A 62,442-nucleotide genomic window follows, 5' to 3' on the forward strand; every position below is an offset into this window, starting at 1 on the left:
GAAGCGTCAACTGCAACAATACACTGCACTACTGAAGCGTCAACTGCCCCAATACACTGCACTACTGAAGCGTCGACTGCCCCAATACACTGCACTACTGAAGCGTCGACTGCCCCAATACACTGCACTACTGAAGCGTCGACTGCCACAATACACTGCACTAATGAAGCGTCGACTGCCACAATACACTGCACTACTGAAGCGTCGACTGCCACAATACACTGCACTACTGAAGCGTCGACTGCCACAATACACTGCACTACTGAAGCATCAACTGCCACAATACACTGCACTACTGAAGCATCAACTGCCACAATACACTGCACTACTGAAGCATCAACTGGCACAATACACTGCACTACTGAAGCATCAACTGCCACAATACACTGCACTACTGAAGCGTCGACTGCCACAATACACTGCACTACTGAAGCGTCGACTGCCCCAATACACTGCACTACTGAAGCATCAAATGCCCCAATACACTGCACTACTGAAGCGTCAACTGCCGCAATACACTGCACTACTGAAGCGTCAACTGCCGCAATACACTGCACTACTGAAGCACCAGCTGTGACAGACATCATACACTGCACTACTGAAGCACCAGCTGTGACAGACATCATACACTGCACTACTGAAGCACCAGCTGTGACAGACATCATACACTGCACTACTGAAGCATCAGCTGTGACAGACATCATACACTGACTGCACTACTGAAGCATCAGCTGTGACAGACATCACACACTGCACTACTGAAGCATCAGCTGTGACAGACATCACACACTGCACTACTGAAGCATCAGCTGTGACAGACATCACACACTGCACTACTGAAGCTCCAGCTGTGAGACATCATACACTGCACTACTGAAGCTCCAGCTGTGACAGACATCATACACTGCACTACTGAAGCATCAGCTGTGACAGACATCATACACTGCACTACTGAAGCACCAGCTGTGACAGACATCACACACTGCACTACTGAAGCACCAGCTGTGACAGACATCACACACTGCACTACTGAAGCACCAGCTGTGACAGACATCACACACTGCACTACTGAAGCACCAGCTGTGACAGACATCACACACTGCACTACTGAAGCATCAGCTGCGACAGACACCATACACTGCACTACTGAAGCACCAGCTGTGACAGACATCACACACTGCACTACTGAAGCACCAGCTGTGACAGACATCATACACTGCACTACTGAAGCATCAGCTGTGACAGACATCACACTGCACTACTGAAGCACCAGCTGTGACAGACATCACACACTGCACTACTGCCTGCGGCTCCCGGCTCCCCGGTACCTGCTCCTCATGCCGGGGCTCTCCCTCCCGCTGTCCGGACATCAGAGCCTCTTTACAGGACGTTTCCAGCAGAACTTCCTCTTTCCCTCAGGTTCCTGGAGTTTTCTACTCCCAGCATGCTTTGCGGTGTGACGTCACAGGGCTGGCCCCGCCCGGCACACTGGTCAGTCAGCACTAGCCCCGCCCCCTACACCTCCGGCGGCCATGTTAGTACACCCAGACATGGCTCCTGCTCCTCTCCTCACATCACTGAGGGCCACAAGCGCTTCCCTCACCATCTCCAGAGCCCCAAACACTGGGAGCGGCCAGCACAGCCGTATCTAAGCCTCTCATGTGAGATACAGCCTGCTGAGCCTGGATCACAGCTTCTCCTGTGTGATACTGTCTGCTGAGCTGTGTATCTAATCCTATCCTGTGTGATACTGTCTGCTGAGCTGTGTATCTAATCCTCTCCTGTGTGATACTGTCTGCTGAGCTGTGTATCTAATCCTATCCTGTGTGATACTGTCTGCTGAGCTGAGTATCTAATCCTGTCCTGTGTGATACTGTCTGCTGAGCTGTGTATCTAATCCTGTCCTGTGTGATACTGTCTGCTGAGCTGTGTATCTAATCCTCTCCTGTGTGATACTGTCTGCTGAGCTGTGTATCTAATCCTATCCTGTGTGATACTGTCTGCTGAGCTGTGTATCTAATCCTATCCTGGGTGATACTGTCTGCTGAGCTGTGTATCTAATCCTCTCCTGTGTGATACTGTCTGCTGAGCTGTGTATCTAATCCTGTCCCGTGTGATACTGTCTGCTGAGCTGTGTATCTAATCCTCTCCCGTGTGATACAGTCTGCTGAGCTGTGTATCTAATCCTCTCCTGTGTGATACTACCTGCTGAGCCGTGTATCTAATCCTCTCCTGTGTGATACTGTCTGCTGAGCTGTGTATCTAATCCCCTCCTGTGTGATACTACCTGCTGAGCAGTGTATCTAATCCTATCATGTGTGATACTGTCTGCTGAGCTGTGTATCTAATCCCCTCCTGTGTGATACTACCTGCTGAGCAGTGTATCTAATCCTCTCCTGTGTGATACCGTCTGCTGAGCTGTGTATCTAATCCTCTCCTGTGTGATACCGTCTGCTGAGCTGTGTATCTAATCCTATCCTGTGTGATACCGTCTGCTGAGCCGTGTATCTAATCCTATCCTGTGTGATACTGTCTGCTGAGCCGTGTATCTAATCCTATCCTGTGTGATACTGTCTGCTGAGCTGTGTATCTAATCCTATCCTGTGTGATACTGTCTGCTGAGCTGTGTATCTAATCCTATCCTGTGTGATACTGTCTGCTGAGCTGTGTATCTAATCCTATCCTGTGTGATACTGCCTGCTGAGCTGTGTATCTAATCCCATCCTGTGTGATACTCCCTGCTGAGCTGTGTATCTAATCCCATCCTGTGTGATACTGTCTACTGAGCTGTGTATCTAATCCTATCCTGTGTGATACCGTCTGCTGAGCTGTGTATCTAATCCCCTCCTGTGTGATACCGTCTGCTGAGCTGTGTATCTAATCCCCTCCTGTGTGATACTGTCTTCTGAGCTGTGTATCTAATCCTCTCCTGTGTGATACTGTCTGCTGAGCTGTGTATCTAATCCCCTCCTGTGTGATACTACCTGCTGAGCAGTGTATCTAATCCTATCCTGTGTGATACTGTCTGCTGAGCTGTGTATCTAATCCTGTCCTGTGTGATACTGTCTGCTGAGCCGTGTATCTAATCCTCTCCTGTGTGATACTGTCTGCTGAGCCGTGTATCTAATCCTCTCCTGTGTGATACTGTCTGCTGAGCTGTGTATCTAATCCTATCCTGTGTGATACTGTCTGCTGAGCTGTGTATCTAATCCTCTCTTGTGTGATACTGTCTGCTGAGCTGTGTATCTAATCCTATTCTGTGTGATACTGTCTGCTGAGCTGTGTATCTAATCCTATCCTGTGTGATACCATCTGCTGAGCTGTGTATCTAATCCTATCCTGTGTGATACCATCTGCTGAGCTGTGTATCTAATCCTCTCCTGTGTGATACTGTCTGCTGAGCTGTGTATCTAATCCTATCCTGTGTGATACTGTCTGCTGAGCTGTGTATCTAATCCTATCCTGTGTGATACTGCCTGCTGAGCTGTGTATCTAATCCTATCCTGTGTGATACTGTCTGCTGAGCAGTGTATCTAATCCTATCCTGTGTGATACTATCTGCTGAGCTGTGTATCTAATCCTATCCTGTGTGATACTGTGTGCAATGTAGGGAAAAGGGAGCTGGAGCTAATGGGCTAAACAGTACGGCAGGTAAGTTACACAGTAACATAACTATGCAATCCTCACTTACCTGCCGGAACGTGATGGAAGGTGGCTCCAAGCTGGAAAAGCCCACAGGCGAGTCTTCGCTTAAACCCCTCCGGGAAAGCACGCCCCTTCCGGAGCCTCATACAACAATCAAACTTTCAAGCAAAACCCGCACCATCACTACGTATACCAGGTGGGGGGAGGAATGACAGAAACACACCAGAGGGGACAACTGACAAAGCAAGAAATACAAAAATAATTAATAAGGATAGCCCGGGAGCAGCGCTCCACCACACCAACATATAGGGGGCCTGAGGTCACACCAAGCACACCTTAACCCCGTGCACACCAAAGCTGGGAAAGGAAACATTCTAAAAGGGAAAGCGCACACACATGCATAAAAACAAGTTGCCACCGGCAACCAGCATGCACGGCGAAAATCTCCCGGCACACACCGAGGCCGTGACACATACATTCTCCTCATCCCTGTACACCTAGATCATTACCCCGCCACCACACACATCCTCCTCCTGATCCCTGTACACCTAGATCATTACCCCGCCACCACACCCATCGTCCTCCTCATCCCTGTACACCTAGATCATCACACTGCCACCACACACATCCTCATCATCCCTGTACACCCAGATCATTACACTGCCACCACACATCCTCCTCATCATCCCTGTGCGTCCAGATCATTGCACTGACCGTGCCGGTCCTGATAAATCTCTGTTCTGATGAAGAACATAGTTTGATAAAAAAATTGATTGTAGAGGGAAAAACATAGAAATGCAGCAAAACATAAGCTGATTGGCCAAAATGATTGGAAATTCCTTGATGTGGCAACCAAAACCTGACGTAGAAGGATGCGGAGAACCACTGTACGATTGGGTGGAAGAAAAGCCAAAATGACAAAGGCCCCTCCAACGATCACCTCCAGAAAGATGAGAGAAGATCTGAAGTCACCGGTGAGCTCTGCTACAAGACGATGAAGTGGAGCCAAGTTACCAGCAAGAACTCCCCGAAACAAGCCATGTCCTGAAGAGGTTTGAGTCCGAAGAGACCCGAAGAGAGATTGGAGCAACGTTCTGTGGCTGATGAAAGCAGAAGTCTTCTTAGGTCTAGTGGCCGCAGACAGTGACGACCCCCGGGCACTGAACTCCGCCACAGTCCACTGCGAAGGCAGTAAAGCCAGGTGTGGGGACAAACCATGGATCAGGGTGAATAGATCAGAATACTGGGGGGTCATGTCGTCCTGTGCCGAAGAAGAAATGCCCTTGAAATGGGTTTCAACGTGACAATGACCCAAAACCCTCCAGTAAGAGCCAAACAGGACTGAGGTAATGGAGCGGCCCCGACCTCAGTCCTACAGAGAACTTGTGAGGGGACATCAAAAATGCAGTTTATGAGGCAAAACCCAAAAATGCAGAAGTGTGAAATGTGGTCCCATTGTCCTGGACTGGAGACCTGTTCCCGTGCACCACACGCTGATTGCTGGCTCGCGACATGCATTTGGTGCGGCTTGGGTGTCCAGGACCCGGTCATGATGTAGTGTAACGGGGCGTCCGTGCACCGTCACAGCCGATACACCGCACACGTCTGACCGCCTGCTGTTCCTAGACCAGTGATGTCACCTTCATCGGTCACTTGGCCGAGGAGTAGCTCAGCCCCATAGAAGTGACTGGAGCTGAGTGTGATACCAACCACGGCCACTGTACAGTGTGCGGCGCTGTGCTTGGTGAGCTGAGAAAAGGCCGCGGCATTCACAGGAGTCCACTTCTTACACTGCTAGGGAGAAAGGAAAGCTGATCTCTGATTGGACGCTGTGAAAGCTGACCTCTGATTGGACGCTGTGAAAGCCGACCTCTGGTTGGACGCTGTGAAAGCCGACCTCTGGTTGGACGCTGTGAAAGCCGACCTCTGATTGGATGCTGTGAAAGCCGACCTCTGATTGGACGCTGTGAAAGCTGACCTCTGGTTGGACGCTGTGAAAGCTGACCTCTGGTTGGACGCTGTGAAAGCTGACCTCTGGTTGGACGCTGTGAAAGCCGATCTCTGGTTGGACGCTGTGAAAGCTGACCTCTGATTGGATGCTGTGAAAGCCGACCTCTGATTGGACGCTGTGAAAGCTGACCTCTGGTTGGATGCTGTGAAAGCTGACCTCTGGTTGGACGCTGTGAAAGCTGACCTCTGGTTGGACGCTGTGAAAGCTGACCTCTGATTGGACGCTGTGAAAGCTGACCTCTGGTTGGTTGCTGTGAAAGCCGATCTCTGGTTGGACGCTGTGAAAGCCGATCTCTGGTTGGACGCTGTGAAAGCCGATCTCTGGTTGGACGCTGTGAAAGCTGACCTCTGGTTGGACGCTGTGAAAGCTGACCTCTGGTTGGACGCTGTGAAAGCTGACCTCTGGTTGGACGCTGTGAAAGCTGACCTCTGGTTGGACGCTGTGAAAGCTGACCTCTGGTTGGACGCTGTGAAAGCTGACCTCTGGTTGGACGCTGTGAAAGCTGACCTCTGGTTGGACGCTGTGAAAGCTGACCTCTGGTTGGACGCTGTGAAAGCTGACCTCTGGTTGGACGCTGTGAAAGCTGACCTCTGGTTGGACGCTGTGAAAGCTGACCTCTGGTTGGACGCTGTGAAAGCTGACCTCTGGTTGGACGCTGTGAAAGCTGACCTCTGATTGGATGCTGTGAAAGCTGACCTCTGGTTGGTTGCTGTGAAAGCCGATCTCTGGTTGGACGCTGTGAAAGCTGCTCTCTGGTTGGACGCTGTGAAAGCCGATCTCTGGTTGGACGCTGTGAAAGCCGATCTCTGGTTGGACGCTGTGAAAGCCGATCTCTGGTTGGACGCTGTGAGCGCTGATCTCTGGTTGGACGCTGTGAGCGCTGACCTCTGGTTGGTTGCTGTGAAAGCCGATCTCTGGTTGGACGCTGTGAAAGCTGCTCTCTGGTTGGACGCTGTGAAAGCCGATCTCTGGTTGGACGCTGTGAAAGCCGATCTCTGGTTGGACGCTGTGAAAGCCGATCTCTGGTTGGACGCTGTGAAAGCCGATCTCTGGTTGGACGCTGTGAAAGCCGATCTCTGGTTGGACGCTGTGAAAGCCGATCTCTGGTTGGACGCTGTGAAAGCCGATCTCTGGTTGGACGCTGTGAGCGCTGATCTCTGGTTGGACGCTGTGAGCGCTGATCTCTGATTGGATGCTGTGAAAGCCGACCTCTGGTTGGACGCTGTGAAAGCCGACCTCTTGTTGGACGCTGTGAAAGCCGACCTCTGGTTGGACGCTGTGAAAGCCGATCTCTGGTTGGACGCTGTGAAAGCTGATCTCTGGTTGGACGCTGTGAGCGTAAGTTTATGGAGGCCGTCTCTCCCCTCCAGGGTTATACTGGGTAGACTAAAAATGCAATAGTTGTGTTACTGCGACGTTTGTAGTAACCATGGAGTAAGCGAGTCCACCGGATCACATGACAGAGCGCAGCCTATCAATGCTGACAAGCTTTCGGCAGGACCAACTACTCACCGATGAGGCGTTGTGTTGTAGCCGAGTGCGCTCCGGTGAGACGGGCACCAGAGGGGTCTGTCCGTGTGTGGGGGGGAATCCAGACGTCTTATACTGGAAAGTGACCACACAACCGTAATACAGCCGACTGGCCAAAGAGGGACCTCACAGACCCGAATCATGTCCCCCTCCCTCAGGCCACCGTATCTAATCCTATCCTGTGTGATACCGCCTGCCGTATCTAATCTTATCCTGTGTGATACTGCCTGCCGTATCTAATCTTATCCTGTGTGATACTGCCTGCCGTATCTAATCCTATCCTGTGTGATACTGCCTGCCGTATCTAATCTTATCCTGTGATACTGCCTGCCGTATCTAATCCTATCCTGTGTGATACCGCCTGCCGTATATAATCCTATCCGTGTGATACTGCCTGCCGTATCTAATCCAATCCTGTGTGATACTGCCTGCCGTATCTAATCCAATCCTGTGTGATACTGCCTGCCGTATCTAATTCTATCCTGTGTGATACTGCCTGCCGTATCTAATCCTATCCTGTGTGATACTGCCTGCCGTATCTAATCCTATCCTGTGTGATACTGCCTGCCGTGTCTAATCCTATCCTGTGTGATACTGCCTGCCGTATCTAATCCTATGTGATACTGCCTGCCGTATCTAATCCTATCCTGTGTGATACTGTCTGCTGAGCTGTGTATCTAATCCTATACTGTGTGATACTGTCTGATGAGCTGTGTATCTAATCCTATCCTGTTTAAAACTGTCTGCTGAGCTGTGTATCTAATCCTATCCTGTGTGATACTGTCTGCTGAGCTGTGTATCTAATCCTATCCTGTGTGATACTGCCTGCTGAGCCGTGTATCTAATCCTATCCTGTATGATACTGTCTGCTGAGCTGTGTATCTAATCCTCTCCTGTGTGATACTGTCTGCTGAGCTGTGTATCTAATCCTGTCCTGTGTGATACTGACTGCTGAGCTGTGTATCTAATCCTCTCCTGTGTTATACTGTCTGCTGAGCTGTGTATCTAATCCTCTCCTGTGTGATACTGTCTGCTGAGCTGTGTATCTAATCCTATCCTGTGTGATACTGTCTGCTGAGCTGTGTATCTAATCCTATCATGTGTGATACTGTCTGCTGAGCTGTGTATCTAATCCTATCCTGTGTGATACTGTCTGCTGAGCTGTGTATCTAATCCTATCCTGTGTGATACTGACTGCTGAGCCGTGTATCTAATCCTCTCCTGTGTGATATTGTCTGCTGAGCTGTGTATCTAATCCTATCCTGTGTGATACTGTCTGCTGAGCTGTGTATCTAATCCTATCCTGTGTGATACTGTCTGCTGAGCCGTGTATCTAATCCTATCCTGTGTGATACTGTCTGCTGAGCCGTGTATCTAATCCTATCCTGTGTGATACTGTCTGCTGAGCTGTGTATCTAATCCTCTCCTGTGTGATACTGTCTGCTGAGCTGTGTATCTAATCCTCTCCTGTGTGATACTGTCTGCTGAGCTGTGTATCTAATCCTGTCCTGTGTGATACTGTCTGCTGAGCTGTGTATCTAATCCTATCCTGTGTGATACTGCCTGCCGTATCTAATCCTATGTGATACCGCCTGCTGTATCTAATCCTATCCTGTGTGATACTGTCTGCCGTATCTAATCCTATTCTGTGTGATACCGCCTGCTGTATCTAATCCTATCCTGTGTGATACTGCCTGCCGTATCTAATCCTATCCTGTGTGATACTGCCTGCCGTATCTAATCCTATCCTGTGTGATACTGCCTGCCGTATCTAATCCTATCTTGTGTGATAATGCCTGCCGTATCTAATCCTATCCTGTGTGATACTGCCTGCCGTATCTAATCCTATCCTGTGTGATTCTGCCTGCCGTATCTAATCCTATCCTGTGTGATTCTGCCTGCCGTATCTAATCCTATCCTGTGTGATACCGCCTGCCGTATCTAATCCTATCCTGTGTGATACTGCCTGCCGTATCTAATCCTATCCTGTGTGATACTGCCTGCCGTATCTAATCCTATCCTGTGTGATTCTGCCTGCCGTATCTAATCCTATCCTGTGTGATTCTGCCTGCCGTATCTAATCCTATCCTGTGTGATTCTGCCTGCCGTATCTAATCCTATCCTGTGTGATACTGCCTGCTGTATCTAATCCTATAGTGTATGACACCGCAGGAGCACATTGTATAATATATAACTTTATTGACAGCTTCATCCGGTTACAATCCCGCCGATCGCGTGCTCCAGCTCGCGCAGTAAGTCTTCGGGCCGGGGCCGTAACGTTTCCGTGTCCAGTTTCTGGAAGTCTTTATTGTCCATTAATAACATCAAAGTCTCTACAATCCTCCTGAGATCAAACTGTACATGTCGGGGCCCTGGAGCCATCACGTTGGGGCCCTGCAGGGTCTCGTGTCCGTCCTGTAAGGCCTGAATCCTGTGCTCAGCGATGATCCTCAAGAAGGTGTAAAACTCCTTATAATGGATTCCAGTGCAGGATTTCAGGATGAGCTGCGCAAAGTATCAGAGAGAGAAATGATTCCCACAGCAAGAAGACAGCGGAGAGCGCTAGAGAACGGGGGACGGGGCCCCTCATCGCTAGAGAACGGGGGACGGGGCCCCTCAGCGCTAGAGAACGGGGGACGGGGCCCCTCAGCGCTAGAGAACGGGGGACGGGGCCCCTCATCGCTAGAGAACGGGGCGGGGCCGGTCAGCGCTAGAGAACGGGGGCGGGGCCGCTCAGCGCTAGAGAGCGGGGGCGGGGCCGCCCAGCGCTAGAGAACGGGGGCCGGGGCCCCTCATCGCTAGAGAACGGGGGCCGGGGCCCCTCATCGCTAGAGAACGGGGGCCGGGGCCCCTCAGCGCTAGAGAACGGGGGCCGGGGCCCCTCAGCGCTAGAGAACGGGGGACGGGGCCCCTCGGCGCTAGAGAGCGGGGGACGGGGCCCCTCAGCGCTAGAGAACGGGGGACGGGGCCCCTCAGCGCTAGAGAACGGGGGACGGGGCCGCTCAGCGCTAGAGAACGGGGGACGGGGCCGCTCAGCGCTAGAGAACGGGGGACGGGGCCGCTCAGCGCTAGAGAACGGGGGCCGCTCAGCGCTAGAGAACGGGGGACGGGGCCGCTCAGCGCTAGAGAACGGGGGACGGGGCCGCTCAGCGCTAGAGAACGGGGGACGGGGCCGCTCAGCGCTAGAGAACGGGGGACGGGGCCGCTCAGCGCTAGAGAACGGGGGACGGGGCCGCTCAGCGCTAGAGAACGGGGGACGGGGCCGCTCAGCGCTAGAGAACGGGGGACGGGGCCGCTCAGCGCTAGAGAACGGGGGACGGGGCCGCTCAGCGCTAGAGAACGGGGGACGGGGCCGCTCAGCGCTAGAGAACGGGGCCGCTCAGCGCTGGGGGACGGGGCCGCACAGCGCTAGAGAACGGGAGGAGACTCCTCGGCGCTAGAGAACGGGGGTGGGGCTCCTCGGCGCTAGAGAACGGGGGTGGGGCTCCTCGGCGCTAGAGAACGGGGGGTGGGGCTCCTCGGCGCTAGAGAACGGGGGTGGGGCTCCTCGGCGCTAGAGAACGGGGGTGGGGCTCCTCAGCGCTAGAGAACGGGGGTGGGGCTCCTCAGCGCTAGAGAACGGGGGTGGGGCTCCTCAGCGCTAGACAGGGAAAGGGGACAGGACTCCTCAGCGCTAGAGAATGGTGATAGAGCTCCTCAGCACCAGACAGGGAATGTGAACGGGGCTCCTTAGCACTAGACAAGATACAGGAACAGGGATCCTCAGCGCTAGGCACTATTAGGGTACAGGGACAGACATCGGCACCACAGGGACATATATTGGCACCACTACGGTACAGGAACAGACATCTACACCACTAGGTCACAGGGGCAGACATTGGCAGCACTAGGGCACAGGGGGCAGACGTCGGCACCGCTAGGGCACGGGGGCAGACGTCGGCACCGCTAGGGCACGGGGCAGACGTCGGCAGCGCTAGGGCACGGGGGCAGACGTCGGCAGCGCTAGGGCACGGGGGCAGACGTCGGCAGCGCTAGGGCACGGGGGCAGACGTCGGCAGCGCTAGGGCACGGGGGCAGACGTCGGCAGCGCTAGAGCACGGGGGCAGACGTCGGCAGCGCTAGGGCACGGGGGCAGACGTCGGCAGCGCTAGGGCACGGGGGCAGACGTCGGCAGCGCTAGGGCACGGGGGCAGACGTCGGCAGCGCTAGGGCACGGGGGCAGACGTCGGCAGCGCTAGGGCACGGGGGCAGACGTCGGCAGCGCTAGGGCACGGGGGCAGACGTCGGCAGCGCTAGGGCACGGGGGCAGACGTCGGCAGCGCTAGGGCACGGGGGCAGACGTCGGCAGCGCTAGGGCACGGGGGCAGACGTCGGCAGCGCTAGGGCACGGGGGCAGACGTCGGCAGCGCTAGGGCACGGGGGCAGACGTCGGCAGCGCTAGGGCACGGGGGCAGACGTCGGCAGCGCTAGGGCACGGGGGCAGACGTCGGCAGCGCTAGGGCACGGGGGCAGACGTCGGCAGCGCTAGGGCACGGGGGCAGACGTCGGCAGCGCTAGGGCACGGGGGCAGACGTCGGCAGCGCTAGGGCACGGGGGCAGACGTCGGCAGCGCTAGGGCACGGGGGCAGACGTCGGCAGCGCTAGGGCACGGGGGCAGACGTCGGCAGCGCTAGGGCACGGGGGCAGACGTCGGCAGCGCTAGGGCACGGGGGCAGACGTCGGCAGCGCTAGGGCACGGGGGCAGACGTCGGCAGCGCTAGGGCACGGGGGCAGACGTCGGCAGCGCTAGGGCACGGGGGCAGACGTCGGCAGCGCTAGGGCACGGGGGCAGACGTCGGCAGCGCTAGGGCACGGGGGCAGACGTCGGCAGCGCTAGGGCACGGGGGCAGACGTCGGCAGCGCTAGGGCACGGGGGCAGACGTCGGCAGCGCTAGGGCACGGGGGCAGACGTCGGCAGCGCTAGGGCACGGGGGCAGACGTCGGCAGCGCTAGGGCACGGGGGCAGACGTCGGCAGCGCTAGGGCACGGGGGCAGACGTCGGCAGCGCTAGGGCACGGGGGCAGACGTCGGCAGCGCTAGGGCACGGGGGCAGACGTCGGCAGCGCTAGGGCACGGGGGCAGACGTCGGCAGCGCTAGGGCACGGGGGCAGACGTCGGCAGCGCTAGGGCACGGGGGCAGACGTCGGCAGCGCTAGGGCACGGGGGCAGACGTCGGCAGCGCTAGGGCACGGGGGCAGACGTCGGCAGCGCTAGGGCACGGGGGCAGACGTCGGCAGCGCTAGGGCACGGGGGCAGACGTCGGCAGCGCTAGGGCACGGGGGCAGACGTCGGCAGCGCTAGGGCACGGGGCAGACGTCGGCAGCGCTAGGGCACGGGGGCAGACGTCGGCAGCGCTAGGGCACGGGGGCAGACGTCGGCAGCGCTAGGGCACGGGGGCAGACGTCGGCACCACTAGGTGGCTGAGGTGAGGGACGTGGAGATGACACATAGCACCGTCACCTGGCAGTGATGCTCCCAGTCGTCCATCGTCTCCTTCCACTCGCTGATCTCTCGCTGCGCGGCGCTCAGCTCCGTCTGCAGGAAGCTCCACATGACGGACACGTTACACCCGTTCACCCAGTTATGGTTGATGGAGATGGTGTCCTCCTGGAAGACCAGGATCAGAATTGACATTCTGTACAGGATCAGTCCCTGCACCGCAGTATGGAACGCGGTCTACGTTTTATAACATCCGCCACAGTAGCTCTTATGGAGCTGTGAGCTGGTCAGAGGGTCTGGTCCTCTCTTAGCTCTTCCTGGCAGTCAGAGCAGCGCTGCAGTAACCAGCCATGGCCGATACACGGTGGATGGAGCTGTGAGCTGGTCAGAGGGTCTGGTCCTCTCTTAGCTCTTCCTGGCAGTCAGAGCAGTGCTGCAGTAACCAGCCATGGCCATTACACGGTGGATGGAGCTGTGAGCTGGTCAGAGGGTCTGGTCCTCTCTTAGCTCTTCCTGGCAGTCAGAGCAGTGCTGCAGTAACCAGCCATGGCCATTACACGGTGGATGGAGCTGTGAGCTGGTCAGAGGGTCTGGTCCTCTCTTAGCTCTTCCTGGCAGTCAGAGCAGTGCTGCAGTTACCAGCCATGGCCATTACACGGTGGATGGAGCTGTGAGCTGGTCAGAGGGTCTGGTCCTCTCTTAGCTCTTCCTGGCAGTCAGAGCAGTGCTGCAGTAACCAGCCATGGCCGATACACGGTGGATGGAGCTGTGAGCTGGTCTGAGGGTCTGGTCCTCTCTTAGCTCTTCCTGGCAGTCAGAGCAGTGCTGCAGTAACCAGCCATGGCCATTACACGGTGGATGGAGCTGTGAGCTGGTCAGAGGGTCTGGTCCTCTCTTAGCTCTTCCTGGCAGTCAGAGCAGTGCTGCAGTAACCAGCCATGGCAATTACACGGTGGATGGAGCTGTGAGCTGGTCAGAGGGTCTGGTCCTCTCTTAGCTCTTCCTGGCAGTCAGAGCAGTGCTGCAGTAACCAGCCATGGCCGATACACGGTGGATGGAGCTGTGAGCTGGTCTGAGGGTCTGGTCCTCTCTTAGCTCTTCCTGGCAGTCAGAGCAGTGCTGCAGTAACCAGCCATGGCCATTACACGGTGGATGGAGCTGTGAGCTGGTCAGAGGGTCTGGTCCTCTCTTAGCTCTTCCTGGCAGTCAGAGCAGTGCTGCAGTAACCAGCCATGGCCATTACACGGTGGATGGAGCTGTGAGCTGGTCTGAGGGTCTGGTCCTCTCTTAGCTCTTCCTGGCAGTCAGAGCAGCGCTGCAGTAACCAGCCATGGCCGATACATGGTGGATGGAGCTGTGAGCTGGTTAGAGGGTCTGGTCCTCTCTTAGCTCTTCCTGGCAGTCAGAGCAGCGCTGCAGTAACCAGCCATGGCCGATACATGGTGGATGGAGCTGTGAGCTGGTCAGAGGGTCTGGTCCTCTCTTAGCTCTTCCTGGCAGTCAGAGCAGTGCTGCAGTAACCAGCCATGGCCATTACACGGTGGGTGGAGCTGTGAGCTGGTCAGAGGGTCTGGTCCTCTCTTAGCTCTTCCCGGCAGTCAGAGCAGCGCTGCAGTAACCAGCCATGGCCGATACACGGTGGGTGGAGCTGTGAGCTGGTCAGAGGGTCTGGTCCTCTCTTAGCTCTTCCTGGCAGTCAGAGCAGTGCTGCAGTAACCAGCCATGGCCATTACACGGCGGATGGAGCTGTGAGCTGGTCAGAGGGTCTGGTCCTCTCTTAGCTCTTCCTGGCAGTCAGAGCAGTGCTGCAGTAACCAGCCATGGCCATTACACGGTGGATGGAGCTGTGAGCTGGTCAGAGGGTCTGGTCCTCTCTTAGCTCTTCCTGGCAGTCAGAGCAATGCTGCAGTAACCAGCCATGGCCAATACACGGTGGATGGAGCTGTGAGCTGGTCAGAGGGTCTGGTCCTCTCTTAGCTCTTCCTGGCAGTCAGAGCAGCGCTGCAGTAACCAGCCATGGCCGATACACGGTGGATGGAGCTGTGAGCTGGTCAGAGGGTCTGGTCCTCTCTTAGCTCTTCCTGGCAGTCAGAGCAGTGCTGCAGTAACCAGCCATGGCCGATACACGGTGGATGGAGCTGTGAGCTGGTCAGAGGGTCTGGTCCTCTCTTAGCTCTTCCTGGCAGTCAGAGCAGCGCTGCAGTAACCAGCCATGGCCATTACACGGTGGATGGAGCTGTGAAGTTCTGGTACCAGGAGTCGGCCCGCTGATCTGATGACCTACCCTAAGGACAGCTTATCTCACCCTCCCCATTACTCAGACAGACCCAGAGCCCCCCTTTAATGTACCGCAGGGTATTGGTGCCTGGTCTTACAGGTGGAGGGGGATGTGGTGCAGCAGTTCTCCTCTCACCAGATTGTAGACCTGATGGTGCCAGCCGCTGGGCACAAAGATGATCTCTCCGGCTTCCTGGATAACCTCCAGGGGTGGGGGGCAGCGGTTCTGGAGGGACAGCGCCGTCACATCATATGGAAGGTGTCCGCTGCAATCACGAAGATCTTCTTCCTGGCCGGGCGGCAACAGCAGCCACTTCTTACGCCCACAGATATTCGCCGACCAACTGTAGGATCGGAAGACGTCCGCGTGGAAGGGAGTCCTGTGATAATGTGCAGGACGTGGATCATTATAACGCTGGGGGGGGGCATGTAATCGGCTCATTAATGGGGAGTCACTACAGAAAAGTGTCACCATCTCAATATCTCTGCTGTCAGTGAATGGAACATTCTTGTTTACATGCAGAAGCTGAAAACCTGTCATGACCTGGACATAGGGCTGAGGGTTCGTTACATTGTATAACTGTAGAGTTAGACAATGCGCTGTAAGCTAAACATCTTGGACTCCAGAATGATACAAATTACCTGCACTGATACATTGTAACAAAATGATCTCGAGAGAGCTCTACGCTGCTGATGTGTCTGCCTCACATTGTCCAGACTGATACACTGTAACAACCTCCCTCCTGTCCTGGACACCAGGCTGACGGCTCTCAGCTGCACTGATACACTGTAACAAGCCCTGAGCTGTAAGAACTGGACTCTGGTTTTCATCTTTGTGGGGTCCCATGAGTCAGACACTTATCACCTATCCTGTGGACGACCCCTGTCCTAGAGCTGGTGATAAGGGGAGGAGGCTGCCACCTGCTGGACGAACACTATAGTGCGGTCACCTCCAAATAACCCGGAGCCCAGAGCTCGCAATCTCCTGCATTCTGACTGGACGCTGATTACTGCAGCTAACGGAGATATAATATGATAATCCAAGACCCGATAATTGATGCTGGATTAACCTGTCTAGGAGCCATGACCGTTTACCGCGCTGAGGACTGACTTCCCACACCTCGAGGTACAGGTAAGAGCTGGGTGTAATACACAGCAGGAGGGCCCCATGTACCTGGCCATTAAGAGGTTAAAGGAGCTTCACTGCCGCTATACCTACCAGGAACCAGCGGGGCCCATGTAGACAAAGCGGTAGTCATCCACGCCCACAGCGTCCCAGTATTCATTGAGCCAGTCAGATGAGAAGTAAACTGGAGTGTCGTACACGTCCTGGTCCGGGAACTCCCTGGAGATGAGAGGAGGCGGCTCAGAGGGGGTACGGGGCAGACATGACCTCTGGGAGGGGGGACAGGAGAGACGCAACCTCCAGGAGGGGGTACGGGGCAAACGCGACCCCCGGGAGGGGGCACAGGGCAGACGCGCCCTCCGGGAGGGGGTACGGGAGAGACAGGACCTCCGGGAGGGGGTACAGGACAGATGCGACCTCCCGGGAGGGGGTACGGGGCAGACGAGACCCCCGGGAGGGGACACGGGGCAGACGAGACCCCCGGGAGGGGACACGGGGCAGACGAGACCCCCGGGAGGGGACACGGGGCAGACGAGACCCCCGGGAGGGGACACGGGGCAGACGAGACCCCCGGGAGGGGGCACGGGGCAGACGAGACCCCCGGGAGGGGACACGGGGCAGACGAGACCCCCGGGAGGGGACACGGGGCAGACGAGACCCCCGGGAGGGACACGGGGCAGACGAGACCCCCGGGAGGGGACACGGGGCAGACGAGACCCCCGGGAGAGGGCACGGGGCAGACGAGACCCCCGGGAGGGGGCACGGGGCAGACGAGACCCCCGGGAGGGGACACGGGGCAGACGAGACCCCCGGGAGGGGACACGGGGCAGACGAGACCCCCGGGAGGGGACACGGGGCAGACGAGACCCCCGGGAGGGGACACGGGGCAGACGCGACTCCTGGTGCAGTACGGGGCAGACGCGACTCCTATGTGTGGCATGTAGATTGGGCACTGCCCACCTCATACCTCCTCATGTGCCAGTCCTTCAGATAGAGGCACCCCCCGGCAGAGCGGTGGCCATTCTTGATATAGTCTCTCCAGTAGGCGATGTATTCTCGGAGGGGGAGGAGCTCTTTAGGGTTGGCGTTGTATTCCTTCACGTCACAATTTGCCACAGGAACGATGGCGTCTCCTGAAATACAAACAATAACGTAGAGACATGTAGAACGCAACCTCAGTGCCCTCTACTACGTCAGCGCCCCCCTACTACGTCAGCGCCCCCCTACTACGTCAGCGCCCCCCTACTACGTCAGCGCCCCCCTACTACGTCAGCGCCCCCCTACTACGTCAGCGCCCCCCTACTTCGTCAGCGCCCCCCTACTTCGTCAGCGCCCCCCTACTTCGTCAGCGCCCCCCTACTTCGTCAGCGCCCCCTACTTCGTCAGCGCCCCCCTACTTCGTCAGCGCCCCCCTACTTCGTCAGCGCCCCCCTACTTCGTCAGCGCCCCCCTACTTCGTCAGCGCCCCCCTACTTCGTCAGCGCCCCCCTACTACGTCAGCGCCCCCCTACTACGTCAGCGCCCCCCTACTACGTCAGCGCCCCCCTACTACGTCAGCGCCCCCCTACTACGTCAGCGCCCCCCTTACTACGTCAGCGCCCCCTTACTACGTCAGCGCCCCCTTACTACGTCAGCGCCCCCTTACTACGTCAGCGCCCCCTTACTACGTCAGCGCCCCCTTACTACGTCAGCGCCCCCCTACTACGTCAGCGCCCCCTACTACGTCAGCGCCCCCTTACTACGTCAGCGCCCCCTTACTACGTCAGCGCCCCCTTACTACGTCAGCGCCCCCTTACTACGTCAGCGCCCCCTTACTACGTCAGCGCCCCCTTACTACGTCAGCGCCCCCTTACTACGTCAGCGCCCCCTTACTACGTCAGCGCCCCCTTACTACGTCAGCGCCCCCTTACTACGTCAGCGCCCCCTTACTACGTCAGCGCCCCCTTACTACGTCAGCGCCCCCTTACTACGTCAGCGCCCCCTTACTACGTCAGCGCCCCCCTACTACGTCAGCGCCCCCCTACTACGTCAGAGCCCCCTACTACGTCAGCGCCCCCCTACTACGTCAGCGCCCCCCTACTACGTCAGCGCCCCCCTACTACGTCAGCGCCCCCCTACTACGTCAGCGCCCCCCTACTACGTCAGCGCCCCCCCTACTACGTCAGCGCCCCTCTACTACGTCAGCGCCCCTCTACTACGTCAGCGCACCCCTACTACGTCAGCGCCCCCCTACTACGTCAGCGCCCCCCCCTACTACGTCAGCGCCCCCCTACTACGTCAGCGCCCCCTTACTACGTCAGCGCCCCCTTACTACGTCAGCGCCCCCTTACTACGTCAGCGCCCCCTTACTACGTCAGCGCCCCCCTTACTACGTCAGCGCCCCCTTACTACGTCAGCGCCCCCTTACTACGTCAGCGCCCCCTTACTACGTCAGCGCCCCCTTACTACGTCAGCGCCCCCTTACTACGTCAGCGCCCCCTTACTACGTCAGCGCCCCCTTACTACGTCAGCGCCCCCTTACTACGTCAGCGCCCCCTTACTACGTCAGCGCCCCCTTACTACGTCAGCGCCCCTTACTACGTCAGCGCCCCCTTACTACGTCAGCGCCCCCTTACTACGTCAGCGCCCCCTTACTACGTCAGCGCCCCCTTACTACGTCAGCGCCCCCTTACTACGTCAGCGCCCCCTTACTACGTCAGCGCCCCCTTACTACGTCAGCGCCCCCTTACTACGTCAGCGCCCCCTTACTACGTCAGCGCCCCCTTACTACGTCAGCGCCCCCTTACTACGTCAGCGCCCCCTTACTACGTCAGCGCCCCCTTACTACGTCAGCGCCCCCTTACTACGTCAGCGCCCCCTTACTACGTCAGCGCCCCCTTACTACGTCAGCGCCCCCCTTACTACGTCAGCGCCCCTTACTACGTCAGCGCCCCCTTACTACGTCAGCGCCCCCTTACTACGTCAGCGCCCCCTTACTACGTCAGCGCCCCCTTACTACGTCAGCGCCCCCTTACTACGTCAGCGCCCCCCATAACAGCTGCCATAGACTTATACATGACATGCCGCAGTCGGTGTGCCCAGTAACCGATGTAATGACACAACTGTGACCGTGTAGCTGTGGCAGAAGTGGCGCCGGACGCTGGTGAAGACGTGATCGGGCTGAGCGATGTGCGGAATGTGAAGGGGAGAAGACACCTGGAGCAGTAGATTGTGGGGGAAGCGACAACCACCAGGGGACCCCCAACAAAGGGCACTCAGCCCGATCGCCCGGTATTGTCTACAGGCAGAAGATCCACGAAACTTACCAAAAACCTGCAGCAGATGATCCCAGTTGGGGTTGTTATCGGCGGTGACCCACGAGCGGCGGCTGCTCCACGACCGGGTGAACTCAGCGGAGAAGAGGCACGGAGCGTTGGCGATCATGTACTTGTGGAAGAATTCATGGTAGCTGAACGTGTCCGGGTCCTCTAGGCGGTCAATGCGGCTCCTGGCGGGGCGAGTAACCGGCTCCGTCACCGCGTCCATAACACGCTCTGTATCATATATGTCTTATTAGTAAAGGGGAGGAGCAATGTTACCATAACAACGACAAATATAAATACTGGATTATTATAAGGGCCCCTCTGCTATAATATCAGGGGTCTGTCTATAATAAGGGCCCCTCTGCTATAATATCAGGGGTCTGTATAATAAGGGCCCCTCTGCTATAATATCGGGTCTGTCTATAATAAGGGCCCCTCTGCTATAATATCAGGGGTCTGTCTATTATAAGGGCCCCTCTGCTATAATATCAGGGGTCTGTCTATTATAAGGGCCCCTCTGCTATAATATCAGGGGTCTGTCTATAATAAGGGCCCCTCTGCTATAATATCAGGGGTCTGTCTATTATAAGGGCCCCTCTGCTATAATATCAGGGGTCTGTCTATTATAAGGGCCCCTCTGCTATAATATCAGGGGTCTGTCTATTATAAGGGCCCCTCTGCTATAATATCAGGGGTCTGTCTATTATAAGGGCCCCTCTGCTATAATATCAGGGGTCTGTCTATTATAAGGGCCCCTCTGCTATAATATCAGGGGTCTGTCTATTATAAGGGCCCCTCTGCTATAATATCAGGGGTCTGTCTATTATAAGGGCCCCTCTGCTATATTATCAGGGGTCTGTCTATTATAAGGGCCCCTCTGCTATATTATCAGAGATCTGTCTACCACTTGACTATGATATTATGAGGGCCCCTTCACTGTAACCTGTAGGGGTCCCTCCAATATCCCGGCCTCTACCAGTCTTACAGTTCCGTTCTTCCTGGTTCCCGGTCGGTCACTTTTCCCGGCTACACAGACTGGTCACGTGGTACGACGGATGACGTTAGAGGCGGTGTCTCCAGGATCATCGTCCGTGTAGTTCCCGGTAACGGTCCGTGAGGTGCGGTGCATGTTAGGAGTCTTACTGCCTATATGCGGGGAGGCTGGGAGTTGTTGTTCTACAGCAGCTGTGTGACTCTGTCCTGTGTCATCCGGGCCATCCCCCTGTCACGTGACTCGTCTTCCAATCCCTGGAGGCTTCATTGCAGGTGTACGGGATGGATCTGATTGGTTGCTATGGGTAACTACTACGCTGATTCTCTGTTGCCCATAACAACCAATCATATGAACCAATGAAAATACTCCTGTCTTTTTCTGAGCTGCTCTGGGTAATGTGATTGGCTGTTATCTTTACTCCTCCCTCTGCATGGTTTATCCTCAACAACCAATCAGATTAATCCTGTTATTTTCCAACCTGTGCTGGAAAATGAAAGCTGGTCACTGATTGGTGGCTTCCCCCGCCCAACCAATCAGATTACTTACACCATAAAAGCAGCTTTCGTCTGATTGGATGACCGTGGTGTGTAATGGCCGCTGTGGGCGCCGTGGTTCTAAGTAAGATCTTTAGGGCCACGAGGCTAAAGCTGGCTTCTTATTCACTTAATGGATTCTGAGGAGCCCGTGTCCCGGAAAACGTGGCACTCAGCCTCCGGAGGGGAAACCTGGGGAGAGCGGCCCCTGATCTCACCCAACGTACAGAGGGCGACGCCTCGGACACCGAGGAGATCAGGGGCCCGAGGTCACTGAATTCTGTAAATCCCGTCACTTGCTTTACACCACAGCTCTGACCCATCATCCCTCATGCTTTATGCTGCAGCTCTGCCTCCCATGCTTTACACCTCAGCTCTGCCCCATCATCCCCCCTGCTTTATGCTGGTGCTCTGCCTCATCATCTCCCCTGCTTTATCCTGCAGCTCTTCTCTGCCTCCCATGCTTTACACTGCAGCTTTGCCCCATCATCCCCCCTGCTTTATGCTGGTGCTCTGCCCCATCATCCCCCCCTGCTTTATGCTGGTGCTCTGCCCCATCATAATCCCCCCCTGCTTTATGCTGGTGCTCTGCCCCATCATAATCCCCCCCTGCTTTATGCTGGTGCTCTGCCCCATCACCCCCCCCCTGCTTTACGCTGCAGCTCTGCTCCGCCCCCATGCTTTACACTGCAGCTTTGCCTGTTTAGTAGAACAGCGTTCTTGCTCTTTCTAGATAGTTCTCTCTGATGAGTGAAGATCTGGCGCTCCGCTCCTGGACCGGCTCCTATTACCTGAGCAGCGAGAAGCGATGGCGTCCGGGGAGGCTGTCGCTGACCGCCACTCACCTGCGCTTCCAGGCGGACGGCGCCGACGACTTCCTGATCCGCTTCCCGCTCTCCGGCATCAGTGAAATCAAGAAGGAGTCGTCCAGTTACATCTTCAGCTCCATCACTGTACTGGAGGGGGGCGGAGCCAAGCACTGGTTCAGCTCGCTGATCCCCAGCCGGAACGCCGTCTTCCCGGTGCTGGAGCACTTCTGGAGGGAGCGGCTGCTGTCACCACGGGGGGACGGGACCTCCAAGGGGAAGGAGCTGCTCGGCATCATGTCCGGCTCCCAGAGATGCATGGAGGGCACCACCCGGGTACTGCACCACCAGGGGGAGCAGCTGGACGGCATCATGAGCGGACTGAGCAAGATCGAGGGCGACATGGCGACCGCAGACAGGTAACCCGGGGGCCTCATACTGTATAGTCCCCCCACTGCACTGACCTGCTCATCCCGATCCTCCTGGTTCTTGGATAGAATGTCAGGACTGCAGTGAAGACTGACACCCTGCAGGAAGTAATAGTGAGCAGCTTCATCTGTCCACGGTGCAGTGACGCCTGCTTATCCCTGTGCACATAGGAAAGCTGGGTGGCATCACAAGTGGCCGTGGCCATGGCGGCCATATTGGTGGTCACCCAGCTTTTCCATGCATCTCAGCCTGACTAGCTGGGTTTACCGTGCAGGAGTCCAGGAAAGCTGGGTGACTGCCCCGCGGGATCTGTAACAATCATTACTGGAGGTAAGTGACATTATGTGTTAGTCCGGGAGAGCCGGGGCCGTCGCCCTGTGGAGTTACCCAGCTTTCCCGGACTCCTGCATGGCACCGATGTCTCGGGGGGCTTACCGTTCAGAAGCCGGGCACAGCTGGATCCCCTCCCCTGTACACCCAGCTTTCCCGGACTCCTGCATGGCACCGACGTCTCGGGGGTTACCGTTCAGAAGCCGGGCACAGCTGGATCCCCTCCCCTGTACACCCAGCTTTCCCGGACTCCTGCATGGCACCGACGTCTCGGGGGGGGGGGGGGGGGGGGGGGGTACCGTTCAGAAGCCGGGCACAGCTGGATCCCCTCCCCTGTGCACCCAGCTTTCCCGGACTCCTGCATGGCACCGACGTCTCGGGGGGGGGGGGGGGGGTACCGCTCAGAAGCCGGGCACAGCTGGATCCCCTTTCCCGGATGCAGAATGCGCAGTGACGGTTGTCGCCCCCACAGGATGTTGTCGGTTCTGGAGTCTCCTTCTTGGTGGCCGTTCAGTGGGAGTCCATGGAAGAGATCAGCGTCTAAAGAGCCAGAGGCCGCCGCCCAGAGCCGCGGGAAAGACGGAGTCATCACTACCATCCCCATCATCTTCTGCCGTCACCCCGAGGTCAGCCTCAGGCCGGGTCGCCTCACCCTCCTGCTGTCCGCTCTGGAGATCTGTGACTGTGACCACCGCCCCCTGCACCGCTACCAGCGCCAGGACGTGGACGACATCAGAGTGGTGAGCGGGCACGAGATGAGCGTCCGGCAGAGATTCCTGGGGCGGCCGGACGTCACCTTCACCGTCATATCCGCCAGGTTACCGCTCGTCCTGCCCCTGCTGGAGATGCAGTACAGGAAGAAGGTGGAGTTCACCCCAGAAGCCGCCATCTTCAGCGACCAGTGCCGCCCGTCTCCCAGCGAGAAGAGTCCAGGATGGCAAACCGGTAAATGAACGCAGACATCTTCTCTTATACTCTAGTCACATCCAGAGCTGCACTCACAGTTCTGTTGTAACCTCATGTCTTTATCCCTAGTCCTGGGACAGTAACCTCCGGCGCTCCAGCTGTTGCTAAACTACAACTCCCAGCGTGCACATCTGCTCGGCTGTTCTTGTAACTCCTAAAGAAATGAATGGTGCATGATGGGAGTTGTAGTTTCACAACAGCTAGAGCACCGTAGCTTGCAGATCCCTGCTGTGGTCACATACAGAACTGCACTGTTCTGCTTCACATGCCCTATGGGTAGAGCAGCGCCAATTTCTCACATTAATTTCCTGGATCTTACAAATAATACTTCTCACGGCTGAGAGTTTGTTACAATGTTACAGTATAAGTGCCTGTAGCTGTATATAGATGTGCGGGTGAACTCTGCTTGTGGCCAGTACAGGGTTAACCTGAGGATCCTGGGTAACTTCCTTCCTAGATAGATCCCAAAGATCACGCATCCTCCTCCCTGCACTGCCACAACTGGCCACTAGATGGAGCCCGAGGATCACGCATCCTCCTCCCTGCACTGCCACCACTGGCCACTAGATGGAGCCCGAGGATCACACATCCTTCTCCCTGCACTGCCACCACTGGCCACTAGATGGAGCCCGAGGATCACGCATCCTCCTCCCTGCACTGCCACAACTGGCCACTAGATGGAGCCTGAGGATCACACATCCTCCTCCCTGCACTGCCACCACTGGCCACTAGATGGAGCCCGAGGATCACACATCCCCCTCCCTGCACTGCCACAACTGGCCACTAGATGGAGCCCGAGGATCACACATCCTTCTCCCTTCACTGCCACAACTGGCCACTAGATGGAGCCCGAGGATCACACATCCTTCTCCCTTCACTGCCACAACTGGCCACTAGATGGAGCCCGAGGATCACACATCCTCCTCCCTGCACTGCCACCACTGGCCACTAGATGGAGCCCGAGGATCACACATCCCCCTCCCTGCACTGCCACAACTGGCCACTAGATGGAGCCCGAGGATCACACATCCTTCTCCCTTCACTGCCACAACTGGCCACTAGATGGAGCCCGAGGATCACACATCCTTCTCCCTTCACTGCCACAACTGGCCACTAGATGGAGCCCGAGGATCACACATCCTCCTCCCTGCACTGCCACCACTGGCCACTAGATGGAGCCCGAGGATCACACATCCTTCTCCCTTCACTGCCACCACTGGCCACTAGATGGAGCCCGAGGATCACACATCCTCCTCCCTGCACTGCCACCACTGGCCACTAGATGGAGCCTGAGGATCACACATCCTCCTCCCTGCACTGCCACCACTGGCCACTAGATGGAGACCGAGGATCACACATCCTCCTCCCTGCACTGCCACCACTGGCCACTAGATGGAGCCTGAGGATCACACATCCTCCTCCCTGCACTGCCACCACTGGCCACTAGATGGAGCCCGAGGATCACACATCCTCCTCCCTGCACTGCCACCACTGGCCACTAGATAGAGCCCGAGGATCAGACATCCTCCTCCCTGCACTACCACCACTGGCCACTAGATGGAGCCCGAGGATCAGACATCCTTCTCCCTGCACTGCCACAACTGGCCACTAGATGGGGCCCGAGGATCACACATCCTTCTCCCTTCACTGCCACCACTGGCCACTAGATGGAGCCCGAGGATCACACATCCTCCTCCCTGCACTGTCACCACTGGCCACTAGATGGAGCCCAAGGATCACACATCCTTCTCCCTTCACTGCCACCACTGGCCACTAGATGGAGCCCGAGGATCACACATCCTTCTCCCTTCACTGCCACCACTGGCCACTAGATGGAGCCCGAGGATCACACTTCCTCCTCCCTGCACTGCCACCACTGGCCACTAGATGGAGCCCGAGGATCACACATCCTCCTCCCTGCACTGCCACAACTGACCACTAGATGGAGCCCAAGGATCACGCATCCTCCTCCCTGCACTGCCACCACTGGCCACTAGATATAGCCCGAGGATCACACATCCTCCTCCCTGCACTTCCACCACTGGCCACTAGATGGAGCCTGAGGATCACACTTCCTCCTCCGTGCACTGCCACCACTGGCCACTAGATGGATTAGAATACAACAGTCACAGAATGCACACAGATTTGCGTTCACATTTGGTGATCTTATGTGGTGGAAAAAACACTATAGAGACGTAGCCACTCGGTGTCCATACACAGCACACGAACAAGGATAAACTGAGACTAGACGGGTAGAGGAGCAAAATACACATATGCTTTATTAGACAATACATAGAAAGTACATTTATATGTGATGTATCACATCAGATAGAACGGTGGACACAACACCTGAGGGGACAGAACATAGTCACATCCAGTTAGAAAAAGAGGGCAGTGAGGCTGACGCCGATGTCCAGAGAAAGTGCGAATCCCCAAACCTGTCCACATATATACACGCACATAGGACCTATCACATGTAAAACGTTTTTTATATCACAAATATCCACAATTGTAAAAACCAGGTCCCACAGAGGCGCGTGAACATATCCGCACATATCACCGTAGGGGCAAATGAGACATTTTTTGATTCTATCTGTTAGATACAGCTATTTAGGTGATCGATTCCTGTGCATATGTACCCAAACATGGCTCTGCTCCTGGGGCACTGGCAGTGATCTCATTTGCCCCTACGGTGATATGTGCGGATATGTTCACGCGCCTCTGTGGGACCTGGTTTTTATAACGGATGATAATACGCACATCCGCACTTTTTGCTGAGATTGAGACATCAGTGGATGGGACTTTGTGTTTGTCCAGCTGCTATACGCGTCTATGTCCCAACGTGATGCGCTGGCGCCTTTTTCCGGAGATACATGCGTGCATACCAGTACAATTGTGGATATTTGTGATATAAAAAACGTTTTACATGTGAAAGGTCCTATGTGCGTGTATATATGTGGACAAGTTTGGAGATATGTAAGGATGACTAATAAATCGTTTGACGCATGTGTCTTTACAGAGGAAGATGTTCTGAGTCAGCTGTCTAAAGTGAAGACAAATAAGTCCCAGGGGCCTGATGGGATACACCCAAAATTATTAAAAGAGCTTAGTGGTGAGCTGGCAAAACCATTAACAGATTTATTTAACCAATCATTAGTAACAGGAGTCGTCCCGGAAGATTGGAAATTGGCAAATGTTGTGCCCATTCATAAGAAAGGTAGTAGGGAGGAATCGGGCAACTATAGACCAGTGAGTCTGACATCAATAGTGGGGAAATTAATGGAAACCCTATTAAAGGAGAGGATTGTGGAACATCTAAAATCCCATGGATTGAAAGATGAAGAACACTATGGGTTTACTTCAGGGAGATCATGTCAGACTAATCTTATAGATTTTTTTGATTGGGTGACTAAAATAATAGATGGCGGAGGTGCAGCAGACATCGCTTATCTGGACCTTAGTAAGGCTTTCGATACTGTCCCACATAGAAGGCTTATCAATAAAGTGCAGTCATTGGGCTTGGACTCCCATATTGTTGGATGGATTAGGCAGTGGCTGAGGGACAGACAACAGAGGGTTGTAGTCAGTGGAGTATATTCAGACCAAGGTCTTGTTACCAGTGGGGACCTCAGGGATCTGTTCTGGGACCCATATTGTTTAATATCTTTATCAGCGACATTGCAGAAGGCCTCGATGGTAAGGTGGGTCTTTTTGATGAGGACACAAAGATTTGTAACAGGGTTGATGTTCCTGGAGGAATACACCAAATGGAAAAGGATTTAGGAAAACTAGAGGAATGGTCAGAACTCTGGCAACTAAAATGTAATGTTGATAAGTGCAAGATAATGCACCTGGGGCGTAAAAACCCAAGAGCAGAATATACAATCAGTGATACAGTCCTAACCTCAGTATCTGAGGAAAGGGATTTAGGGGTCATTATTTCAGAAGACTTAAAGGTAGGCAGACCATGTCCTAGAGCAGCAGGAGATGCTAGCAGAATGCTGGGGTGTATAGGGAGAGGCATTACCAGTAGACAGAGGGGGCGCTCATGCCGCTCTACAGAGCACTAGTGAGACCTCATCTGGAGTATTGTGCTCAGTACTGGAGACCATATCTCCAGAAGGATACTGATACTTTGCAGAGAGTTCAGAGAAGAGCTACTAAACTGGTCCATGGATTGCAGGATAAAACTTACCAGGAAAGATGAAAGGACCTTAACATGTAGAGCTTGGAAGAAAGACGAGACAGAGGGGAGATGAGAGAGACTGCTAAATACATAAAGGGGATCAACAAGGGAAAAGAGGAGAGAACATTTACAAGAAGAAAAACTGCTACAAGAGGACATAGTGTTACATTAGAGGGGCAAAGGGTTAACAGTAATATCAGGAAGTATTACTTTACTGAGAGAGTAGTGGATGCAGGGAATAGCCTTCCTGCAGAAGTGGTAGCTGCAAATACAGTGAAGGAGTTTAAGCATGCATGGGATAGGCATAAGGCCATCCTCCATATAAGATAGGGCCGGGGCTATCCATAGTATTCAGTATATTGGGCGGACTAGATGGGCCACATGGTTCTTATCTGCCGACACAGTCTATGTTTCTATGTATTTGCACTTTTTCTGGACATCCTCCTCCCTGCACTGCCACCACTAGCCACTAGATGAAACCCGAGGATCATACATCCATCACTGGCCACAAGATGGAACCTGAGGATCACAAATCCTTCTCCCTGCGCTGCCACCACTGGCCACTAGATGGAGCCTGAGGATCACACATCCTCCTCCCTGCACTGCCACCACTGGCCACTAGATAGAGCCTGAGGATCACACATCCTCCTCCCTGCACTGCCACAACTGGCCACTAGATAGAGCCTGAGGATCACACATCCTCCTCCCTGCACTGCCACAACTGGCCACTAGATGGAGCCTGAGGATCACACATCCTCCTCCCTGCACTGTTTATAATGATCTTTCTTCAGCTCGGGGACCTAGGGGGGAGGGAGAGGCCGGGGACTGCGGGGGAGGGAGAGGCCGGGGACTGCGGGGGAGGGAGAGGCCGGGGACTGCGGGGGAGGGAGAGGCCGGGGACTGCGGGGGAGGGAGAGGCCGGGGACTGCGGGGGAAGGAGAGGCCGGGGACTGCGGGGGAGGGAGAGGCCGGGGACCTAGGGGGGAGGGAGAGGCCGGGGACCTAGGGGGGAGGGAGAGGCTGGGGACCTAGGGGGGAGGGAGAGGCTGGGGACCTAGGGGGGAGGGAGAGGCTGGGGACCTAGGGGGGAGGGAGAGGCCGGGGACTGCGGGGGAGGGAGAGGCCGGGGACTGCGGGGGAGGGAGAGGCCGGGGACTGCGGGGGAAGGAGAGGCCGGGGACTGCGGGGGAGGGAGAGGCTGCCCCCGGTTATTAGTGAGAGATCTCTGCTTTTCTGTTCATCGTATGGATCCTGGATCATGAATGAGATGCTAGGAGGACAGTGGAGACTTGTATGGCCTCCATTAGCGTCTCTGAACCGGTGCTGGTAATGGTTTGGTTCTGCCAGCGGGTCATGGGTGATAGAACGTGGCAGAGCCGCCAGAGACTGGACACAGGGAAGAAGCTGCCGCTGAGCCCGCACTAGATGGCGCCATGAATCCACTTTTCACATTTTATCTCCCGTTTAGATTCCTGGTTTCTGGACACCATTGTGAGATCGGGGCCCCGCGGGGGAGGAGAGGAGGCGGCGGCCATGGCCGAGCAGCAGGAGGTGACCGACTCCGAAGTGCTGGAGCTCAGAAAGGTAACGCCCCCAGATCTTGTAGCCCCGCCCACATCACATGGTCAGCGAATAATATGAGGTTATCGCTCCAGGCGCTGAGGATCTGGTTATGATCAGGGGCCGGCGCTGCAGCCACTTATCTCCATGTGTGTAAGCAGCAACTCGGCCCACCGACACGACACCCCTCCCCCGAACACATGCCCACCGCTGACAACAACGCCCCTCCTCCTAACACGTGCCCACCGCTGACAGGAACGCCCCTCCCCCCAACACGTGCCCACCACTGACAGCAACGCCCCTCCCCCTAACACATGCCCACCACTGACAGCAACGCCCCTCCCCCTAACACATGCCCACCACTGACAGGAACGCCCCTCCCCTAACACGTGCCCACCGCTGACAGCAACGCCCCTCCCCTAACACGTGCCCACCACTGACAGGAACGCCCCTCCCCTAACACGTGCCCTCCCCTGACAGGAACGCCCCTCCCTCCCCCCCTAACACGTGCCCACCACTGACAGCAATGCCCCTCCCCCCCTAACACGTGCCCACCGCTGACAGGAACGCCCCTCCCCTCCCTAACACGTTCCCACCACTGACAGGAACGCCCCTCCCCTCCTAACACGTGCCCACCACTGACAGGAACGCTCCTTCCCTCTAACACGTGCTCACCACTGACAGGAACGCCCCTCCCTCCCCCCCTAACACGTGCCCACCACTGACAGCAATGCCCCTCCCCCCCTAACACGTGCCCACCGCTGACAGGAACGCCCCTCCCCTCCCTAACACGTTCCCACCACTGACAGGAACGCCCCTCCCCTCCCTAACACGTTCCCACCACTGACAGGAACGCTCCTTCCCTCTAACACGTGCTCACCACTGACAGGAACGCCCCTCCCCCCTAACACGTGCTCACCGCTGACAGGAACGCTCCTTCCCTCTAACACGTGCCCACCGCTGACAGGAACGCCCCTCCCCTCCCTAACACGTGCCCACCGCTGACAGGAACGCCCCTCCCCTCCCTAACACGTGCCCACCGCTGACAGGAACGCTCCTTCCCTCTAACACGTGCCCACCGCTGACAGGAACGCCCCTCCCCTCCCTAACACGTGCCCACCGCTGACAGGAACGCCCCTTCCCTCTAACACGTGCCCACCGCTGACAGGAACGCCCCTCCCCCTAACACGTGCCCACCGCTGACAGGAACGCCCCTCCCCCTAACACGTGCCCACCGCTGACAGGAACGCCCCTTCCCTCTAACACGTGCCCACCGCTGACAGGAACGCCCCTCCCCCTAACACGTGCCCACCGCTGACAGCAATGCCCCTCCCCCCCTAACACGTGCCCACCGCTGACAGGAACGCCCCTCCCCCTTAACATGTGCCCACCGCTGACAGCGATACCCCTCCCCCTTAACATGTGCCCACCACTGACAGGAGGCCCCTCTGATTACACAGCTTTAAATTATTGGTTTATAGAGCCCCTGCAGTCCCATGTAAATATAGTGCTAAGACTGTGGACTTCAAAGTCTTACAGTTTTTTTTTAAATAGAATCTGTGAATTAATTCCTAAACCTTTCTAAGAGCTCTGCTTGCTGTCATTGAATAACAACATGCATACTGAGAACTTGCTACAATTCTATCTCAGTAGCTGTACAAATGCTCTGTGATGGTTTGTTACTATGTGTCAGTGCAGTCCAGGTTGTTTACCAGTGAATTTTCTAGAGCAGGAGCGCATGGTCATAGTGTGCTACCCCAAGGGGCCCCAATGAAGCTTATAGAGATTCTCCACCACTAAGCTCCCTCTAGTGGTGGTTGTATATATCTGTATGTAGTAATCTCCTGAGCTCCCTCTAGTGGGGGCTGTATATATCTGTATGTAGTAATCTCCTGAGCTCCCTCTAGTGGGGGCTGTATATATCTGTATGTAGTACTCTCCTGAGCTCCCTCTAGTGGTGGCTGTATATATCTGTATGTAGTAATATCCTGAGCTCCCTCTAGTGGTGGCTGTATATATCTGTATGTAGTAATATCCTGAGCTCCCTCTAGTGGTGGATGTATATATCTGTATGTAATAATCTCCTAAGCTCCCTCTAGTGGTGGCTGTATATATCTGTATGCGGTAATATCCTGAGCTCCCTCTAGTGGTGGCTTTATATATCTGTATGTAGTAATCTCCTGAGCTCCCTCTAGTGGTGGTTGTGTATATCTGTATGTAGTAATCTCCTGAGCTCCCTCTAGTGGTGGCTGTGTATATCTGTATGTAGTAATCTCCTGAGCTCCTTCTAGTGGTGGCTGTATATATCTGTATGTAGTAATCTCCTGAGCTCCCTCTAGTGGTGACTGTATATATCTGTATGTAGTAATCTCCTGAGCTCCCTCTAGTGGGGGCTGTATATATCTGTATGTAGTACTCTCCTGAGCTCCCTCTAGTGGTGGCTGTATATATCTGTATGTAGTAATATCCTGAGCTCCCTCTAGTGGTGGCTGTATATATCTGTATGTAGTAATATCCTGAGCTCCCTCTAGTGGTGGATGTATATATCTGTATGTAATAATCTCCTAAGCTCCCTCTAGTGGTGGCTGTATATATCTGTATGTAGTACTCTCCTGAGCCCCCTCTAGTGGTGGCTGTATATATCTGTATGCAGTAATATCCTGAGCTCCCTCTAGTGGTGGTTGTATATATCTGTATGTAGTACTCTCCTGAGCTCCCTCTAGTGGTGGCTGTATATATCTGTATGCAGTAATATCCTGAGCTCCCTCTAGTGGTGGCTGTATATATCTGTATGTAGTAATCTCCTGAGCTCCATCTAGTGGTGGCTGTATATATCTGTATGCAGTAATCTCCTGAGCTCCCTCTGGTGGTGGCTGTATATATCTGTATGCAGTAATATCCTGAGCTCCCTCTAGTGGTGGCTGTATATATCTGTATGTAGTAATCTCCTGAGCTCCATCTAGTGGTGGCTGTATATATCTGTATGCAGTAATATCCTGAGCTCCCTCTAGTGGTGGTTGTATATATCTGTATGTAGTACTCTCCTGAGCTCCCTCTAGTGGTGGCTGTATATATCTGTATGCAGTAATATCCTGAGCTCCCTCTAGTGGTGGCTGTATATATCTGTATGTAGTAATCTCCTGAGCTCCATCTAGTGGTGGCTGTATATATCTGTATGCAGTAATCTCCTGCGCTCCCTCTAGTGGTGGCTGTATATATCTGTATGCAGTAATCTCCTGAGCTCCCTCTAGTGGTGGCTGTATATATCTGTATGCAGTAATCTCCTGAGCTCCCTCTAGTGGTGACTGTATATATCTGTATGTAGTAATCTCCTGAGCTCCCTCTAGTGGTGGCTGTATATATCTGTATGTAAAAATCTCCTGAGCTCATAAAAACATAGAATGTGTCGGCAGAACGATTTGGCCCATCTAGTCTTCCCAATACACTGAATACTATGGATAGCCCCCGGCCCTATCTTATATGGAGGATGGCCTTATGCCTATCCCATGCATGCTTAAACTCCTCCACTGTATTTGCAGCTACCACTTCTGCAGGAAGGCTATTCCATGCATCCACTACTCTCTCAGTAAAGTAATACTTCCTGATATTACTGTTAAACCTTTGCCCCTCTAATGTAACACTATGTCCTCTTGTAGCAGTTTTTCTTCCTGTAAATCTTCTCTCCTCTTTTACCTTGTTGATTCCCTTCATGTATTTAGCCGTCTCTCTCATCTCCCCTCTGTCTCGTCTTTCTTCCAAGCTCTACTTGTTAAGGTCCTTTAATCTTTCCTGGTAAGTTTTATCCTGCAATCCATGGACCAGTTTAGTAGCTCTTCTCTGAACTCTCTCCAAAGTATCAGTATCCTTCTGGAGATATGGTCTCCAGTACTGAGCACAATACTCCAGATGAGGTCTCACTAGTGCTCTGTAGAGCGGCATGAGCGCCCCCCCTCTGTCTACTAGTAATGCCTCTCCCTATACACCCCAGCATTCTGCTAGCATCTCCTGCTGCTCTATGACATGGTCTGCCTACCTTTAAGTCTTCTGAAATAATGACCCCTAAATCCCTTTCCTCAGATACTGAGGTCAGGACTGTATCACTGATTGTATATTCTGCTCTTGGGTTTTTACGCCCCAGGTGCATTATCTTGCACTTATCAACATTACATTTTAGTTGCCCGATTTTTGACCATTCCTCTAGTTTTCCTAAGTCCTTTTCCATTTGGTGTATCCCTCCAGGAACATCAACCCTGTTACACATCTTTGTGTCCTCATCAAAAAGACCCACCTTACCATCGAGGCCATCTGCAATGTCGCTGATAAAGACATTAAACAATATGGTTCCCAGAACATATCCCTGAGGTACCCCACTGGTAACAAGACCTTGGTCTGAATATACTCCATTGACTACAACCCTCTGTTGTCTGTCCCTCAGCCACTGCCTAATCCATTCAACAATATGGGAGTCCAAGCCCAAAGACTGCACTTTATTGATAAGCCTTCTATGTGGGACAGTATCGAAAGCCTTACTAAAGTCTAGATAAGCGATGTCTACTGCACCTCCGCCATCTATTATTTTAGTCACCCAATCAAAAAAATCAATAAGATTAGTTTGACATGATCTCCCTGAAGTAAACCTATGCTGTTTTTCATCTTCCAATCCATGGGATTTTAGATGTTCCACAATCCTCTCCTTAAGTATGGTTTCCATTAATTTCCCCACTATTGATGTCAGGCTTACTGGCCTATAGTTGCCCGATTCCTCCTTACTACCTTTCTTGTGAATGGGCACAACATTTGCTAATTTCCAAACTTCTAGGACGACTCCTGTTACCAGTGATTGGTTAAATAAATCTGTTAATGGTTTTCCTAGTTCGCCGCTGAGCTCTTTTAATAGCTTTGGGTATATCCCATCAGGCCCCTGTGACTTATTTGTAGTAATTTTAGACAGCTGACTTCGAACCTCTTTCTCTGTAAAGACACATGCGTCAAAAGATTCATTAGTCTTCTTTCCTAACTGAGGTCCTTTTCCTTCATTTTCCTTTGTAAAAACTGAACAGAAGTCTTCATTGAGGCAGTCAGCGAGTTCTTTATCTTCTTCTATATACCTTCCTTCTTTTGTTTTTAATTTGGTAATTCCTTGTTTTAGTTTCCTTTTTTCATTTATGTATCTGCAGAATGCCTTATCGCCTTTTTTCACTGACTGAGCTCATTTCTCTTCTGCCTGTGCTTTAGAAGCTCTTATAACTTGTTTGGCCTCTCTCTGCCTAATCTTATAAATTTGCCTGTCATCCTCGTTTTTTTTTTTTTTTTATAATTCCTAAATGCTATCTTTTTGTTTTTAATGATTTTGGCCACTTCTGCTGAGTACCACAGTGGTCTCTTCCCTTTTTTTGCTTTTACTGACAAGCCTAATGCAGTTATCTGTTGCCTTCAATAGTGCCTCTTTTAAGTAGTCCCATTTTTCCTGGACTCCAATGAAACTGTTCCAATCTGATAAGGACTCGTATACCACTAATCTAATTTTAGAAAAGTCTGTTTTTCTAAAATCTAAAACTTTTGTTTTTGTGTGGTGTGACTCCAGTCACTGTACTTATAGTAAACCACACTGACTGGTGATCACTAGATCCCAAGCTTTCCCCTACAGTAATATCAGATACCAAATTCCCATTTGTGAATACTAAATCTAAAATGTCCTCCTTCCGGGTCGGCTCCTCCACTACTTGCTGTAGAGATAATCCCAGTAGGGAATTTAGAATATCTGTACTCCTGGCAGAACTAGCTATTTTGGTTTTCCAGTTTACATCTGGAAGATTGAAGTCTCCCATAATGATAACTTCCCCCTTCAATGTTATTTTAGCTATTTCCTCAACTAGTAGATTATCTAATTCTTTGACTTGGCTAGGTGGTCTATATATCACACCTACACGAGTTACCTTATGATTATCAAGCTGCAAGGTAACCCAAACTGACTCTAAATTGTTCTCGCTAAATTGTAACAAATTAGATTTTATGCTATCTTTCACATATAGGGCCACCCCTCCCGCCTTCTTGCCTTCTCTGTCTTTCCTGTATAGAGAGAACCCTGGTATTGATGTATCCCAGGCATTACTCCCCTTGAACCACGTCTCAGTAACAGCCACTACATCTATATTCTCAGATGCCATTATAGCCTCAAGTTCATTGATCTTATTCCCTAGACTGCGAGTATCTGAGTGGTAGCACCAGGGAGACATCTCACAACACCATTCTCCTCAAACTTCACACTTCTTATGATGGAATCGCCCACCAACAGCTGCTTACTATCAATCCTCGCCTTCTGCTTTTTGTCTTTGGCTGCAGTCTTACATACTTTAGGCATGGGAGATGATTGTTTCTCGCCCACTGTGCTTGAGCCATCCTCCATGTTGCTCTTGCACTCTGAAAGTGCTGCAAATGAATTATGGAGAGCCACAGACTGTGGGACATGCCTTCTATCCACAACTCTCAGTCTACCAGAACCTACAGTAACCCATCTTCCATTTCTAGGGGGCCTCTGTGGCAGTGGCATTGCAATGTTCTCAGCCTGAGTTTGTTTAGTGGTTAATTTAAAAATCGCATATTTCAAAAAGGTAATTTCCTGCTGCATTATGAAGAGCTGTCTACAGATCAGACAGTATCCAAACCTTTGAAGAGTGGAACCTGAAATAAAAGCACAACAATTCCTGCACAGAACCAGGTCTGCCATTGAGTACTCTCCTGAGATCCCTCTAGTGGTGGCTGTATATATCTGTATGTAGTAATCTCCTGATGTCATGGACGGTGTACAGGAAATAAGGCAAAGCAACATGTATAAACGACTCGCTGGATCCAAAAACTAAGGAACCAAGGGAGACCCCTGCAGAAGACCTGGCACTTTCCCTGGCTGCTCAGCCTATGCAAAGATCCGAATGGTGGAGGTTTGCATATCCACGAACCTTGACTATAAAGCCCTGAGCACCCTACAATAGTGAGGGGACACGACCACCGGCTCCCTACACAAGATACGGAGGGAGTCAGGGTCACCTGGGATCCAGCAAACAGATATTAACAGATAAAGGTACACTTAGCTTTGAAGCAAACAGGAGGACAGATCAGCGTGCACACACACTCCAGGAAGTAATATAAGCCGCTCAGAAAAGCCTTCTGGGGAAGAATTTAAAGGGAAGCAATTAACACATGACAGCTGAGAGAGGCTGACGAGAGGAGGAGCTGAATACCACAACACAGAAATTCAAGGAGGAGGTTCTGAAAGGCCTCTGTCAGAGCTTCTCAGCTGTCTGGTTGTGACAGTACCCCTCCCTCTACGAGTGGACTCCGGACACTCAGAACCCACCTTCTCAGGATGGGACCTATGGAAAGCCCTGATGAGACGAGAGACCTTAATGTCCGTCACTGGGACCCACATCCTCTCCTCAGGACCATACCCCTCCCACTGAACAAGGTACTGAAGAGAACCGCGGACAAGACGAGAATCCACAATCCTAGATACCTGAAATTCAAGATTCCCATCAACCATAATCGGAGGAGGAGGCAAAGGCGAGGGTACAATGGGTTGAACATAAGGTTTCAATAAGGACTTATGAAAAACATTATGGATCTTCCAAGTCTGAGGAAGATCAAGACGGTATGCAACAGGATTGATGACAGACAGGATTTTGTAAGGCCCAATAAACCTAGGACCCAACTTCCAGGAGGGAACCTTCAATTTGATATTCTTGGTAGACAACCACACCAGATCACCAACATTCAGGTCCGGACCAAGCACACGTCTCTTATCAGCCACACGCTTATATCTCTCACTCATGCTCTTTAGATTATCTTGAATCTTTTGCCAAATAGATGACAAAGACGAGGAGAATCTGTCCTCATCAGGTAAACCAGAAGACCCCTCTCCCGAGAAAGTCCCAAACTGTGGATGAAACCCATATGCACCAAAAAATGGTGACTTATCAGAGGACTCCTGACGACGGTTATTTAAAGCAAACTCAGCAAGGGACAAAAAAGAACACCAATCCTCTTGATTCTCCGCCACAAAACAACGCAGATATGTCTCCAGATTCTGATTGACGCGCTCTGTCTGGCCATTCGACTGCGGGTGGAAAGCAGAAGAGAATGACAACCGAACCCCCAAGCGAGAACAGAAAGCCTTCCAGAATCTGGAAACAAACTGCGTGCCCCTATCAGAGACTATGTCTGAAGGAATACCGTGCAGTTTGACAATGTGATCAACAAATGCCTGCGCCAGCGTCTTAGCATTGGGCAAACCAGGAAAAGGGATGAAATGCACCATTTTGCTAAAACGGTCCACCACCACCAGAATCACAGTCTTCCCCGAGGAACGAGGCAGGTCCGTGATAAAGTCCATGGACAGATGTGTCCAAGGACGGGAAGGAATGGGTAAGGGAAGGAGAGGACCTGATGGCCGTGAATGAGGGACTTTGGCACGAGCGCAAGTCTCGCAGGCTGCCACAAAACCCTCAACCGACTTACGAAGCGCAGGCCACCAGAATCTCCGAGCGATGAGATCCAGTGTGGCTCTTACCCCCGGGTGCCCAGCAAGGACCGTATCGTGGTGTTCTTTAAAAATCTTGTGTCTTAACGCGAGAGGCACAAACAACCTCCCAGGAGGACAAAGATCAGGAGCCTCTGACTGGGCTGCCTGCACCTCTGCCTCCAATTCAGAAATAAGAGCAGAGACCACCACACCTTCAGCCAAAATGGGACCCGGGTCTTCAAAATTCCCGCCTCCCGGAAAACAACGTGACAGGGCATCTGCCTTCACATTCTTAACTCCAGGGCGGAACGTGACAACAAAATTAAACCTAGAAAAGAACAACGACCATCTGGCCTGTCTCGGGTTCAGACGCTTGGCTGACTCCAAGTAGGCCAGATTTTTATGGTCAGTAAATACGGTAATAGGGTGTCTGGCTCCCTCTAGCCAATGGCGCCATTCCTCAAAAGCCAACTTGATGGCCAACAATTCCCTATCTCCCACATCGTAATTTCTCTCTGCGGAGGAGAGTTTTCTTGAGAAAAAGGCACACGGTCGCCAATTGGCAGGAGAGGAACCCTGAGACAAGACCGCCCCCACACCCACCTCAGAAGCATCAACCTCAACTATGAAGGGTAACGAAACATCAGGTTGCACCAAGATGGGAGCGGAATCAAAACTCTCCTTGATATCAGAAAAAGCCTTACGCGCCTCTACTGACCAAGAAGAAAAATCTACCCCCTTTCTGGTCATATCAGTGAGTGGTTTAACAATAGAAGAATAATTCAAAATGAACTTCCTGTAATAATTGGCAAAGCCCAAAAAACGCATCAGCGCCTTTTGATTCTCAGGAAGCTCCCACTCAAGCACAGCGCGGACCTTCTCGGGGTCCATGCGAAAACCAGAAGCGGAGAGAAGAAACCCCAGAAATTGAATTTCTGGAACCGCAAACACACATTTTTCCAGTTTCGCATATAATTTATTCTCCCGCAGAATGAGCAAGACCTGACGTAAATGTTCCTTATGAGTTTTGAAATCGGGAGAAAAAATCAAAATGTCATCCAAATACACCAATACAAATTTTCCTATCAAATGATAAAAAATGCTGTTCACGAAATGCTGAAAAACGGCTGGGGCATTCATCAAACCAAAAGGCATAACCAAATTCTCAAAATGGCCCTCAGGGGTATTGAAGGCCGTCTTCCATTCGTCCCCTTCTCTGACCCTGACCAGGTTGTATGCCCCTCTTAAATCTAATTTGGAAAAGACTTTAGCCCCAACAACCTGGTTAAATAGGTCCGGGATCAGAGGAAGCGGATAAGGGTCACGAATTGTGATACTGTTCAGCTCCCTGAAATCCAGACAAGGTCTTAAAGAACCATCTTTTTTCTTAACAAAGAAAAAACCAGCGGCAACAGGTGACTTCGAGGGTCGTATGTGTCCCTTTCTCAGACTCTCAGAGATATAAGCACGCATAGCGATCCTCTCAGGTTGGGAAAGATTGTATAAACGAGATTTAGGCAGTTTGGCGTCTGGGATGAGATTAATAGGGCAATCGTACTCCCTGTGCGGGGGCAAATCCTGAACTCCACTCTCAGAGAAGACATCCGAAAATTCAGAGAGAAAAGATGGTACAGTCTTAGTAGCAACCTCAGAAACAGATGTCGTGAGGCAATTCTCTCTGCAAAAGTCACTCCAACCATTTATTTGCCTCGCTTGCCAATCAATGGTGGGGTTATGTTTAGTGAGCCAGGGTAGCCCCAACACTAGAGGAGTCGGCAAACCGCTAAGGACGAAACATGACACATCCTCAACATGAGCATCACTCACAATTAAACGGATATTGTGAACTATGCCCTTTAATGACTTCTGAGAAAGTGGAGCGGAATCGATAGCAAACACAGGAATATCCTTTCTCAAAGTGCACACCTGGAAACCATGAGTTATCGCAAATTGATTATCAATGAGATTGACTGCTGCTCCACTATCCACAAAAATCTCACAAAAAATGTTCTTGCTCTCTAGCGCCACCCTAGCCGGCAGGACAAAACGGGAACTACAAGCAAATGGAAAACCTTCAATCTCCGCCTCAACCCTGCCAATAGTAACAGACGGAACATTTTTCAAAGATTTTTTCCTCTTTGTTTCTTTATTATACCCAGAGAACTGCCTGAATCTCCTAGAGGGACAAATATTTGCCAAATGATTAATACCTCCACAACAAAAACAAACCCTCCCATGCGGGCTGAATCTTCTATTGTCAGAAGCAATCAACCCCAACTGCATGGGCTCCTGCTCAGAAGGGGCTGACAGCGACTGAGACCCCTGCGCAGAGAATGGGACCGCTGCACTGTCCTGGGACTGAGTATGACAGGAAGGAGAGATCTCTCCTCTCTCTCTAAGACGCCTGTCAATACGAACGGCCTGAGACATAGCAGAGTCCAAAGAAATAGGCCTCTCATGAAAGGCGAATGCATCTTTCAATCCCTCTGAAAGACCATGGCAAAATTGACTTCGGAGTGCAGCATCATTCCAACCAGTATCAGCTGCCCATCTCCGAAATTCTGAGCAGTATATTTCTGCGGATTGTTTACCCTGGCATAGGAGACGTAGTCTAGACTCCGCCAGAGCAATACGATCCGGATCATCATATATCTGACCCAGGGCTAAAAAGAATTCATCCACTGAACGGAGGGGCCGTGCCCCCTCCGGCAGCGAAAAGGCCCAGGACTGAGTGTTACCCCTGAGCAGCGATATAATGATCCCCACCCTCCGTTCCTCATCACCAGAAGAATGGGGAAGAAGGCGAAAATGGAGTTTGCAAGCCTCTCTAAAACGCACAAAATTCTCACTACCCCCGGAGAACGTATCCGGGAGCGAGATCTTAGGCTCAGAACAAACTCCATGAACGCAAGCTGAACCGGTCACTTGAAGCTGAGAAAAAGTCCTGCGGAGATCAGCTACCTCCAATGAAAGACCCTGGAAGCGTTCAGCCAAAAGTAAAACCGGATCCATGCTTGAGACGGTTATGGCGGCTTATAATGTCACGGACGGTGTACAGGAAACAAGGCAAAGCAACATGTATAAATGACTCACTGGATCCAAAAGCTAAGGAACCAAGGGAGACCCCTGCAGAAGACCTGGCACTTTCCCTGGCTGCTCAGCCTATGCAAAGATCCGAATGGTGGAGGTTTGCATATCCACGAACCTTGACTATAAAGCCCTGAGCACCCTACAATAGTGAGGGGACACGACCACCGGCTCCCTACACCAGACACGGAGGGAGTCAGGGTCACCTGGGATCCAGCAAACAGATATTAACAGATAAAGGTACACTTAGCTTTGAAGCAAACAGGAGGACAGATCAGCGTGCACACACACTCCAGGAAGTAATATAAGCCGCTCAGAAAAGCCTTCTGGGGAAGAATTTAAAGGGAAGCAATTAACACATGACAGCTGAGAGAGGCTGACGAGAGGAGGAGCTGAATACCACAACACAGAAATTCAAGGAGGAGGTTCTGAAAGGCCTCTGTCAGAGCTTCTCAGCTGTCTGGTTGTGACACCTGAGCTCCCTCTAGTGGTGGCTGTATTTATATGTATGCAGTAATCTCCTGAGCTCCCTCTAGTGGTGGCTGTATTTATATGTATGCAGTAATCTCCTGAGCTCCCTCTAGTGGTGGCTGTATATATCTGTATGTAGTAATCTCCTGAGATCCCTCTAGTGGTGGCTTTATATATCTGTATGCAGTAATCTCCTGAACTCCCTCTAGTGGTGGATGTATATATCTGTATGCAGTAATCTCCTGAGCTCCCTCTAGTGGTGGCTGTATATATCTGTATGCAGTAATCTCCTGAGCTCCCTCTAGTGGTGGCTGTATATATCTGTATGTAGTAACCTCCTGAGCTCCCTCTAGTGGTGACTGTATATATCTGTATGTAGTAATCTCCTGAGCTCCCTCTAGTGGTGGCTGTATATATCTGTATGTAGTAATCTCCTGAGCTCCCTCTAGTGGTGGCTGTATATATCTGTATGTAGTAACCTCCTGAGCTCCCTCTAGTGGTGACTGTATATATCTGTATGTAGTAATCTCCTGAGCTCCCTCTAGTGGTGGCTGTATATATCTGTATGTAGTAATCTCCTGAGCTCCCTCTAGTGGTGGCTGCATCTATCTGTATGCAGTAGTCTCCTGAGCTCCCCCTAGTGGTGGCTGTATCTATCTGTATGTAGTAATCTCCGGAGCTCCCTCTAGTGGTGGCTGTATATATCTGTATGCTGTAATCTCCGGAGCTCCCTCTAGTGGTGGCTGTATATATCTGTATGCTGTAATCTCCGGAGCTCCCTCTAGTGGGTTTGTAGGCAACAGAATGTTGTTTGCTCTGTGCTCCATATCAGAAAAAATTTCTGTTCTAGGGCTGGGCGATTTATTAAATTTTATTAATTAGTCTTTGAGGCCTCTGACGTCAAATCGATTTTCGGAATGGCTCTGCCTCCTGGCACGCCCTACTGAGTTCTGAGGTGTTCTAAAGTACCCTTGAGGTGCCGACTTTTGTGGCCCAGTCGAACCCAGCCACAGACCCGGAGTCCTTCTTGCGGCCGGACTCGAGAAGGACCCAGGTCCCTCTGCTGAGGTGAGGTCTAGAGCTTGGGTGGGTTAGCGACGCTGTGGTAGAAAGCTGTGTCTGTGAAATATGTGTGAATGGAGCGGCATGGGAAGGACGACCTGGTTATGATCAGAAGCTGCAGTTTCTGTTTTTTAACCGTTTATGTCCTAAGGTTAGTAGTCCATAGCAATTAGTGAGGCCATAGGTTCCCAACAATTCTGATCCGGCTCGATGGATAGCATGCACCCTAGTCCCTGTAACTATGGGGGGATCACAATAGGGGGAGCATTATATCTAATGGCTCTAACTGAGGGATCTGGTTTGGAGAACTTGACTTGAATGGGTCACATTTTCCGGTGGGCTTGCAGTGGGGTGCTGGAACAGAATGTGTCCCATTAGGTGTCCGTTAGTCACATTGGGTTTCATCGTTCTTCAGGTTGGTGTGCACCCATGAGCCCATCCTGCCCTACAAGACCGTTCCCTACCTCAGAGACCCCATTACCGTGCCCTTTGATTCCTATTTCATGGTCATGGAGTTCACCTAAGTGTTTAGCAGAGATCTCCGATGCAGCACTTAGAGGTGAGGGGTAGTAAGAAGTAGAGACGTGGCTGGAGGCGGTGTGTCTCAGGAGGGTTAGGGAGGTAAACGCTCTTCTCTCGCAGTAAGGCTGGGCGGTTAATGGAGGCCACCGCATAGACCGGAGCTCCTCGCTCCGCTCCCGACGCCCGTTCAGGACAACAGGTTTCACATCTGATGCCGTCCATCAGCATCAGTTAGATGTGTAATCTGTGGACACAAAGCGCCAGACTGGCAGGACTTTTGTCCGTGAAAAAAAAGGGATTTCATACCTGAGTGATGGCAACGGACAGCATTAAATGTGGACTCATCCTGATCCGAGCCGATTTCACACAGGAACGGTTTGAGAAAACTGAGATTTTCGATTACTTCCTGCTTGAAGTAAGAATATTATCGGGTGTTAATCTGCCCTGATTTCCCTCACACTCGGGCTCTGTTCACACTTGTGTTGTCCTCTTCATCTTGATGAATAGTGCAGTGTCTGCTCGATGCCGCCTGCCGTGATCAGAGCTTCCTACCACCGCTGACAGGTGCCGAAGATAAGAGCGGCCGCTCCTCTGTCATGTTGTAAATCACCAGGAATAAAGGTGGAAAGCAAAACCAAGGCCACCATCGAGGTGCTGGAGCGATAAGCGTCACCCTCCCCCGCCGCCTCTTATCTGATTAATATCTGTTATCAGGCCGCCGGCGCCTCTGATCTCCACTGTCAGCCTTGGGCACAGGTGAACGCTCGCCCGGCAGCTGCGTATGGGTCACACGTCACTCGGGGAATGATCGTTACCTGTGTGCAGAGTCCATGGCTGCCAGGAGAATAAGGAATAAAACAGAATCTGGCGATCACTGTCAGATCTGATGTGCGACCAACGACCACCGTCCAGAGCCTGTTCACCGCGTGCGCCCTCACGTAACCACTTCGCCTAACACCTAGGTGGCGGCAATTCACAGAAACAACCATCCCTCATCTCTCAGTCCAATGATGTCACCTCGGCAAAATGTCTTCCAGTGCGTCATAATGGCACGTCTGGCAGTCAGCGATCTCTCACTAAGAGGTACACTACACAAAAGTAGCCTCTGAGAGCCCTTTCATATAGCAGTGGGGGGGAAGCACCTGTAAGACAAGACCCGGTGTCCAATCAGACCACACCTGTAATCATGACATATCTGCATAATAGTGTATATTCCCCTCTTCTGTGTGATGTGGTCCAGTCCAATATATAACCTCCCCCACTGTGTGATTTGGTCCGGTCCTCTGTTATATCCCCTCTGTGCGATGTTGTCCGGTCCCCCACCCCTTTAATGTTATGGGGTCTGGTACCCTGTAAAATAAATCACCCTTGTGTTATGTGGTCTGGTTGTCACGAGGGTGTCAAGAGCCACGTCTGACTCCGTTATACCCGGGGTCAGGAAGTCGCAGCGGGTGGCTGCGCGCTCTATGTCTAAAGATCACGCTGTTTCTTAATGATAGTTTTCTGTGTTTGCCTTGCTATCCTTTTTGTCTCACTCAGGGATCCGTAGCTTCTTCTCCTCAGCTGTTCCTAGTCTGTCACTCCCAACCTCCTTATATTCCCCTCTCACACTTCTCTGGTTGCCAGATATAGAGCTTCCTGCCTGGACATCTATACTGACCCACTGGAGCTGTGAATCCTGGTTGTTGTTCCAGAGTGTTACCCTCCGGATCCCTGTTGGGCTTTTGTTGTCTTCTGTTGTCGCCCACCTGGGACTATATGTTGTCTGTATTGTCTGTCCTCCCCTTGGTGTTTTCCTTTAAAGTTAGTGGTGTGGACTAGCGATCCCACCGGCCCGTTCACTATCTAGGGCTCATCTTAGGGAAAGCCAGGGTTTTAGGCACGTGATCGGCGTACGGGTGAGGAACCCGTCTAGGGACGTCAGGGCAGTCAGGTGCCAGCCTCAAAGTGAGATGGGGTCACCACCTTTCCCTCTCCCTTGGGCAGGGCCTTCCTCTTTCCCTCCCTCTGTGTCACGTATGTGATAGGCACGCTGGTCGTGATATTATATCTGGCCCTTATTTTTTGGGAAGAAAAAAAAATAAAAATATATAAAATTTTTTTTTTTCTTTTCTCTCTCTTTCTGCCTATTTAGAATCCAGCATGGATCCTATTGCTGCTTTGGCAAAACAACTTCAAGGCCTGTCTTTGGAGGTGGCAGGATTGAAGGCGTCGGTCTCCAGCAACAGCAGCAAATGCAGCAGACCGCGAGCCCAGCGGTTGCTATGGGTCACCAGGTTGTTGCAGAACCCAAGGTTGTTCTTCCTGACAGATTTTCTGGGGGAAGGGACAAGTTTGTGACGTTCCGTGAGGCCTGTAAATTATATTTTAAGCTGCGCCCTTACTCCTCTGGTAATAAAGAACAGCGGGTGGGGATTGTTATTTCCCTGCTGCAGGGGGACCCGCAATCCTGGGCGTACTCTTTACCCACTGGTTCCCAGGCTCTCCGGTCAGTGGATTCATTTTTTGGGGCCTTGGGTCTCATATATGATGACCCTGACCGAGTCGCCCTGGCTGAATCAAGATTACGGAGACTCCTACAGGGAGAGCGGCCGGTAGAGGAATATTGCTCTGACTTCCGTAGGTGGGCTACGGATACTCAGTGGAACGACCCGGCTCTCAGGAGTCAGTTCTGCTCTGGGTTATCCAAAAAGGTTAAGGATGCGCTGGCGCTGTATGAGACCCCCCTTTCCCTTGATGCGGTTATGTCCCTCTCTATCAGAATAGATAGACGTCTTAGGGAGAGATTGAAAATTCCTGAGCCATTGGTAACCCCTCCCAAGCAGCAGTTAGTCTGTACGGACCTAGACGAGCCTATGCAGCTAGGAGGAACCACTCGTCAGGTCCGTCCTCCTGAGGCTCGCCGTAGGCGTGGGGCTTGTTTTTTCTGTGGGGGGAGGGGTCATTTCATTAATGTCTGTCCTTCTTTCCTTAAAAGCAAAAGACTGTCGGAAAACTACTAACCCCAGGCTGTGTGGAGGATGTCAGCCGGGGGGTATACGTTTCCTCCATACGTACATCGCAGCCAGCGGTTATTGTTTTTGGCGATAAGACGGAGACTATTTCTTTCTTTTTAGACAGTGGAGCAGGGGTAAATTTGATTGATGCCCATTTTGCCCGCACTTTGGCAGGCCAGGGAGATATTGGAGTGAGCATTGCAGAGAGAATTGCTTAAATAGCAATTGCTTAATCGCCTCCATAGCTGTCACGGAATGTGTACAGGTAACAAGGCAAAACAACATGCATAAATGTCTCGCTGGATCCAAAAGCTAAGGAACGAAAGGGAGACCCCTGTAGAAGACCTGGCACTTTCCCTGGCTGCTCAGCCTATGCATAGATCCGAATGGTGGAGGTATGCATATCCACGAACCTTGACTATAAAGCCCTGAGCACCCTACAATAGTGAGGGGACACGACCACCGGCTCCCTACACCAGACACGGAGGGAGTCAGGGTCACCTGGGATCCAGCAAACAGAAAATAACAGATAACAGTGTAACACTTAACTTTGTGGAGGAGAGGAGAACCAGATGGGCAAGCACACATACTCCAGGAAGAAATATAAGCCGCCCAGAAAAGCATTCTGGGGAAGAATTTAAAGGGAAACAATTAGTCCAACACATAACAGCTGAGAGATGCTAATGAGAGGAGGAGCTGAATACCACAACACAGAACTCAAGGGGGAGGTTCTGAAAGGCCTCTGTCAGAGCTTCTCAGCTGTCTGATTGTGACAGTACCCCTCCCTCTACGAGTGGACTCCGGACACTCAGAACCCACCTTCTCAGGATGGGACCTATGGAAAGCCTTGATGAGACGAGAGGCTTTAATGTCCGTCACTGAGACCCACATCCTCTCCTCAGGACCATACCCCTCCCAGTGAACAAGGTACTGAAGAGAACCGCGGACAAGACGAGAATCCACAATCCTAGAGACCTGAAATTCAAGATTCCCATCAACCATAATCGGAGGAGGAGGCAAAGGCGAGGGTACAATGGGTTGAACATAAGGTTTCAATAAGGACTTATGAAAAACATTATGGATCTTCCAAGTCTGAGGAAGATCAAGACGGTATGCAACAGGATTGATGACAGACAGGATTTTGTAAGGCCCAATAAACCTAGGACCCAACTTCCAGGAGGGAACCTTCAATTTGATATTCTTGGTAGACAACCACACCAGATCACCAACATTCAGGTCCGGACCAAGCACACGTCTCTTATCAGCCACACGCTTATATCTCTCAGTCATGCTCTTTAGATTATCTTGAATCTTTTGCCAAATAGATGACAAAGACGAGGAGAATCTGTCCTCATCAGGTAAACCAGAAGACCCCTCTCCCGAGAAAGTCCCAAACTGTGGATGAAACCATATGCACCAAAAAATGGTGACTTATCAGAGGACTCCTGACGACGGTTATTTAAAGCAAACTCAGCAAGGGACAAAAAAGAACACCAATCCTCTTGATTCTCCGCCACAAAACAGCGCAGATATGTCTCCAGATTCTGATTGACGCGCTCTGTCTGGCCATTCGACTGCGGGTGGAAAGCAGAAGAGAATGACAACCGAACCCCCAAGCGAGAACAGAAAGCCTTCCAGAATCTGGAAACAAACTGCGTGCCCCTATCAGAGACTATGTCTGAAGGAATACCGTGCAATTTGACAATGTGATCAACAAATGCCTGCGCCAGCGTCTTAGCATTGGGCAAACCAGGAAAAGGGATGAAATGCACCATTTTGCTAAAACGGTCCACCACCACCAGAATCACAGTCTTCCCCGAGGAACGAGGCAGGTCCGTGATAAAGTCCATGGACAGATGTGTCCAAGGACGGGAAGGAATGGGTAAGGGAAGGAGAGGACCTGATGGCCGTGAATGAGGGACTTTGGCACGAGCGCAAGTCTCGCAGGCTGCCACAAAACCCTCAACCGACTTACGAAGCGCAGGCCACCAGAATCTCCGAGCGATGAGATCCAGTGTGGCTCTTACCCCCGGGTGCCCAGCAAGGACCGTATCGTGGTGTTCTTTAAAAATCTTGTGTCTTAAAGCGAGAGGCACAAACAACCTCCCAGGAGGACAAAGATCAGGAGCCTCTGACTGGGCTGCCTGCACCTCTGCCTCCAATTCAGGAAAAAGAGCAGAGACCACCACACCTTCAGCCAAAATGGGACCCGGGTCTTCAAAATTCCCGCCTCCCGGAAAACAACGTGACAGGGCATCTGCCTTCACATTCTTAACTCCAGGGCGGAACGTGACAACAAAATTAAACCTAGAAAAGAACAACGACCATCTGGCCTGTCTCGGGTTCAGACGCTTGGCTGACTCCAAGTAGGCCAGATTTTTATGGTCAGTAAATACGGTAATAGGGTGTCTGGCTCCCTCTAGCCAATGGCGCCATTCCACAAAAGCCAACTTGATGGCCAACAATTCCCTATCTCCCACATCGTAATTTCTCTCTGCGGAGGAGAGTTTTCTTGAGAAAAAGGCACACGGTCGCCAATTGGCAGGAGAGGAACCCTGAGACAAGACCGCCCCCACACCCACCTCAGAAGCATCAACCTCAACTATGAAGGGTAACGAAACATCAGGTTGCACCAAGATGGGAGCGGAAGCAAAACTTTCCTTGATATCAGAAAAAGCCTTACGCGCCTCTACTGACCAAGAAGAAAAATCTACCCCCTTTCTGGTCATATCAGTGAGTGGTTTAACAATAGAAGAATAATTCAAGATGAACTTCCTGTAATAATTGGCAAAGCCCAAAAAACGCATCAGCGCCTTTTGATTCTCAGGAAGCTCCCACTCAAGCACAGCGCGGACCTTCTCTGGGTCCATGCGAAAACCAGAAGCGGAGAGAAGAAACCCCAGAAATTGAATTTCTGGAACCGCAAACACACATTTTTCCAGTTTCGCATATAATTTATTCTCCCGCAGGATGAGCAAGACCTGACGTAAATGTTCCTTATGAGTTTTGAAATCGGGAGAAAAAATCAAAATGTCATCCAAATACACCAATACAAATTTTCCCATCAAATGATAAAAAACGCTGTTCACGAAATGCTGGAAAACGGCTGGGGCATTCATCAAACCAAAAGGCATAACCAAGTTTTCAAAATGGCCCTCAGGGGTATTGAAGGCCGTCTTCCATTCGTCCCCTTCTCTGACCCTGACCAGGTTGTATGCCCCTCTTAAATCTAATTTGGAAAAGACTTTAGCCCCAACAACCTGGTTAAATACAGTCATGTGAAAAAATTAGGACACCCTTTGAAAGCATGTGGTTTTTTGTAACATTTTTAATAAAAGGTTATTTCATCTCCGTTTCAACAATACAGAGAGATTAAAGTAATCCGACTAAACAAAGAAAACTGAAGAAAAGTCTTTTCAAGATCTTCTGTAAATGTCATTCTACAAAAATGCCTATTCTAACTGAGGAAAAAGATAGGACACCCTTGCCCCTAATAGCGAGTGTTACCTCCTTTGGCTGAAATAACTGCAGTGAGACGGTTCTTGTAGCCATCTACCAGTCTTCGACATCGGTCTGAGGAAATTTTACCCCACTCCTCAATGCAGAACTTTTTCAGCTGTGAGATGTTTGAGGGGTTTCTTGCACGTACAGCCCTTTTCAAGTCACCCCACAGCATCTCAATGGGATTCAAATCTGGACTTTGACTTGGCCATTCCAGGACTCTCCATTTCTTCTTTTTCAGCCAATCTTTGGTTGATTTACTAGTATGTTTTGGGTCATTGTCATGTTGCATGGTCCAGTTCCGCTTCAGCTTTAATTTTCTAACTGATGGTCTCACATGTTCTTCAAGCACCTTCTGATACACAGTAGAATTCATCGTGGATTCTATGATGGTGAGCTGACCAGGTCCTGCTGCAGCAAAGCAGCCCCAAACCATGACACTTCCACCTCCATGCTTCACAGTTGGTATGAGGTTCTTTTCTTGGAATGCTGTGTTTGGTTTACGCCAAACATGTCCTCTGCTGTTGTGTCCAAATAATTCAATTTTGGACTCATCTGTCCAAAGAACATTATTCCAGAAGTCCTGGTCTTTGTCAACTTTATCTTTGGCAAATGTCAGTCTGGCCTCGATGTTTCTCTTGGAAAGCAAAGGTTTCCTCCTTGCACACCTCCCATGCAAGTTAAACTTGTACAGTCTCTTTCTGATTGTAGAGGCATGTACTTCTACATCAACAGTAGCCAGAGCCTGCTGTAGTTCTCGAGATGACACTTTAGGGTTTTTGGAGACCTCTTTTAGCATCTTGCGGTCTGCTCTTGGGGTGAACTTGCTGGGGCGACCAGTCCTGGGCATGTTGGCAGTTGTTTTGAAAGCCCTCCACTTGTAGACTATCTTCCGGACAGTGGAATGGCTGATTTCAAAATCTTTTGAGATCTTTTTAAATACCTTCCCAGACTCATAGGCTGCTACAATCTTTTTTCTGAAGTCCTCTGACAGCTCTTTTGCTCTCACCATGGTGCTCACTCTCACTTCAACAGTCAGGAGCACACCAAACTAAATGTCTGAGGTTTAAATAGGGCAAGCCTCATTCAACATGCAGAGTAACGATCTACTAATTATGTGCACCTGGTGTGATATACCTGTGTGAGATCTGAGCCAATTTAAGAGGGAATACATGTGAGGGTGTCCTATCTTTTTCCTCAGTTAGAATAGGCATTTTTGTAGAATGACATTTACAGAAGATCTTGAAAAGACTTTTCTTCAGTTTTCTTTGTTTAGTCGGATTACTTTAATCTCTCTGTATTGTTGAAACGGAGATGAAATAACCTTTTATTAAAAATGTTACAAAAAACCACATGCTTTCAAAGGGTGTCCTAATTTTTTCACATGACTGTAGGTCCGGGATCAGAGGAAGCGGATAAGGGTCACGAATTGTGATATTGTTCAGCTCCCTGAAATCCAGACAAGGTCTTAAAGAACCATCTTTTTTCTTAACAAAGAAAAAACCAGCGGCAACAGGTGACTTCGAGGGTCGTATGTGTCCCTTTCTCAGACTCTCAGAGATATAAGCACGCATAGCGATCCTCTCAGGTTGGGAAAGATTGTATAAACGAGATTTAGGCAGCTTGGCGTCTGGGATGAGATTAATAGGGCAATCGTACTCCCTGTGCGGGGGCAAATCCTGAACTCCACTCTCAGAGAAGACATCCGAAAATTCAGAGAGAAAAGATGGTACAGTCTTAGTAGCAACCTCAGAAACAGATGTCGTGAGGCAATTCTCTCTGCAAAAGTCACTCCAACCATTTATTTGCCTCGCTTGCCAATCAATGGTGGGGTTATGCTTAGTGAGCCAGGGCAGCCCCAACACCAGCGGGGTGGGCAAACCGCTAAGGACGAAACATGACACATCCTCAACATGAGCATCACTCACAATTAAACGGATATTGTGAACTATGCCCTTTAATGATTTCTGAGAAAGTGGAGCGGAATCGATAGCAAATACAGGAATATCCTTTCTCAAAGCGCACACCTGGAAACCATGAGTTATCGCAAAGTGATTATCAATGAGATTGACCGCTGCTCCACTATCCACAAAAATCTCACAAAAAATGTTCTTGCTCTCTAGCGCCACCCTAGCCGGCAGGACAAAACGGGAACTACAAGCAAACGGAAAATCTTCAATCTCCGCCTCAATCCTGCCAATAGCAACAGGCGGAACATTTTTTTAAGATTTTTTCCTCTTTGTTTCTTTATTATTCCCAGAGAACTGCCTGAATCTCCTAGAGGGACAAATATTTGCCAAATGATTTATACCTCCACAACAAAAACAAACCCTCCCATGCGGGCTGAATCTTCTATTGTCAGAAGCAATCAACCCCAGCTGCATGGGCTCCTGCTCAGAAGGGGCTGACAGCGACTGAGACCCCTGCGCACAGAATGGGACCGCTGCACAGTCCTGGGACTGCGTATGACAGGAAGGAGAGATCTCTCCTCTCTCTCTAAGACGCCTGTCAATACGAACGGCCTGAGACATAGCAGAGTCCAAAGAAATAGGCCTTTCATGAAAGGCAAATGCATCTTTCAATCCCTCTGAAAGACCATGGCAAAATTGACTTCGGAGTGCAGCATCATTCCAACCAGTATCAGCTGCCCAACTCCGAAATTCTGAGCAGTATATTTCTGCGGATTGTTTACCCTGGCATAGGAGACGTAGTCTAGACTCCGCCAGAGCAATACGATCCGGATCATCATATATCTGACCCAGGGCTAAAAAGAATTCATCCACTGAACGGAGAGGCCGTGCCCCCTCCGGCAGCGAAAAGGCCCAGGACTGAGCGTTACCCCTGAGCAGCGATATAATGATCCCCACCCTCCGTTCCTCATCACCAGAAGAATGGGGAAGAAGACGAAAATGGAGTTTGCAAGCCTCTCTAAAACGCACAAAATTCTCACTACCCCCGGAGAACGTATCCGGGAGCGAGATCTTAGGCTCAGAACAAGCTCCATGAACGCAAGCTGAACCGGTCACTTGAAGCTGAGAAAAAGTCTTACGGAGGTCAGCTACCTCCAATGAAAGACCCTGGAAGCGTTCAGCCAAAAGTGAAACCGGATCCATGCTTAAGACGGTTTTGGCGGCTTATAATGTCACGGAATGTGTACAGGTAACAAGGCAAAACAACATGCATAAATGTCTCGCTGGATCCAAAAGCTAAGGAACGAAAGGGAGACCCCTGTAGAAGACCTGGCACTTTCCCTGGCTGCTCAGCCTATGCATAGATCCGAATGGTGGAGGTATGCATATCCACGAACCTTGACTATAAAGCCCTGAGCACCCTACAATAGTGAGGGGACACGACCACCGGCTCCCTACACCAGACACGGAGGGAGTCAGGGTCACCTGGGATCCAGCAAACAGAAAATAACAGATAACAGTGTAACACTTAACTTTGTGGAGGAGAGGAGAACCAGATGGGCAAGCACACATACTCCAGGAAGAAATATAAGCCGCCCAGAAAAGCATTCTGGGGAAGAATTTAAAGGGAAACAATTAGTCCAACACATAACAGCTGAGAGATGCTAATGAGAGGAGGAGCTGAATACCACAACACAGAACTCAAGGGGGAGGTTCTGAAAGGCCTCTGTCAGAGCTTCTCAGCTGTCTGGTTGTGACAATAGCTTCCCTACCTACATTTGTTTCGGACTTTGAGGACGTTTTTTCTGAAAAGGGTTGTCAGAAGCTACCACCTCATCGTCCTTATGATTGCCCGGTTAACCTGATTCCCGGTGCAAAATTACCCAAGTCCAGGTTATATAATCTTTCGGGTCCCGAGAGACAAGCCATGAAAGATTATATCTCCGAGAGTCTGGCTAAGGGACACATCAGACCCTCTTCTTCACCCGTGGCTGCAGGGTTTTTCTTTGTTAAAAAGAAAGATGGGGGCCTGCGTCCTTGCCTAGATTTCCGCGAGCTAAACCGAATAACCATCCGAGACCCATACCCTCTTCCTCTCATTCCTGACCTTTTTAATCAGATTGCAGGTGCTAAGTGGTTCTCCAAACTTGATCTTAGGGGGGCCTACAATCTGATTCGTATCAAGGAAGGGGATGAGTGGAAGACAGCTTTTAACACCCCTGAGGGGCATTATGAAAATTTAGTCCTGCCTTTCGGTCTGACCAATGCTCCTGCTGTCTTCCAACATTTCGTTAATGATATTTTTAGTCATCTTATCGGCAGGTTTGTAGTCATATACCTAGATGATATCTTAATTTATTCGGCTGATCGGAAAACACATGAAGTACATGTCAGGCAAGTACTGCAGGTCCTACGGACGAATAAATTATATGCAAAAATTGAAAAATGTGTCTTCGCCGTTCAGGAAATACAGTTCCTGGGTTATCTATTATCTGCTTCAGGTTTCCATATGGATCCTAGGAAGGTCCAGGCAATTTTAGATTGGGATCTTCCTGAGAACCTTAAAGCTCTACAACGGTTTTTGGGCTTCGCAAATTTCTATAGAAAGTTCATTAAAAATTATTCGGTGATCGTTAAACCCCTCACTGACATGACTAGGAAGGGGACTGATTTTTCTAAATGGTCTGACGCCGCTAAAGTTGCATTTTCCTCTCTAAAAGAGAGGTTTACCTCGGCACCTGTACTAGTCCAACCTGATGTCTCCCAGCCTTTTATTGTTGAAGTAGATGCGTCAGAGGTGGGAGTGGGGGCTGTATTGTCTCAGGGTCCGTCTCCTGGCAAATGGCGTCCTTGTGCTTTCTTTTCCAAAAAGTTATCTACAGCTGAAAAGAACTACGATATTGGAAATAGGGAACTGTTGGCGATTAAACTGGCGTTTGAAGAGTGGCGTCACTTCTTAGAGGGGGCAGTCCACCCCGTCACGGTGATTACGGATCACAAAAACCTTCTGTACCTCGAATCGGCTAAGCGTCTCACCCCTAGACAAGCTAGGTGGTCGCTATTCTTTACCAGATTTAACTTTGTAATCACCTATCGTCCTGGGGCAAAAAATACCAAGGCAGACGCATTATCTCGTAGTTTCCCTGGAGGGGGTAATGTGAGTGATCCGGTACCCATTTTACAAAGAGGAGTGGTTGTCTCTGCGGTACACTCTGCTCTGGAGGGGAAGGTGTTAGAGGCCCAGGGGGACGCCCCGGCCTCTTGCCCCTCAGAGAAATTGTTTGTACCGTTATTAAAGGAACATCATAATTCGGCACTTGCTGGGCACCCGGGTAGTAAAGCAACCTTGGAGCTATTGTCTCGTCGTTTTTGGTGGCCAAGGTTGCGTCAGGATGTATTGGATTTTGTGTCTTCTTGTTCTACCTGTGCGCGCGCGAAAGTCTCTCATACACGTCCAGCAGGGTCTTTATTGCCACTTGTCATCCCCAATAGGCCATGGACACATCTGTCAATGGATTTTATTACTGACTTACCTTTGTCTGCGGCTAAAACTGTTATCTTGGTAGTAGTGGACAGGTTTAGCAAAATGGTACACTTTATTGCGTTACCCGCACTTCCGAATGCTAAGAATCTTGCTCAGGTATTCATCAGTGAAATCGTGAAGCTTCACGGGGTCCCCTCCAATGTGGTTTCGGATCGGGGAACCCAGTTTATTTCTAAGTTTTGGAAAGCTTTTTGTTCCCGTTTGGGGGTACACTTGTCTTTTTCCTCAGCTTTTCATCCTCAGTCGAATGGACAGACTGAGCGTACCAACCAAAACCTTGAGCCATATCTAAGGTGTTTTGAGTCTGAAAACCAAGAGTTGTGGTCATCATATTTACCGTTAGCCGAGTTTGCCATAAATAATCGCCGTCAGGAATACACTGGCAAGTCACCATTTCTTGGTGCATATGGTTTTCATCCCCAATTCTGTACTTTCAAAGAGGGGGGGGTCTTCTGGGGTTCCCGAAGAGGAACGGTTTTCATCATCTCTTTCATCGGTATGGCAGAAGGTGCAAGCTAACTTGAAAAATATGAGTGGTAAATATAAATGCATGGCCGATAAGAAACGGTCGCCAGGTCCGGACCTAGGAGTGAATGACTATGTGTGGTTGTCTACTAGGAATATTAAATTAAAGGTTCCCTCTTGGAAACTGGGTCCTAGGTTCATTGGTCCCTATAAAATAGTAGCCGTCATTAACCCCGTGGCTTTTCACCTGGAGCTACCTCAGACTTTTAAGATCCATAACATCTTCCATAAGTCGTTACTCAAGAAGTATGTTCCACCTCTAGAACCATCACCGCTGCCACCTCCTCCTGTTATTGTGGATGGTAATCTGGAGTTTCAAATATCCAAAATTGTTGATTCTCGTCGGGTCCGCCGCTCTCTTCAGTATCTGGTGCATTGGAGGGGTTACGGTCCCGAGGAAAGAATGTGGGTTCCAGCGTCAGAGGTAAACGCCAACAGGTTAGTTCAGGCTTTCCATGCCTCTCATCCTGAGAGACCTGGTCCTGAGTGTCCGGAGGCCCCTCGTGAAAGGAGGGGTACTGTCACGAGGGTGTCAAGAGCCACGTCTGACTCCGTTATACCCGGGGTCAGGAAGTCGCAGCGGGTGGCCGCGCGCTCTATGTCTAAAGATCACGTTGTTTCTTAATGATAGTTTTATGTGTTTGCCTTGCTATCCTTTTTGTCTCACTCAGGGATCCGTAGCTTCTCCTCCTCAGCTGTTTCTTGTCTGTCACTCCCAACCTCCTTATATTCTCTTCTCCCACTTCTCTGGTTGCCAGATATAGAGCTTCCTGCCTGGACATCTATACTGACCCACTGGAGCTGTGAATCCTGGTTGTTGTTCCAGAGTGTTACCCTCCGGATCCCTGTTGGGCTTTTTGTTGTCTTCTGTTGTCGCCCACCTGGGATTATATGTGTAGTCTGTATTGTCTGTCCTCTCCTTGGTGTTTTCCTTTAGAGCTAGTGGTGCGGACTACTGTTCCCACCACCCTATTCACTATCTAGGGCTCATCTTAGGGAAAGCCAGGGTTTTAGGCACGTGATCGGCGTACGGGTGAGGAACCCGTCTAGGGACGTCAGGGCAGTCAGGTGCCAGCTGCAAGGTGAGTCAGGGGTCACCACCTTTCCCTCTCCCTTGGACAGAGCCTCCTCTTTCCCTCCCTTTGTGTCACGTATGTGATAGGCACGCCGGTCGTGATACTGGTCCTCTGTTATATCACCCCCCCCCATCCCTCCTTCATGTTACATGGTCTGGTTCTCTATCACGCTCACCCTCGTATTACGTGGTCTGGTCCTCTGTTATATCACCCCCCATCCCTCCTTCATGTTACATGGTCTGGTTCTCTATCACCCTCACCCTCGTATTATGTGGTCTGGTCCTCTGTTATATCACCCCCCATCCCTCCTTCATGTTACATGGTCTGGTTCTCTATCACCCTCACCCTCGTATTACGTGGTCTGGTCCTCTGTTATATCCCTAGTTAGATGTGGTCCAGTCCTCTATTATACTCCCCATGTGATGTGGTCTGGTCCTCTGTTATATCACCCCCACCCTTGCGTGATATGGTCCAGTCCTCTGTTATATCCCTAGTTAGATGTGGTCCAGTCCTCTACTATACCCCCCCCCATGGGATGTGGTCTGGTCCTCTGTTATATCACCCCCACCCTTGCGTGATATTGTCCAGTCCTCTGTTATATCACCTTCATGTTACGTGGTCTGGTCCTCTATAATATTACTCCCCCTCTTGTGATATGGTCTGGTTCTCTGTAATATCACCCACTCATGTGATGTGTTACGGTCCTCAGTTATATTATTCCTACCCTTGCGTGATATGGTCCAGTCCTCACTTCCCCCTTTGAGTGATATGGTCTGCTCCTTTGGTATATCACCTTCACCTTCATGTTACGTTGTCCGGTTGTCTGTTATATTACCCCCCCCCCCCCTTGAATTATATGGTTCGGTCCTCTGTATATATCACCCCTTCTTGTTATGTGTTCTGGTCCTCTGTTATATCACCCCCCCCTCGTGTGATGTGGTCCAGTCCTCTCCTATATCCCCCGCCCACTCATGTGATGTGGTCTAGCCCTCTGTTATATCACGCCCACCTTTGTGGAATATGGTCCAGTCCACCCTCCCTCCTCCCGTGTTACGTGGTCCAGTCCTCCAGTAGTTTTCTGCTATTTCCCGCAGATCCTCACCAAGCTGAAGAGCATCGCACTGGAGGCGGAGGACGAGCTGGAGCGGCAGGACGAGGCGCTGGACGAGATCACGAGCTCCACAGACAGAGCGATCCTGAAGATCAACAAACAGACGCGCAGGATGCGGAACCTAATCTGAACATTCCTGCAACATGGCCGCCGGTGACCACTGTGGTAGCTCTGCCTTCTCTGCGGGCAGGAAGGAAACGGCTGCAAACAGAAAAATCAGAGAGAGGAAAATACAGAAAATCTGAACTTTATTTATTGTTCTTATTAATGAAATGTGTTATCAGGAACAGAAATAAAATCGCCCCAAAATACGAGCTCCGTCCACTGCACCCACTGGTGCATTCCTATCCGCTACGCCGGGACTGTGAAGTCATTAAGGCGAACCTGTCATATTGAACTTGGTGTCCTATCTGCGAGCAGATTAATTTCCATCCCTGCTTGTTCTATACCTAGGAGTCCAGTGGGCGGTCCTATCTGCGAGCCGCACCGAGCAGAGTGGGGAAAGATCATAACTTGTATTTCTTTCATTTTTTATCCCGCTAATTCTATACTTAGGAGTCCAGTGGGCGGTCCTATCATCCGTCCCTTCAAGCCAAAACTTCGACTCCTTCATAAATGGCTTGTTCAATAATTAGTAATAACGTATTGACGTAGTAGAATCATCAGCTTGTCATCTCTCTCATGTAATATTTCTACCGACTCCACAGCCCTGAGATCCTGCATGGGTAACATATACTGCTGACTACCCAAAGCGACCTGCATGACCTGGATCATGACAGTTGTCAACTAGCTTTTCACAGATCATCACCCCTATCCCACCATCATCACTACTCCCACCATGACCACCCCTTCCCCTCACTATAACTGCCCCTCGTCCCTCCAGCATCATCATCACTACATCACCATAACCTCATTTCCACCATCATCAAGGAGAAGACCTAATGCCAGGATAACTCCAGAAGAAGACCTAACACAAAAGGAAGACCCAGCTCTAGAAGAATATCTAACTCACGGAAAAGAATACCTAACTCCAGTAGAAGACCTTCCTCCAGGATAACACTTAACCTTAGAAGAAAACCTAACCCCAAACAAAGACCCAACTCTAAAATACCTAACTCGCTCCTGGAGAAGAATACCTTACTCCAGGAGAAGACATCACCCTAAGAAAGGTCCTAACCCAAGGAGAAGACCTAACTCAAGAAGACCTACAGTAAGTGTACAACAGGAAAAAACCTAACTCCACTTGAAGACCTAACTCCAGAATAAAACTTAAACCCAGAAAAAGACCTAATCCTAAATGAAGATCCAGCCCTGGAAGAATACCCAACTCCTGAAGAATACCTCTTGCAGAAGACCTAACTCAAGAAGACCTACATAAAGTGTACAAGAAGCTCTAACACCAACTCCAGGAAAAAACTTTACTCCAAGAGCTTACCCAAGGAGAAGACCCAGAAGAAGACCTAACCCCAAATGAAGACCCAACTGTAGAAGAACACCTAACCCCAGGAGAAGAACTAACCATAAGAGAAGACATAATCCTAAAAAAAAGACCCAACTCAAGAAGACCTACAGTAAGTGCACAACGAGACCTAACTCCAGGAAAAAACTTGTTCCCAAGAAAACACCTAACCTCAGGAGAAGACGTAACTCCAGAAGATGAGCTGATTCGCTACATGCAGGACTAGTCACCGTTCTGTCACTGCGATAGAACATGAAGTGTCTATCTCCACACTGAAAGGTTATTACCTATCCACAGGAATGGTGGGTAACTATGAGGTTGGTGGGGTCCTACTGCCAGGACCCCTACTGATCATGACAATTGGGACCCCATACCTCATCTAAGCCACCAAAAATAATGTTTTGGGTGGCCCTAAAGGGTACAGAGCCCCCATTCTCGTGATTAGTGGACGTCCCAGCATTCAAACCCCCACCCTCACCTGTCGATAGAAGATAACTTCTAACAACTAATATGTCCCTTAAGTTTGTCATGTGACTTGCATCAATGTTCGAATCTCGATGTGTACTGTGTCTTTAATCTGATGTGAGATGCCAGTGGGTAATGTGCTGCTGTGGACTTGGTACCACTGAGGTACATCAGTGAGGGTACTTATGGTATAAGGTGGGTGAAATGTCTTGTATGTAAGGCCGTGGTGGGGGGAATATGTCTCAGGTGGTCTGTCACTGGGTAAGGTGGGACATTGCAGGTAAGCCGCACTATAGAGAGTGAAAAGCCTCCGCTGGATATAAATGTAATGCGCTGCATGTTACACTGGAGGTGTGTCTGCTGCAAGCAGCGCTGAGGCCTCCTAGTGGCCAATTCTGTTATTGCTGATCTACTATAGTAAAAGCAAATGTCTGTGAGATAAGTAGCCCTGAAGACCTACAGTCATTAGTATGCAGGCAGAAAGAACATGTGGGCTGCTAATGGAGGTGAGACAGCTATCAGTGGAGGTGAGAGGCACTGGCCATGATGGATACCAGCTCAAGGGATAGGGCAGCTGGGCAACTCAGTGGAGAGGGCTGCCAGGCACCCTCTCCAATCCGGAAATCCCTGTTACAGTATGGTTTCCATGTAGTAGCAGCCTGTGGTTGTTTTCTGAAATGGGTTTCGGGCACAGTCACCTTATCTGATGTCTCTTTCCTCAGTAATTCCCAGATCATTCAATTTTTCTGTAAATTTTTATCTGTGATTTTAACCAAATTGCTTAATAAAAGAAGGCAGGAAATCCGGTGATACAACTGAGCTCCACCGACAGATCAGACAACGACAGGATGAATTGGAGAAGAATTACCCAGTTTAAGGGCACACTGCACGTTCTACCATAGATTACTCAAGGAGCATGAGGATAAACGGTGACTTCAGGAAGCGGCTCGTAAGCTGTGTAAATACTTGAGAACTTTCCCTTTGAGATCTTCTCCCTCCATTATTACATATGATATGTAGACCGGTGCATTTTACATTGTAACATATGGCAGCTGCAGAACCTCGCCCACGATCAGTGAGATCATATGACGTGCTGCAAACAACTCTACTGCACATTATCGTCTCAGCTGTGGGGTGTGACGCGGTGGATGTGTTGGGTAATGTGCACTTAGTGACGTAGAAGATAGAGACCACGTGTGGAACATATGAGACATGTCAAGTAGACATTTACCACAAGTATATAGTGTGCAGCTGGCAGCTCATCCGACCTTCTCCAGATGTGGTCCATGTCACTGATATCTAGAACCTTCCATGTATTCTTTATGTTCCGAGAATTCTTAGTGTCTTCTGCTGTCAACTCAATCCCATCTGTGCCCCTGTAATTCTCAAGAATTGGTCCCACTTGTAAGATCCAGATCATGGTCTCCACCAAACATCGGCCCTTATATGGTCTCCACCAAGGTCTGTGATACTTCATCCCATGTGAACAGGAAGACTCACCTCTGCTGCATTAGAGTGCCTACCAAGACGGTAATCTCTTCGTTAGACTGCCCACCAAAACTTTATATTCATTAGAGTGCTCACCAAGACTGTAATCTCTTCATTAGAGTGCCCACTAAGACTGTAATCTCTTCATTAGAGTGCCCACTAAGACTGTAATCTCTTCATTAGAGTGTACTCATAGACTATTATCTCTTAATTAGAGTGTCCCCCCAAGACTATGATTTCTTCATTTGAGTGTCATCCAAGACCATCATCTCTGGACACTTTAATAAGATTATGACAGTTTTTTGGGGCACTTCATTAGTGTCTGCCAAAACTATGTCCACCATCTATTTATTAGAGTAGCCACCAAGACTCTCATCTCTTAAATAGTGTCCACCAAATCTGTCATCTCTTTATTACAGTGACCTCCAAGACTCTTATCTCTTCATCCGTGTTCCCACCAAGACTTTCATCATTTCATTGCGCTGCCCAGGAAGACTTCCAGCTCCATTCATTAGAATGCTGTTATCACAGGTTCATAAGTGTCCAGCAGCGATCCTATTTCTTTATTAGAATGCTCATTAGCAGTGACCACAAGATCACTTGTACTCGCAGGATCACCATCTCCAGTTCATTACAATGTTTATAAGGGTACCTCAAATTCATTAGAATCACTTTTTTTTGCCTCAAGTCAATTAGAACGTCCCTCTGGTGAGCATCAACAGTTGAGCAGATCTCCAAGCTAGGCTTGTAGCACAAGTTCAGTAGATGACTCCCACCACAAGTTCATTACAATGACCAGGTAGTGGCTTTCACCTCAGTATAACACATAGTTTCACCAGAACCCCTAGGTTCACCAAAATGCCCAACAGGACTCATGACTTTTAATTGAATGTCCATTCTGGGAGTTGTAGTTTAGAAAAAGCTGGAGAGTGTCAGGATGGAGGCGACAATGTTTAAAAGTAGGAATAAGTCAGAGTAACTGGTCTTGTATTTTCTCTTGAAGACATTTTGCTAGTCATTAGTCTGTCTTTCTCAATAAGGCTAGGTTCACATCAGCGTCCTGAATCGGGTAGCTTGATCCAGCAGAGGATTCGGCTACCGGAGTTCACCGTATCCAGCATTTCTGGACAGGACCATATGCCCCCTGATCCCATTGACTATAATGGGATCCAACTGGTTTTCGGCATGAATGTCGGCTTTCAGCTGACGGACTGAATTGATACCGGAACAGTCTGCCGGAGGTCCGACCACAACTGTGAATGTAGCCGTAGAATTATCACAAAGTGGTAAATAGTGTCACAGAGACAAGAAACCGTCTGACCCCAAATTATGCATGCCTCTTCTCTTATCAAAGTCTTGAAAACCCTGTAAAGAGACCAGTGAAGCTCCATGGTCTACACCACAGGTTGTGCCGTACAGAGCTCCTGACCCTATGGAAATGGCTCAGCAGCAGGTATCTGGAATTCCCTACCCTGTCCATTCTCTGTACACAGCCTCACCACCCACATCCAACTGTGGACATTGGGTTAGGCTAGCT

General features: G+C 51.1%; 3 protein-coding genes across 14 annotated transcripts in view; 1 reads left to right on the plus strand and 2 right to left on the minus strand.

Annotated features, from left to right (window-relative positions):
• The window catches only part of LOC122939174 (gastrula zinc finger protein XlCGF71.1-like), a 172,672-nt gene extending 171,235 nt beyond the window's left edge, over nucleotides 1–1,437 (minus strand). For 5 of the 7 annotated variants that reach the window (XM_044295194.1, XM_044295191.1, XM_044295190.1 and 2 more), the window contains exon 1: nucleotides 1,329–1,437. Coding sequence is in view for 2 of the 7 variants with exons in the window: in XM_044295187.1 (XP_044151122.1) it covers nucleotides 1,329–1,339 (11 nt within the window). In the remaining 5 variants the exon portion in view is untranslated. The remainder of the gene's footprint in view (nucleotides 1–1,328) is intronic. The other 2 variants (XM_044295187.1, XM_044295189.1) reach the window with 1 other exon arrangement.
• A 7,938-nt stretch (nucleotides 1,438–9,375) lies between these two features.
• JMJD4 (jumonji domain containing 4) lies at nucleotides 9,376–20,493 on the minus strand. Of its 3 annotated transcripts, none has more exons than XM_044294113.1 (7): nucleotides 20,355–20,493; nucleotides 19,373–19,600; nucleotides 17,035–17,200; nucleotides 16,161–16,286; nucleotides 15,078–15,321; nucleotides 12,686–12,832; nucleotides 9,376–9,691 (listed from the first exon to the last, which is right to left on the minus strand). In XM_044294113.1, exons 2-7 carry the CDS (start codon nucleotides 19,590–19,592, stop codon nucleotides 9,395–9,397), a joined length of 1,200 nt encoding a protein of 399 aa, XP_044150048.1. In that variant the 5' UTR covers nucleotides 19,593–19,600; nucleotides 20,355–20,493; the 3' UTR covers nucleotides 9,376–9,394. The 3 variants fall into 3 exon arrangements, with proteins under 3 accessions (XP_044150048.1, XP_044150049.1, XP_044150050.1); XM_044294114.1 differs by having other exon boundaries at nucleotides 20,313–20,355; XM_044294115.1 differs by lacking the exon at nucleotides 12,686–12,832.
• Nucleotides 20,406–60,290, plus strand: SNAP47 (synaptosome associated protein 47). Of its 4 annotated transcripts, none has more exons than XM_044294108.1 (5): nucleotides 20,406–20,487; nucleotides 21,630–22,121; nucleotides 22,934–23,406; nucleotides 29,082–29,197; nucleotides 57,477–60,289. In XM_044294108.1, exons 2-5 carry the CDS (start codon nucleotides 21,643–21,645, stop codon nucleotides 57,621–57,623), a joined length of 1,215 nt encoding a protein of 404 aa, XP_044150043.1. In that variant the 5' UTR covers nucleotides 20,406–20,487; nucleotides 21,630–21,642; the 3' UTR covers nucleotides 57,624–60,289. The 4 variants fall into 4 exon arrangements, with proteins under 4 accessions (XP_044150043.1, XP_044150046.1, XP_044150044.1 ...); XM_044294111.1 differs by having other exon boundaries at nucleotides 20,465–20,487; nucleotides 21,634–22,121; nucleotides 57,477–60,290; XM_044294109.1 differs by lacking the exon at nucleotides 20,406–20,487 and adding an exon at nucleotides 20,509–20,637 and having other exon boundaries at nucleotides 57,477–60,290.
• Nucleotides 60,291–62,442: the final 2,152 nt, after the last annotated feature.

Source organism: Bufo gargarizans, chromosome 5 (assembly GCF_014858855.1).
Source record: "Bufo gargarizans isolate SCDJY-AF-19 chromosome 5, ASM1485885v1, whole genome shotgun sequence".
NCBI lineage: Eukaryota > Metazoa > Chordata > Amphibia > Anura > Bufonidae > Bufo > Bufo gargarizans.

What these genes read in the sequence shown, in the direction of transcription:
- JMJD4 (XM_044294113.1), bottom strand. Translation starts at nt 19,592, where the DNA reads ATGGACGCGGTGACGGAGCCGGTTACTCGCCCCGCCAGGAGCCGCATT. An exon ending in TCATCTGCTGCAGGTTTTTG is followed by an intron (nt 17,201 to 19,372) that starts GTAAGTTTCGTG and finishes TTTGTATTTCAG; the next exon opens with GAGACGCCATCGTTCCTGTG. An exon ending in ACCATCAGGTCTACAATCTG is followed by an intron (nt 12,833 to 15,077) that starts GTGAGAGGAGAA and finishes CTGGTCTTCCAG; the next exon opens with GAGGACACCATCTCCATCAA.
- SNAP47 (XM_044294108.1), top strand. Translation starts at nt 21,643, where the DNA reads ATGAGTGAAGATCTGGCGCTCCGCTCCTGGACCGGCTCCTATTACCTG. An exon ending in GACATGGCGACCGCAGACAG is followed by an intron (nt 22,122 to 22,933) that starts GTAACCCGGGGG and finishes TCGCCCCCACAG; the next exon opens with GATGTTGTCGGTTCTGGAGT. An exon ending in GAGTCCAGGATGGCAAACCG is followed by an intron (nt 23,407 to 29,081) that starts GTAAATGAACGC and finishes TCTCCCGTTTAG; the next exon opens with ATTCCTGGTTTCTGGACACC.